This window comes from Tenrec ecaudatus, chromosome 15 (assembly GCF_050624435.1).
Source record: "Tenrec ecaudatus isolate mTenEca1 chromosome 15, mTenEca1.hap1, whole genome shotgun sequence".
Lineage (NCBI taxonomy): Eukaryota > Metazoa > Chordata > Mammalia > Afrosoricida > Tenrecidae > Tenrec > Tenrec ecaudatus.
In genome coordinates, this window is record NC_134544.1 from 81,370,750 (window position 1) to 81,442,838 (window position 72,089).

The window sequence follows — 72,089 nt, forward strand, 5'->3', positions numbered from 1 at the left end:
ACCACATTTGAATTTTGCAGCAAAATCATTTTGGGGTCAATCAAAAACTCATTCCCCCAAACTTTTATTGCCATTCATCCGAAGTCACCTCCAGAAATAATTAACAAACCATACCAACAAGTTAGTGTTTAGCCTAGCAGTGAATTGTCTTGCTATTATTACTAACCCCTTATAGAACACTTATGCCCTCAGACGAGTGGCATCATTTGACACTCACAGGTGTATTATTGAAAATGCATTTACATATTATTCATATTTATTTACAATTCTTTTCCTTCCACTGTCAAACCACTTCTTATGAAAACAGAAAGTAAAATTAATCATATAGGAATTTTTGTAAACACAATAAATTCAATTTGCATTCTCTCCCCTTTCATTTCTCCCTCTTCTTTTATTAATACTTTTTTTAGGGGCTTTTAGACCTCTTATGGCAATCCATACATTCATCCAGCTTGTCAAACATATTTGCATATATGCCACCATCATCATTTTCAAAGCATTCTTTTCCCACTTGAGCCCTTGATATCAGCCCCCCCCCATTTCTTCCATCTCCCTACCCGACCCACACTCCCTCACGAACCCTTGATAAGTTATAGATTATTATTTTCATATCTTAAATCGTCCTCCATAGCCCCTCATCTACTTTTGTGTTATTCATCCCCCTGGGAGGGGGTTCTAGTTTGATCCTTGTGATCAATTCCCCCTTTCTCCCCCCACCTTCCCCTAATCCTCCTGGTATCTCTGCTCTCCTTGTTTGCCCTGCGGGGTTTATCTGTCCTGGATTCCCTGTGTTGCTGGCTCTTATCTGTAGCAGTGAGCATGCTCTGGTCTAATCTGATTTGTAACATAGAATTGATGTTATGATAGTGGGGGGAAGGAAGCATTAAAGAGCCAGAGGAAAGTTTGTATTTCACCAGCGCTATACTGGCTCATGTCTTCCCTGGGACCTCTCTGTGAGAGGATGTCCATGTGCTTTGCATTTCCTAGCTAATGTCTCTTTCACCAGAAATGGGCCTTCCACGGTGGTCCTTGTTCTTCCTGCCCTCTGCCCAAGCTTTCTGCAGGCCAGTGGGACGCCCTTCAGGGCAGACCCCTCCAGGCAATCTTGAAACTCTTCGTGTACCTAACTTCTCCTGTGCTAGTGCAGTTTAATTTGTTTTCCTCTTACTCCACATCTTCATTACAAAAGCTCCTTCCTTTCAGCCATCTTTCAGTGATATCTTCCCAAGTGACTTCTCAGTTGCAGTTTGCCCAATCCTCACCCTGCAAAGAAGGCTGCGGTGAGAATGGAGGAGAGGAGACAGGAAAGCGAGGGAGCAGCAGCCGCATCAGCAAACACTCCCGTGTAATCTCAGTGGTGAGCCCTGTGCGGTAGGAGTGTGTGTGATCTTATTTTATTGTGTTCTCTGTTTTTTGGGATTTTACCACTTGTTGTCAGTGAAGATATGTGCTTGGTCAGTGTCCCTAGGAAAAAGGAGTGCGATAAAAGTTTGTTTCTTCGCACTTGACTGGAGGAGCATTCTCGGGAAAGTGAAAGTGCGTCTAGAAATCCAGACCCATTGCCATCAGTTGGAGGCTATGGCAGGGAAGGTTGGGTGGAAATGGGAAGCTAATAACGTCGAGTGCCAGAATGAAGAAAATGCACCTCTCCCCAAACTATCATGATCCCAGTTCTATCTTACAAATCCGGCCAGACCAAAGCATGTACACTGGTACAGATAGCAACTGGAAACACAGGGAATCCAGGGCACTCTGGACCCCTCAGGATCAGTGGTGAGAGTGGTGATACCAGGAGGGTGGAGCGAAGGTGGGGTGGAAAGGGGAGAACTGATTACAAGGATCTACATATAACCTCCTCCCTGGGGGACGGACAACAGAAAAGTGGGTAAAGGGCGACGTTGGACAATGTAAGATATGACAAAATATTAAATTATCAAGGGTTCATGAGGGAGTGGGGAGCGAGGAGGGAGGAGGAAAAATGAGGAGCTGATGCCAGGGCCTTACATGGAGAGTAAATGTTTTGAGAATGATGAGGGCAACGAATGTACAAATGTGCTTTACACAATGGATGTATGGATTATGATGAGTTGTACGAGCCCAAATAAAATGAATTTTTAAATGAAGAAATGTTCTAGAACTGACTATAGTGATAATTGTAAAACTTCTTGATATGAGTAAATTATTGAATTGTGTGATATTTGAATTATTTGCCAATAAAACTGTTAAACAATTGATCGAATCATAGAGACCCTAGAGAATAGACTAGCACATCCCCACAGGGCTTTCCAGACAACCATATTTACAAAAGCAAACAGCACATCATTCTCCTACAGCGTAGCTGCACCGCCATGGCCCCATAAACATATCCCAAATGGTGGGAGTTGTTCCCAGCTTCACCAGAAAACGTGCCTGATTTCTCGGTCACTTCAACAGGGCTTTGCACACTTTCCTCACTCTTAACCGCTTATCACCCAAGAAATTTGCAACGCTGGCTGCCACGCACTACCAGAAACCCCTCACACTCATTACAAGTTTGATTTTGAATTAATTTTTGGTCGTGGCATATTCAGAAACCTTTTCCTGTGGCCAAATTGTTCACAACCCCACATTCAGTTAGGTGACCCCAGATGGGGTTGCAGTCCACAGCTTAAGCTTTGACTTGGAACATATCCAGAATGGCCACCAGGAACGATGTCACTTGCTGGTGCCTTTGTCTCTCCTATTGGCTTGCTAACTGCCCCACAGGTGCAGCTCATGCTACCCAACTCCTTGGGCAGCCCCTGGAAAAGCCAGGGCGTCTTCCATGATCAGGCCCACGTGGTGCACAGAAACAGCCAGCCCTCCTTCTCTCCCTGCCATGCGCAGGGACTCCTTGGCCTGCAGAGCTGACAGTGGGAGCAGGAGCCAGGGCTTTGTGAGCACACTCGTAGCCTGATCTATTTCCAGGGTTGCTCCAGCCAAAAGCAAGGCACACAGCCAAAGCCCAGTAACCACATTTACTTCTCTCTGATAACAATAAAAAGTGTTCCTTAAAACAGGCCATTAAATTTAAATGTATCTATCCCTTTAGTCTTTGCTTCTTGACGGCCTATTCCAACTCCTTTACATCCCAGGTACAAACTGGACACAGTGCTTTGAGACAGAGGTTGTAAACAACAAAGCCCACAGGGGACAGACCAGTAACATAAATAGCGACACGCGCTCAGAGGCGGCCATGACAAGTGCAAGGGCTGTGGCATGTGGATTCGTTCATAACTGCTCAGCTCCAGTCTAGCATTGTCACAGCTCATGTCTACTCTCCAAAGACTTTAAATTGAAAATCAAGACTGGTCTGGATTATCTTTTATTTTATTGTTGAGATCAAATAAATGTGCCTGGTTCAAATATTTGGATCAAATAAAGCATGTCAGTTGACACTAGATTTTTATCTAGCTGACCACCAACCTGTGACATTTGTTTTTAAAAGAACAGTGTCAAACGTAGAATAACTTCATTTGTTCAGCCTTTGCATTGCCCCTAAATATTATTTTATACTTACTAAGCATGTTCATTTACATAACATTATTCAATGTAATGCATGGACATCCTTCTTAATTTTCAGTACACTCTTATTCTATACTGAACACATTGCTGATGTCAGGTCATCTTGGCTCAAAGCAGAGAATACCAGAAAGATACTTACATGTGTTTCATTGACTATAAAAAGGCATTTGACTCTGTGGATTGTAATAAGCTGCTGAAAACCTTGAAAAGAATGGGCATTCTAAAACACTTCATTGTGCTCATGTGGAACTTGTACGTGGATCAAGCGGCAGTGTGCAAAGAGGTCAAGGGGATATTGCATGGTGTAAAATCAGGAAAGTTGTTCAGGAGGGTTGCCTCTTCTCACCATACTTGTTCAATCTACATACCGAGCAAATATCAGGAGAGCTGAACTATATGAAGAAGAGTGCAGCATCAGAATTGGGAGAAGGCTTATTAAGAACCTGTATAAGCAGATGACACAAGTTTACTTGCTGAAAGTGAGTAGGAACTGAAGTACTTGCTTATGAAGATCAAGGATAGTAGCCTTCAGTATGGATTACAACTCAGTGTAAAGAAGGCCAAAATCCTCACCACTGTACCAATAGGTAACATCTTGATAAATGGAGTAAAGGTTGAAATTGTCAAGGATTTTGTCTTACTTGAAACAACAATAAATGCTCATGGAAGCAGCAGCAAGAGATAAAATTGATGTATTACAGTAGTTAAATCAGCTGCACAAAACCTCATTAGAGTATTGAAGAGCAAAGATGTTTCTTTAAGGACTAAGGTGCCTGACCCAAGCCATGGTACCCTCCATTGCATCACATACATGTGAAAGTTGGACATTGAAAAAGGAAGGACTAAGAAGAATAGATGAACTTTAACTGTGGTGCTGCAAAAGAATATTGAAAGTACTATGGACAAAAAAGGGAGAACCGGGCCTGTCTTAGAAATAAGGCAAGAGTGCTCATTAGAAGCAAGGATAGCATGACTTCATCTTACATATTTGGGACATATTGTCAGGAGAGACCAGACTCTAGAGAAGGACATCATGTTGAGTGAAGTGGAGGGATGGCAAAAAAGAGCAAGGTCCTCAAGGAGAGGGATTGTCACAGTAGTTGTCTCAATGCACTCAGGCATTAAGGATCAATTGTGAGGACAGCACAGGACCATGCAGCATTTGAGTCTGTTTTAAATAGGGTCACTATGGGTAGGAGCCAATTCAATGGCACCTACCAAAAATAACAACACTATCACCCTCACTAGACTACTTGTCTGTCAGTTGGTTTCACTGAGCTGTAAATTAACCAAAAAGTGTCCCTACGTGTAATGTGCACAGAAATCCAATCTCTAGACATAGCTTTTTTTTTTTTAAGAAAGAAAGAAAATTAATTTGTTGAGAAGCCCTGAGCAAGGATCCAAGAAGATTCCTGGGTTTTCAAATATCTAGAGATTTTCAGAAGTACAGGGAAATAGAGAGGTAATTTATACATACTCACAAAAGATGGTGAGGTAAGACTAGGGATTGGTGAATTTATGTGCGCTTCCATTTGTAAAAGTGCTACGTAACTTTTAACTTACTGTGCAGGCATTCAGGAAGCACTGGGGTTTGGGCTCCAGGAAATCAGGAAGTTTACCTGAAGGGTTTAATAAATCTGACATTAATCCAAGTTGCAATCAAGATGTGTTGATAATTATTGATTATTGGGATGTAAAAGTGGCAAACAGAGATGAAGGATAACTCAAAACTCACTTCTATCTAGTCAATGCCAACTCACAGTGACCCTTAGGATAGGGTAGAACTCTCCTTGTGGGTTTCTGAGACTGTAACTCTTTCTACAAGAAGAGAAAGGCCTAAAGCTGCTGTTTGGCACAACTAGTGGTTTTGAACTCCTAACCTTGTGGACTGCACCGCAACACATAACCACTACACCACCAAGTCTGGTTTAAAAATAAGTCCTTGATGATATAAATTATGCCAGAGAGCACATAATAAAACTTTATAAGATCAATCACTTAGTCACTGCAATTACTTTTTTTTTCAACAACATAAATGACAGCTATGCATGCAGGTCCTGCCAGATGGAATAAACAAGAATCAAGTAGACTACATCTGTGGAAAGAGACGGTGGAAGGGCTCAATATCATCTGTCTGAATAAAATCAGGGGCCAACTACATCAAACTTATTCTTGAAATAGTCTAAATTTTTGGTTTGAACTTCCATATGATCAATTCATGGAAGTTTACACTGAACTTAAACAAAATCAAAACAAGTCCAAGGAAGCCAAATTACAGTCTTGAATCCATTCTATCTAAATTAAAGACTATTTCAAGAATGAATTCAAGACATTGGATACTAATGACAGAAGACCACACAACTTGTGAGATGGCATCAAGGACATCATACATACAGAACTTGAAAGGTCATTAAAAAGAAAGAAAAGACCAAAGCAGATGTCAGAAGAAGCTCTGACACTTGCTTTAGAACAAAAAAAAACTAAAGCGGTAGAGAAACAATGATGTAAAAGAACTGAACAACCACATTGCCAGTCCCACTATGAGATATGACATCCCTCACTGACCCATGGCCCTGCAGGGGACAGCATCGGAGACACAGTGTGGGAATTGTGGCCAAACTGATCCGACACATCGAGGCAAAGCACTGGGGGAGTGCAGTGGAACAGCAAGGGAATGGAGCAGCAAGGTCCCCAGGGAATGCTTTAAGTGGACTTTGCGGCAGGGCGTGGTGCTACAACAGACTGGACTGGAAAAGACTCCTAAAGGCCAACAAATGATCTTTGAAATAACTGCAAGCGTTTCTTTCTTGCTGTGTTTCTTTTGTTCTTTGTCAGTAGTTTGTTGTTGTTGTTTTGTTGTATACTGTTTCTTGGTTTTGATATGTCTTGTTTTTGTGCATGTTATTATCTCCACAGGTCTGCCTCAATAAGATGGAGTGGATTAACTATCTGGAGAAAGAACAACGGGAGCGACAGTTCCAGAGTGACATGGGATAGGGGGAGGTGGGGGGTAAGGAAGTGGTGTTAACAAACCCAGGGACAAGGGAACAACAAGGGATCCAAATTGGTAGTCAGGTGGATGTGGCAGGCCTGATAGGGAATGATCAAGAGTAAGGTAACGAAAAGGTATAGCTGAAACCCAGGTGGGGACGGAGCATGATAGTGAGACAGAAGGAAAGTCATGGGAAAGAGAGGAAAGAGCTAGGAGGCAAAGGGCATTTATAGAGGTCTAGACAAAGATGTACATATGCAAATATATATATGGATGGGAAAATAGATCTATGTGCCTATATTTATAGGTTTAGTATTAAGGTGGCGGAAGGACCTTGGGCCTCTACTCAAGCACTCCCTCAATGCATGAATGCTTTCTTCTATTAAATTGGCATTCTATGAGGCTCACCCTCCCGACACAACCGCTGAAGCCAAAGCAGGTAAAAAAGCAACTGTGGAGAAGAAAGCTGATGGTGCCCGGCTATCAAAAGAGATAGCGTCTGGGGTCTTTAAGCCTTGAAGATTAACAAGCGGCCATCTACCTCAAAAGCAACAAAGCCCACATGGAAGAACACACCAGCCTTTGTGATCACTTGGTTCCAAATGGATCAGTTAACAGGCATCAAAAAACAAAAAATCAAAAAAAAAAATCATATCATTGGTTGCACACCTTCATGATACGATCGCCAAGGACAGACCGGTTCATAAGTAAATGTGGTGAAGAAAGCTGATGGTGCCCGGCTAACAAAAGAGATAGTGTCTGGGGTCTTAAAGGCTTGAAGGTGAACAAGCGGCCGTCTAGCTCAGAAGCAACAAAGCCCATATGGAAGAAGCACACCAGCCTGTGTGATCATGAGGTGTCGAAGGGATCAGGTATAAGGAATCATCCACACACAAAAAAATCTTACCATAGCGAATGAAGGGGGAAGTGCAGAGTGGAGACCCAAAGCCCATTTGTTGGCCACTGGAGATCCCCTCTCAGAGGGGTCTAGGGGAAGAGATGAGTCAGTCAGGGTCTGATGTAACACCAATGAAGAATACAGCTTTCCTCCAGTTCCTAAATGCTTCCTCCCCACAAACAACCATGACCCGAATTCTGCCTTGCAACTCTGGTTAGAGCAGAGGATGTACACTGGTGCAGATAGGACCTGGAGGCACAGGGAATCCAAGGCGGATGATACATTCAGGACCAGGGATGTGAGGGGTGTTACTGGAAGGGTAGAGGGTGAGTGGGTTAGAAAGAGGGAACTGATTACAAGGATCTACAAGTGACCTCCTCCCTGGGGGACAGACAACAGAAAAGGGTGTGAAGGGAGACGCCAGACAGGGAAAGGTATGACAAAATAATATTTATAAATTATCAAGGCCTCATGAGGGAGAGGGTAGCGGGGAGGGAGAGGAAAAAAGAGGGCTTGATGCAAAGGACTTAAGTGGAGAGTAAATGCTTTGAAAATGAGGAGGGCAAAGAATGTACAGATGTGTTTTATACAATTGATGTCTGTATGGATGTGAGAAGAATTGTATGAGTCCCTAATAATTTTTTTTAAAAAGAAAAATTATTACGGAGACACACTGGTTGAAGAACAACAATCCGCTACACTGCTTAACAAGTTTACAAGAAGCAGAAAGAACAATCCATGAATTAAATATGACAATTGGAAATTTCTGGGTCTGATCCTATTCTAGGAATTGGTGGTTCAACACCTGCAGAAATGGCATTGGACCTGTGGCCGACACTTGGGCCTTGGGTCTCCACTCTGCACTTCCCCCTTCATTCAATATGATACACACACACACACACACACACACACACATATACATATAAATATATATATCCTTTTTTTTTTGCATGCTACCTTACACCTGGTCCCTTTGGCACCTCGTGATCGCACTGGCTGGTGTGCTTCTTCCATGTGAGCTTTGTTGCTTTTGAGCTAGATGACCGCTTGTTCACCTTCAAGCCTTTAAGACCCCAGACACTATCTCTTTTGATAGCCGGGCACCATCAGCTTTCTTCACCACATTTGCTTATGCACCCTTTTGTCTTCAGCGATCCTATCATGGAGCTGTGCAGCCAATTATATGATTTTTAGTTCTTTGATGCCTGATAACTGATCCCTTCGGGACCACTCGATCACACCGGCTGGTGTGTACTTCCATGTGGGCTTTGTTGCTTCTGAGCTAGATGGCCGCCTGTTTATCTTCAAGCCTTTAAGACCCCAGTCACTATCTCTTTTGATAGACGGGCACCATCAGCTTTCTTCACCACATTTACTTTTTCACCCACTTTGGCTTCAGCAGTTGTGTCGGGAGAGTGAGCATCACAGAGTTCCAATTTAATAAAAGAAAGTATTCATGCATTGAGGGAGTGTTTGAGTAGAGGCCCAAGGTCCTTCCGCCACCTTAATACTTAACCTATAAAGATAGGCACATAGATCTATTTCCCCATCCTCCTATATATATTTGCATGTACGTGTCTTTGTCTAGACCTCCATGAATGCCCTTTGACTCCTAGCTCTGTCCTCCATCTCCCTTGACTTTCCTCCTGCCCTACTACCATGCTCCATCACCACCTGGGCTACAGCTATGCAACCTTACCCTTGATCATTCCCCATCAGGCCTGCCACTCTATGCAACCTTACCCTTGATCATTCCTCATCAGGCCTGCCACTCCCCCCTCTCTATCATTTTGGGTCCCATGTTGTTCCCTTGTCCCTGTGTTTGTTATCACCACTTCCTTACCCCCCTAGCCCCCCGCCCCAAATCCCCCGGAACTGTCAGTCCCGTTGTTTTTCCTCCAGATAGTTCATCCAGCCTGTCCTACTCAGACAGACCTGTGGAGACACTAACATGCACGAAAACAAGACAGAGGAAAACAAAGCAACAGTATACAACCAGACAACAAAACAACAAAAACAAACCACTGACAAAGAACAAAACAGAGATGGGTCAGTCAGGGTGTGAGGTAGTACCGATGAAGAACACAGCTTTCCCCCAGGTCCTGGATGCTTCCTCCCCCCAACTACCATGATCCGAATTCTACGTTACAGGGCTGGATAGGGCAGAGGTTGTACACTGGTGCATATGGGGGCTGGAGGCACAGGGAATCCAGGGTGGATGATACCTTCAGAACCAAGGGTGCGAGAGGCAATGCTGGGAGAGTGGAGGGTGAGTGGGTTGGAAAGGGGGAACTGATTACAAGGATCCACATGTGACATTCTCCCTGGGAGATGGATGGCAGAGAAGGGGGGAAGGGAGACTCCGGATAGGGCAAGATATGACAAAATTACAATGTATAAATTACCAAGGGCACATGAGGGAGGGGGGAGCGGGGAGGGAGAGTAAAAAAAAGAGGACCTGATGCAAAGGGCTTAAGTGGAGAGCAAATGCTTTGAGAATGATTGGGGCAGGGAATGTGCGGATGTGTTTATACAAATGAAGTACGTATATGTATGGATTGTGATAAGAGTTGTATGTGCCCCTAATAAAATGTTTTCTTTAAAAAAGAAAGAAATGGCATTGGACCATGAATAAATTACTTGCAATTCAATTTTTGGGAACCTTCATATTAGAATACTGATATTCGTTGAGTATGGAATTTTTTCAATTCAAAAATAAAGAAGAATTTGGGTATAAAAGTACAGACATAAATAGACAGCCAGGGGGTTAACTGCTCCCCTTTTCAGTGTTGTTCTCCCAGGGGAGGATAGCCACCGGCAGGCGAGACTGGGTGGGAAATTCAATGGGGCACGTTTTAAATAGTCATACAAACAAAGATTGGTACAGTGTAATCTTTCAGGATTATATTGTATCCAAGCAAAATACCACAGATTTATCCATGGACCACTCTCCAGTGCTTGCTTGCCCTTTTAAGTCATTGAGAAAATCTTCTGACTGGAAATTATAGTCCATGGTTTCAAAAGAGTGTCATTTCAACCCAAAAGGGGTTTTAGACCAGAGAAGTACAGTGACCTTGACTCAGCATTATGCACATAATTGCGGGATAGTGGTTGCTCAGGAAATTCACAATCCGAAAACGACACTACTCAGAGAAAGGATGACAGTTAGGAAGATTCTACACCTGCTCTGTGATGGGCAAATGAGATACTCTATTGTCTTCAGGTATGGATGAGCCAGCTCCACTAAGATTCCCATTTTCTGGAGCACCTGTTATGTATGTAGACGTTGAACAGAAGAAAGCTTTGGCATACTTACAATTATTTTTGACCGATGAGGTCATCGAAAAAAAAGATTACGGGGTGGAACCGCGGTCAAAGAGCAACAATCCGCTCCTCAGTTTTATACGATTTCTAGAAGCAGGGAGAGGGATCCAGTGAACAAAATAACCTTTAGAAATTTCTGGGCCTGATCATTACTTCAGGGAGTGGAGGGTGCAACGCCTGCAGAAATGGTATTAGACCAGGAATAAATAACTTGCCATTCGGTTTTGGGAAGCCGTCATGTTAGAATACCGATATTAGTTAATTATGATTTTTTTGACTTCACAAATAATGAAGTATTTGGGTACAAAATTACTGATATTGTACAGCCAGGAAGGTTAACTGCTCCCCTTTCCACTGTTGTTCTCTCAGTGGAGCATAGCCACAGGGAGGCAGAAATGGGAAAGAAATTGAAAACGGAAAATTTTAAAGAAATATAAACACACATAGAGTGGTAGTGTGTAACCCTTGATGATCACGTTGTATCCAAGCAAACACCTCAGATTTGTCCCTACAGCAGTCTCCAGTGCCTGCCTGACAAGGTAATGTCATTGGGAAAATTTTCTCACTTGAAATTTTAGTTCATGGCACCAAAAATGTCATTTTAAACCAAATGGTGTTTTACACCGGGGAAATAACAGCGAGACTGACTCAGCATTATGCACAGAATTGAGCCTTATTGCTTCCTCAGGAAATTCATAATCCAACACTGACACTGCTCAGATAATGGATAACAGTGAGCAAGTTTCTAAACCTGAGCTCTGATGGGCAAACGTGGTGGTCTAATATCTTCAGGTATGGATGAGCCAGCATGTTTAGGGAACCTGTATTCTAGCTTACACCACTTCTCCCTCAGTGTTGTCCTGCGGTGGCTTGCATGTTACTGTGATGCCATAAGCAGTGCCACCCAGTATTTCAAATAGAAGCAGGATCACCCATGGTAGAGAGGTCTTAGTGGAATCTCCAGAAATAAGGGTGGGGAGGAAGACCTGGTGATCTACTTCTGGAACATGAACCCTTTGGGTTTAATGACAAGGAAATAATACTGACGAAGTACTAAATCCTCAAAGTAAAGTCAACATTAATGACGTGGATGGAGGAAAACACTGAAAATGAGAAAAAATAGCTGCACACATATTATCAAAATGTGAAGATGGTATATATGAAGTGCTATCAAGAAAAATCTGCAAGTTGTCAAAATAAAATGGAATGTTTAAAAATCAATTGTTTATGAATTATTAAACTTAGTGTGGTATTGTCTATTTATACTTAGATAATCAAGTAGTTTATAAGGCTGAGATTGACAAATGAAAGAAGCTTGGCATCGTATTCATCATCACACAGTACATGGCAAGATATTCCCTGAAGAATAATTCTGTCAGTGGAAGGTTAATATGCATATGCCTGTAAGTAAGACCACTTACAAGTGATATTTAGATTTGTACACCAACTGTTTAAGCAAATGTAAACCATGGGATCCAGCCCCACAATCAATTGGGCCCTTAGGAATAGTGGGTATAATTAAGGAAGATAAAGCAGACAGCAAAACCGAGTAGAGTGGCCTCATCTCCAATTCCGGAATAAGATAGCAAGGTCATTTAACAGTGAATTTATATAGAAGCGAGTCATGCAAGACTCCAGAAGGCACAGTCACAAACAGAATGGACAAATGTGAATGTTGAAATATCCTGAATTCTTTTTAAACACTCCATGATAAGTTTTAGGCTGTGGGAAAATGAGGACCATGAAGAGAGGATACAGACTAATTATTTTTTCTCAAAATTAAAGAAGATTGCAAGGCCAAGTATTTGGATGGAGAGAGGAATTCACATTTTTAAGTTGAAGAAGAGTCCCAGTCACATTCTCCTAATTAAAAATTATCCTCATGATATCCTCTCATTATAGTGTTACCTTAATGATACCTCATACAAGCACATGGCTTATTCCTATCTGCCAGCAGTTTTAACTGCAAGAGCAGACATGTCATTGTTCTCTCCACTCAGGAGACAGTTACTTCAATTCACCTGCCCTCGGCACTGGTCTTAAGTTGCTCACCCAATTATTTCAAGAACCCCCAGGGTAAAAGTTGTGCCTACGTTGTTAGGTTGGTAGGTGTGTGTGTGTGTGTGTGTGTGTGTGTGTGTGTGTGTGTGTGTGTGTGTGTTGGGGGTGGGGGTTATTGCTATCCATAAATAGGTGAAAGAATATAAAGCCTTTTTATTTCTGCCCTTCAATTATACAACCGTCCTATAGGACTGATCCAGAGGGCATTTGGGAGACGAAGTGATAAAGGGAAGCTGATTGCTTTTAAAGCTAGGCATCTCTTAGCTGAGTAGCAAGAAGTCAGGCGCCTGTAGGAGCTGTATACTAACATCTTAGTATAGGGCAGCTGTGGAGAAAACTCCATCTGGAGATTGTGCATTTCAGCTCTAGCTTTATCCTTGGAGCTTGAGGAGGTTTTCTTCTAACACTAGTACGCTCTTCCAAGCCCTGTGATCAGGAGCATAGAGATAAGGCTGCTTTCATCCAGGTTCTGTTTTCCAAAATAAAGAAATTGAGGACGGGGAAGGGAGGGGATAAAGGGGAGGTGATATCAAGGAAGTCAAGAAGAAAATGTTTTGAAACTGTGGTAGCAATTGTACAGTACTGCTCCATGTGATTGAATTATGAAATGTTATGATATTTGTAAGAGCTCAAAAAAATGATTAAACAGGAAAAAAGAAGATGGCCGACCGGAGCACCCACATATTCCGAGAGCTCCTCCGAGTTTGGTGTCCAGGTAGCTTAATGGTAGGAATCTGGTGAGTGAAATATCCCCCCAGGGACAGCACCCCAGCCCCACCCCATGCATTTCTCCGAAGCAGGGGTCTCGGTGAAACAGGACTCTTGGGACATCTCCGGTCACAAGGCTGCAGCCATCACACTGGCCACTAGCCTAAGCTCCATCCCCAGACCGGACCCCAGCCCAGAGTCACTTGCCTGCCCTGCCTGGACAAGCGCAGCAAGTCGCGTGATCCCCTACACCAGCTGCCCACTCGCAGGACCCCACTAGGAGAGAAGCTTTCCTCTCCTTCATGGCAGCCATCTTCCTTCGGGCCCGCGTCCCTCCCTCCATTGATCCAAGCTCCGCGTAACAAACCTGCGGGTTGTCTGGCGACCCCCACGGGGGATCATCCACCCACACTGCTGCCGCGGACCTCTCCACTGGCCCTCCGTGTGCCCGGCCTCCCACCCCCGGGAGCCTAGCCCCCGCTACACTCCCAGCCGGGATCCTGCGCTGAGCACTTCCCGCTGGCACGAGCCATAGACCAACCCACACCTACCCACGACCCTGTATTTCCACAGAGTACCGCGGCCCGGGCCACTGAGTCTGCCCAACGAGGGCCCCTCCCAGCGCCTGGTGCTGGAGTGGGTGCCACTGCCAAGAGAGCATGAGTGACAGAGCTCTGCACTCCAGTGGACTGGCATAGCACACACTCTCCCCCCCTCCCCCCGTGAGCTGCAGGGATCCAGCGGCCGCGGCTCTGAGCTATGAGCCTGGGCGGAGGAAGGGCGCCATTTCTCTCTGCAGTTTCGCGCCAAGCCGCCGCTGTCCATGTGGCTCAGCTGAGAAGTCGGCCCGCACAGCTCACAGCCCAGGCAGATTAAACAATAAACATTCTGCCTGCTGGGGAACCTGGGACTCGGCTTTGCATTAACTGCAGAGCTGTCTGTGTGCTCCAGCTGGCTCACACCACATAGGGGCCCAGTGGGGTCCCCGGTGCCAGCTTCTAAGCCTGCTGGAGCCCTCCCCAGCCACCACAGGAGGCAAACACTGTGCCCTGTGCCTCCTCTCAGTACCCTTAGCTGCCCAAGCACTTTCCAGCTAGTGCAGGACCGCCAGTGGGGAGCGGTTCCCACCTGTGTAGCCTCTGACCACAGGCTCAACTCTATAGGCCTGCAGGGACCTGGGAGGGCTTGCTGAGCTGACGAGCACTCCCACCACCTCCCCACCACCACCACATAGCCCCGCTCCGGAGCCCAGATCAGCACCACGTCTTGGGACAATGCGAAATCAAGCACCTGCGCATTCTATTAGGCATCACCAGCGCTTAGAGGGAAAAAGAGGAAATTTTTACATATACACATCTACATATCTTCCATCTAGCATTGTTTTTTATCTTTCCTTTGTTTTACTTTCTGTGCTGTATTCTCTCTCTCCTTCCTTCCTACTTTTTTCATTATTGCTAGTACTTCTCTTCTGTCCCTTTTCTATAGATTCTCCTTTTCTCTCTTTTTCCTTCTCCTTTCACCTCTATTATTATCAGAGCTTGTCCCTCCTCTTTTATAGATTATTCTTCTTCCCCTCACTCCAATTTTTTCTTCCTCTGTCCAATATTTTGTTAAAAACTATTTTTAAATCGTTAACCTTTTAAATCCTTTTTTATTACTATCCCCCCTCCCCCCAAAAAAGAGGGAGCTGCTAAGGGTACCCTGTCAAACGAGGTCAAAGCAGCGTGAGAGCACTCACTGAGGTTCCAGACCCCACTCCAGCTGCTGAAACATCTCACCACTGCGGGTCACCAAGCCGTCGGAGAACTCGACCTACACAACAGCCTGACTCACCCTTAGAGTAGGTCATAGGCAATTGCCTGAAAGAATCCTTAACAATAACATAGATAAGGTTACCCCGGTCTCCCAGAAGCATGGGGCCTATGAAAGGATCAAGGAAAAATCACAGACCACATCACACCGAACAAAAAAACCCAAAAAACAGAGAAACGAAAACAGTAACAGACCTAACATTGCTAATAGAAGAAACAGATATAGATCAGCCACAAAAGGAAATCTTCAGAACTCTGCTTGCAGTAATAAAGGAGCTAAGAGAAGCTACCCAGAATAAGGATGCAATGTTAGAGGGGGTGAAGTGCACAATAAAGGGGATGAATTCTACCCATGAAAGGGAACTGCAGAAACTAACAGAGGAGGTATCAGAAGCCACACAAAAGGTCACAGAAGCTACGTTTAGGCTTGAGGAGGCAGAGGATCATATCAGTGAACTCGAGGACACTCAAACAGAATGAAGCAAGCGAGAAAAACAATCAGATAGGAAAATTAAAGAAACAGAAAACAGCCTGAGATCAATGACAGATGCTATGAAGAGGAATAATATTCGAATAATCAGTTTACTGGAACACAATACAACACACAAGTTGACAGCCAAGATAGCAAAGGAATTTCTGGAAGAAAATTTTTCCAACCTAACAAGAGAGATACAGCCACTCATACAGGAAGCAGAAAGGACGCCGGCTAAGCTAAATCCCAAGAAGAACACGCCAAGACATATAATAGTAAAATATCCACCGTAGAGGAAAAAGAGAAAATTTTATGAGCAGCAAGAGAAAGGAAGACAGTCACGTACAAAGGAGAACAGATAAGAATATGCTCAGACTTATCAGCAGATACCATGAAGAGGAGGAGAGAATGGAGCAACAACTTCCAAAAGCTGAAAGATAAAAATGCCTCCCCCAGAATCCTGTACACTGCCAAGTTATCCATTAATTTAGAGGGTAAGAGAAGGGTCTTCCAGGACAAGGAAGAACTCAAAATATATGCTGCAAGTCACCCAACCCTGTGGAACATACTGGTTGAAGACCTATGGCCAGAGGATCAAGTTCCACCTAGAACAATTAGGAGACCACCATATAGCCCATCTCCATCTAGAAGCCAACAACATGCCAGCAACAAGTACCAGGACAACAGGGTCTCAGATGGAAAAGAGGACATGATAGAAACGCTCCACTCAAACACAGCACAATGATATGAAGGGAGATACGTAAAGACTCAAAACATAAAACAGAGTATGGAAACTATGAATCCAGAGATAGTAATAATTACTCTGAATAACAATGGACTCAATTCGTACATTAAAAGAAAGAGGCTGGAGGACTGGCTTAGAAAACATAACCCATCAATCTGCTGCCTGCAAGAGACACATCTTAAGCGAGCAGACAAGAATATGCTAAGAATAAAGGGCTGGCAGAAAGTTTACCAATCGAATGGTAACTCCAAGAAGGCAGGAGTGGCTATCTTAATCTCTGACAAAATGGACGTCAAGATCCAAACCATAAAAAAAGACAAAGAGGGACACTACATAATGCTCAAAGGCTCAGTAAACCAGGAAGCACGTTGCATATGGAATATTGACGCACCTAATAATAGTGCGGCAAATTTCGTCAAACAATTAAAAAGATGACAGAAGAAATCACGGAATCAACAATAATAGTGGGGGACTTTAACACTCCACTATCACAGAAAGACAGGTCACTAGGAAAGAAGCTCAGCAAAGAGACCAGAGCGCTAAACAATGTACTTAGGCAACAGGGCCTGATAGACATCTATAGAGCTTTTCATCCAAAAGCAAAAGGTTTCACATTCTTCTCCAATCCACATGCATCTTTTTCAAGAATACACCACATGCTGGGACACAAATCCAGCCTGAATAAATTCAAACACATAGATATTATCCAGACATCTTTCTCAGACCACCATGCCATAAAGCTGGTGATTAATAAGAGGGCATCCAGAAAAGCAAGGGCAACCAATTAGAGAATAAACAAGGATCTCCTGCGACATGAGTGGGTACAGGCCCAGATCAGAGAGGATATTAGGAAGTTTCTAGAAACTAACAAGAATGAGCATACAACGTATCAAAACTTATGGGACACTGCAAAGGCAGTTATTAGATGTAACTTGATATCATTAAATGCATATATGAAAAAAGAAGAAAGGCGTATGACAGATACATTAACACAAAACCTCCAACAACTAGAGCAGAGTCAATAGAACAACCCCTCCAATAGCAAGAAAAAATAAATAATAAAAATCAGGGCAGAGTTAAACCAGTGGGAAGACAAAAGAACAATGCAAAAGATTAACGCAACTAGAAGACTGGTTCTATGAAAGAATCAACAAAATTGACAGCCCTCTGGCAAAGCTTACCAAGGATAGAAAGGAGCAAACATCAATAGGCACGATGAGGGATGAAATGGGGGCAATAACAACAGACCCCAATGAGATAAAAAGTATAATCACAAAGTACTATGAAGGTTTGTATTCTAATGAATTCAGAAACCTGGAAGACATGGATAAATATTTAGAAAAAACAATCTCTTCCTTGATTATCTCAGACAGAGATCAAGAACCTCAACAAACTCATAGCGAAGGAAGAAATAGAGACAGTCATAAAAAACCTACCAAGGAAAACGACCCCAGGGCCAGATGGCTACACAGCAGAATTTTACCAAGCGTTCAGGGAAGAGCTCATACCGATCCTCCACAAAGTATTCCATAACATAGAAGAGAACGGCAAGCTCCCAAACTCATTTTATTAAGCCAGCATTACTTTGATACCCAAACAGGGCAAAGACCCCACAGGTATAGAGAACGTAGGCCAATATCTCTAATGAACATAGATGCAAAAATCCTTAACAAAATACTGGCCGATAGAATACAGCGGTATATAAAACATATCATCCACCACGACCAGGTGGATTCATCCCAGGGATGCAGGGATGGTTTAACATCCGAAAATCCATCAATATCATACACCACATCAAGAAGAAAAAGGATAAAAACCGTATGATAATATCCATAGATGCAGAAACGGCATTTTACAACATCCAACACCCATTCCTAATCAAGACACTCAGAAAGATAGGATTGGAAGGTAAGTTCCTCAAGCTCATACAAGCTATTTATGAAAGACCAACGGCCAAGATCATAGTCAATGGAGAAAAGACAAGAACATTCCCACTGAAAAAGGGTATAAGACAAGGATGCTCCTGTCCCCACTTCTATTCATTGTCATTTTGGAGGTTCTGGCTAACAACATAAGACAGCGGAAGGACATCAAAGGGATCCAATTGGGAGAGGAGGAGGTGAAACTATCGCTATTTGCAGAGGACATGATTCTATACATTGAAGACCCCAAAAGATCCACAGCTGGAGTACTTACAGCAATAGAGGAATACGGAAGAGTAGCAGGATACAAGATCAATAAACAGAAATCGGTAGGTTTTCTATACACATCGGAGAGGGCCATGGAAGGAAGAGGCAATTAAGAGGGAAGTGCCCTTCACAGTAGCTAAAAACAAACTGAAATACCTAGGAATATATTTAACAAAAAATACTAAGGAACTATATAAGCATAATTATATAACCCTATTACAGGAAACCAAAAGCAACCTCCACAAATGGATGACCCTCCCCTGCTCATGGTTAGGTAGGCTTAACATAGTAAAGATGACAGTTCTTCCTAAAGCACTTTACAAGTTCAATGCTATACCAATTCAAATACCATCAACCTTCTTCAAAGAATCAGAAAAACTGACCACCAACTTCATATGGAGAGGGAAGAAACCCAGAATTAGCAGAGAACTCCTCAAGTAGAAGGACACAATTGGAGGACTCGCCCTACCTGATTTTAATGCCTATTACACAGCTACAGTAGTCAAAACAGCGTTGTACTGGCACAACGATAGACACTCAGACCAGTGGAAATGAATAGAAAGCCCAGGAGTAACATCAGCAGCATATAGACAACTGATCTTCGACAAGGGTCCCAAAAACATCAAGTGGGAAGCGGATACCCTCTTTAATAAGTGGTGTGGAAACAATGGATATCCACATGTAGAAAGATGAAACAAGATGTTTACCTCACCCCATGCACAAGAATACACTCAAGTTGGATCACAGACCTAGAAGTTAAATCCCAAACCATCAGGACCATTAAGGAGGGAATCAGGACTAATCTCAGAGAACTGGCCCAGGGAGCTCTTGGCTTACTGCAACAGGGAAGGGTACACACACAGGTGAACTGGAAATCGACAAATGGGATCTAATTCGAATAAAGCACCTGTGCACCTCGAAAGAATTCACCAGGAGGGTGACAAGACACCCACAGACTGGGAGAAGGTTTTTAGTAATGACACATCAGACAAAGGGCTCATCTACAACACCATCAAAAAGAGGAAAACAGTTAACCCCGTAAGGAAGTGGGCAAAAGAACTGAAAATAACTTTCACTAGAGGAGACTCATATGGCCAATAAGCATATGAGAAAGTGCTCGAAGTCCCTAGCCATAAGAGAAATGCAAATCAAAACAACCGTGAGATACCACCTAACACCCCTGAGGCTAGCCCAGATTAGCAAATCAGAGAGCAACAAGTGTTAGAGGGGCTGTGGTGAAATAGGAACCCTCCTCCACTGCTGGTGGTCATGTAGATTTGTACAGCCACTGTGGAAAGCAATCTGGCAATACTTAAAGAAAATGGAAATTGATCTACCTTATGACCCAGCAATCCCTCTACTGGGCGTATACCCGGTGGAAGCAGCAAATAAAATATGACCAGTCATATGCGCTGCAATGCTTATTGTGGCACAATTCACAATCGCAAAGAATTGGAAACAGCCTAAGTTTCCATCAATAGACGAGTGGATTAGTAAACTTTGGCACATACACACAATGGAGTACTATGCAGCACTGAAAAGCATGGATGAGCACATGAAACACGTTATTTCATGGGAAGAGCTGGAAGGAATTATGTTAAGCGAGGTAAGGCCAGACTCAATGGAACAGGTACAACATGAGTCCCCTGAGATAAGTGCAATCAGCATGACAGAAATAGAAGAATAAACATCCATCTCACAATAAATGGGGGGAAGCATAGATAGTTGGAGGAAGGGCAGGCCACACTTAGGGAGGTACATGACAGTCTAGCAAAAAGAAGGAGAAGTGGGGCAGGGGGGGTGGGGTGGAAACCAGGATGGGGAGAATCTGAGTGGATGGTATGGGGAGGAACAGGGCACTAACCCACCCGGGGAGAGTATTGGTTGTGTCCCCACAGAACTGGAACATGCATACGGACCCCACCATGACACACCAAACAAGGAGGGCAATGTAAAATATGGAGGACTACACAAAGAGGCTGGAGCATACGCTGGCCCAATCCAGAATTGGCCCGACCCCCACATTCGAAGGGAGTACCACAGAAAATGAAAATAGATGATCTGGTGTGGGAAAGGAACTGACGCACCACAACACATCCAGAATGAAGCTGAAACAAAGGAAGGAGAAAGGATATAGTGGAGTACACCTGGGCCCACTAAGCCCACAGATTGATAGCCCAGCTCGAAGGGCCCATTGTACAGAGAGGACCATAGAGCTGGCCACACTGCAAGATGCGACATCCTGCACCAACACATGGCCCTACATGAGACAGCACTTGAGACACAGTGGGGGATGTGCGACTGAGCTGAACCCACCACACTGAGGAAAACACTGGGGGCGTGCAATGGAGCAGCGGGGGAAGCAGAACAAAGAGATCCCGAGGGAGTATAAAGGATGGACTTTGGGGCCAGAACGTGGCACCACACAAGTTTTATCTGGAAAACACACCTAAAGGCCAACAAACAGACCTTGAACTACCAGCATTTTTTTTCTTTTTTCGCTATCTTTTTGTTTTGCCTTTTTTTTACCTTGTAAATTTTGTGTGTTAGTGGCTTTTCTGCTTATCAGCGTGTTGGTGTTGCTGCTGTCGAAGCCATGTTCATATGTGCAACTTGGGCGCTGTAAAAGTCATCTGCATTTGTATGCACATATTACTATATCAGCAGTGCACCTAGAGAAGAAAGGCTGGACAAACAATGAGAGGAGAATATAACAGGAACAACGGTCCTGGAAGGACATGAAAGCGTGGGAGGTAGGGGAAGGGAGGAGGTGTTGGCCAACACAGGGACAAGGGAGTGGTTCAAAACCAGAGGAGGGAGGGGATGGGAGGACTGGTAAGGAGTGACCAAGGGCAAGGTAACTGAGAGGAATTACTGAAACCAGAATGAAGGCTGAACATGGTAGTGGGACGAGCAGAAGGCTGAACATGGTAGTGGGACGGGCAGAAAGCTAAGGAAATAGAGAAAAGGAATAGGAGGCAAAGTGCATCCAGAGAAGCCTAAATACAGACATGTACATATGTAAATATATTTATGATTACGGGGGAAATAGACATGTGCATATATTTATAGGTTTAGTAGTAGGGTAGCAGATGGACATTGGGTCTCCTCACGCAAACTCCCTCAATACAATAGCACCTCGCCCAGCTAAATGGTCATTGCATGATACCCACCTTCCCGACATGATCACTGAAAACAGACGTGCGTGTAAGCAAACGTGGTGAAGAAAGCTGATGGTGCCCGGCTATCAAAAAGATATAGAGTCTGGGGTTTTAAAGGCTTGAAGGCAAACAAGCAGCCATCTAGCTCAGAAGCAACAAAGCCCACAGTGAAAAAGCACATGGCCTAAGTGAATACAAGGTATTGATTGAACCAGGTAGCAGACACCAAGGAACAAAAACAATCATTGTGTGATCACCTTCCTCACATAAACACTGAATACGAAGATGTGCATAAGTAAGTGTGGTGAAGAATGCTGATGGTGCCCGGCTACTGAGAGATATAGCGTCTGGGGACTTAAAGGCTTGAAAGCAAACAAGCGGCTATCTAGCCCAGAAGCAACAAAGCCCACATGGAAGCAGCACACCAACATGGGTGATCTTGAAGAGCAGAGGAGACCAGGTCTCAAACAACAAAGGTGGGGGATGGGGGGAATCACATCATCGTGAATGAGGGGGAGTGCGTGATGGGGACCCAATGCCCATCTGTAGACAGCTGAACATCCCTTGCAGAGGAGTAGTGGGGAGGAGATTAGTTACTCAGGGTTCAGTGTAGCAACAATGAAACTCAAAACCTTCCTCTAGTTCTTGAATGCTTCCTCCCCTCCCAATTACCATGACCCCAATTCTACCTTGCAGACCTAGTTATACCAGATGATGTACAGCGGTGCAGTAGAAATCTGGAAATAGAGGGAATCTAGGACGGATGAACCCCTCAACACCAGCAGTGGTAGTGGCAACACTGGGAGGGAAGTGGTTGTAGAAAGGGAGAACCGATCTTGGAGATCTATGTGTAACTTCCCTCTCTGGGACATGGGCAATGGGAAGGTGGGTGAGGGGAGATGCCGGGCAGTGTAAGATAAGATAAAATAATTATTTATTAAATATAAAGGGAGCTGGGGGAAGGGGGGAGCGGGGAGGGAGAGGGAGAAGGAGAGGGAGGGGGAAAAAAGGAAACGGAGCTGATTCCAGGAACCCAAGTGGAAGGCGAATTTTGAGAATGACGAGGGCAATGAATGTATAAGGGTGCTTTGCTCAATTGATGTATGTATGGATTGTGATAAGAGTTATATGAGCCCCAATAAAAAGATTTATTAATTTAAAAAAATACTAAACTTGATTATAACATCCTAGTTACCATAATAAAACAAACTACACCATTCAGATTATAATATCCCAGGGAACAATATTGAATTAGAACTAAGGATATAATGAAGATTAATCAAAACTAATTGATTTGTCCAGAACCTGGGAACATGGGAGTGCATTCTAAAGTTAACCACCAGCAGACAATTTCCCATAAAGAGAGGGAAAATGGGTGGGTCAACTCGGTCAATTTTCTGAGAAGGGAGGGAGGAACAGGCAAATTTCTTAGCAGCTTACAAAAATGGAGTTTCTTTTGCTAGTCTGCCTCACAAGCCTCAGCAGAAGGTAAATGTTTAGAAAATAATGGTGGAACATATGTACAAATATTCTTGCTAAAATTGATGTATGGATTGTTATAAGGAATTTAAGAGCCCCCCAATAACATTTTTAATAAAGAATATTGTTGGGGGCAAAAAACCCCATCTAGCTTCTCTGATTATTTTTTCAGAATATAGATAAATAACTATAGGGAGAGGTCACATAACATTCCTGATTTTAAAACATGCAGTATTCCCTTGTTCTGTTTCCAAAAGAGCTTCTTGATCTATGTACAGGGTCTACAGGAGCACCATGAAGTGTTCTGGAATTCCCATTCTTCTCAAAGCTACCCATAGTAAATTAAAATCAACACAGGCAAATGTCTTTACAGTCTGGGGTCCTCTGCTTTCAGCCAAGATCCATCTCACCTCAGTAGTGGTGAGCCCTTGTTCTACATCCTCTTCTAAATGCAGCATAAAGCTCCAGCAGCTCTCTGTCAATGTCCTGCTGCATTCATTGACTGATTTACAGCAAAATTTTACTTCAATGTGACATCAATGTTATCGTTTTACAAGGTGAGCATTCTGTCTGGCCACGTTTCTTTGGAGCGGGTACAAGAATGGATCTCTTCCAGTCAGTTGGCCAATGAACTGTCCTGCACATTTCCTGGCATAGATGAGTGAGTGTTCCATGTTGGAGCCACTGTGTCAATATATCATGTCAAGGGCCTTGCTCTTTTCAGGGTCCTTCTCCAAGGACAGGTCTTTTCTTAAAATAGATTGAAAGTATGTAAGAGGAAGTGTCACCATCCACACCTTTAAGAAGAACGATGGTCACACTCTTTCAAAACGGATATGTTTGTCCTTTTGGCACACTTTTCTTGATTTAAAACCATGCAATATTGAGTTGTTCTGTTCCCATATCTGCTTCTTAATCCATGTAAAGGTTGTAGATAAGCACAATGTAGTGTTCTGGAATGCCCATTCTTCTCAAGGATACCCACAGTTTGTAGTGATGCACACAATTCCTGCGTTGTAGGAAGCTGGAATTTATTGTGCTGAGACTTCCCATTGATGTGGATATCCTCAAAATGGTGCAGCCAGATTATATCCAAAAATAGGTGGTGGATTACAGCTGGAATCTCCTCAATCTGAACTGCTTTGCTCCCTATTTGGGTCAGATGGTTCATCTGAGAAGTCTCAGACTCTCTGCAAACACCCTGGACTTGACACATTCCTAGGGACCAGGAGGTGGAATGCCAGGACCCTAAATCTTAATAGAGACAAGGACCTTGCCTCAGGGCCAACTGTAGTTAAAGCCATCCCTTATAACCAGTCACCTACATTTATCGTTCTATCGAAACATACTGGGAGAGAATAAATTTCTGTTTTTGAAAGCCTTACATAAGTTGAATTACTTTCTTATATAATGAGCTTATGTAACATATTCTGGTGTCTTTGGGGGGGAGAATTGAGTGTATTCTATTGGATTCTGAAATATATGGGTTTACTTGCTCTACTTAGTATAAACAGAGCAAACAGATTTGCGTGTACTCTTCACTATCTCTTTCACACCTCATTATCTGTTCAGGGCCTTCAGGACATGTCTTAATATTTTCGTTGTGTGCAGTGGTTCATTGCCTGTATTGACTTGACTTCTTGGGATCATAATTCTCAGTAGTGTGGCAGTTATTTAGTAGTGTAATATTTGGATCTCTGGTCGAGTAGTAGGCGGTCTTGGTCTATTAATCAAGAGTTGGAGGCTTCATATGCACCAGGTCTCCAATTGAGAAAGATGAGAATTCTGCTCCCATAAAGACTTATTACAGTGTTTACCAAAGTACCTGATATTGCTCCTTGAGGGAAATGGAATGGTCCTGTGGTAGAAAGCAGATAACTGTACTTTATTCTATGGGAGAAAGATGTGGCTTTCTACTCCTATAGCTACAGTCTGAGAAACCACAGGGTAAATTCTGCCCTTTACTACATAGTCGCTATTAATCTGCTCATACTCAATGGAAGTGAGAGTTATTTTCATTTTATTCTCAATTATGTGCTATAATACAAACGTTTTCAATTGGCAGCTAGGTGGTGGGTGATTTTTTTTTTCCTGAGAAGAGGGTATGCAATAGGACCAATTATTTTGGGAGCCTGTGATTGGTAGCATTTGGAAACTAGGGAGCAGTTCTAATTTGTCCATAGGTCGGCTATGAGGGGCAATGGACACAATGGCACTGGATTTGGTTTATATGATAAAATGTGGCACTGCAGAATGGATCAGGTATAATGGAATCATGTAAGAAAGCATTCCATGGTACAAAGATTCAGAGTGTGGCAGTAAATTCTTTATTTCTTCGTAATCTTTCTGAGATAAAGGGATTTTCCTGAGGCGTGACTCCACAACCTTTCCTCTCTGAAAGCATTATAGAGAATTGAGAAGGCAGGACATGACTACAGCAAGAAAGGAGAGCTGTATCAGAGTTCTTCTGTGCACCAGAAGACCCTACCCAGTGAACCTCTTAAACCCAAAGTAACACTGATGCCAACATACAGATTGCTGTCTAAGGCAGGTCAGGCCCACAAATGTTGTCAGCAGACAAGGACCTTGCCTCAGAGTTAACGGAGATGACGGCTTTATCCTATGGCTGATGCCCTTAATTTGAATTCTATCCACCTAATCTATAAAAAAATGAGTGTTGAATGGAAAAACCCACAATTAACGATGCTTCCTTAAACACATTTAAGAATTACAAAAAGGTGCTGGACTTTTCTCTAGATGGCAATCCTCTAAACACATTCAGTGGGACGAATGACTGTTCCTGTACTATAGAGAAATGAAGCTCTGGAAACATAGGTGATTAGGTCTTGACTACTAACCATAAGATCAGTGGTTTGAACTTACCAACCCATCACTGGGGAGAGATACGAGGCCATCTATTCCTGAAATGAGTTACAGTATAATAAACCCAATGTTATCTCACGTGGTATAGTGGTTAAGAGTTGGACTGTGATCCCCAAGGTCTGGACTTTCAAACAGCCAATTGTTCTGGGGGCAAAGGACAGGGCTTTCTACACTTGCAAAAATTACAGACTCAGAAACGGACAGGGCCATTTTCCTCTCTCCTGTAGGGCCATTTTCCTCTCTCCTGGATGGCAGTGAGTCTCAGAGTTTGCGAAACCGAAAGGGGCTAGCTAAGAAGCAACAAAGCCCACATGGAAGAAGCATGCCAGCCTGTGCGATCATGAGGTGTCGAAGGGATCAGGTATATGGCATCAGAAGAAGAAAAATAATCTTACCATTGTTAATGAAGGGGGAAGTACAGAGTAGAGACCCAAAGCCTATTTGTCGGCCACTGGATATCCCCTTGCAGAGGGGTCTAGGGGAGGAGATGAGTCAGTCAGGGTGCCATGTAGCACTGATGAAGAATACAGCATTCCTCCAGTTCCTGAATGCTTCCTTCCCCACTCAACTATCATGATCCGAACTCTGCCTTGCAAGTCTGGATAGAGCAGAGGATGTACACTAGTGTAGATAGGACCTGGAGGCACAGGGAATGCAGGGAGGATGATCCCTTCAGGACCAGGGGTGTGAAGGGCGATACTGGGAGGGTAGAGGGTGAGTGGTTTGGAAAGAGGGAACCGATTACCAGGATCTACGTGTGGTCTCCTCCCTGGGGGACAGACAACAGAAAAGGGGGTGAAGGGAGATGCCGGACAGGGCAAGATATGACAACATAATAATTTATAAATTATCCAGGGCTTATGAGGGAGGGAGGAGTGGGGAGGGAGGGGGAAAAAAGAAGATCTGATATAAAAGACTTAAGTGGAGAGCAGATGCTTTGAATATGATGAGGGCAAAGAATGTGCTTTGCACAATTGATGTATGTGTGGGTTGTGATAAGTGTTGTGTGGGTCCCTCCTAAAATGTTAAAAAGAAAGAAACCCAAAGGGGCACTTCTCCTATTTTCTAGAAAGCGGCTCTGAGTAGCAATCGACATAATGACAGTGAATTGGAGCTAAGTGCAGGAGCCAGCTTGATAAATAGTCAAAATGTCAAAGCCATAGGGTGTACATGAGATTCAGTTTCATAAAGCTATTTCTAGAAGGTTATTGCTCCTCCCTCGTTCCCTTTCACAGTTTTTATGTTATTGAAATCACTTGGGTTAATGGCACAGTGGGTCATGTGTAAGGACTGAGTTTCTGTGTCGACTTGGCTCGGCCATGATGTCAGCCTACATATCAATGTTTGACATAATGCCATCACTTCCATGAAGAGATTTGCTGTCAGCAGCCAGGAGTGGGAGGTGGTATCCTGGTGGGTGTGGTTTCCCCCAGTATAAATATAAGTGGATTCTCTCTGAAAGCTGTGCAGCTTTTGGCCAGGTTCAGAAACTCACCAGAAGTGTGGATCTCCAGACGTGAGGCAGAATCTTGCCATATTTCCTACATAGCTTGGATTCATCGTTTGCACATCCCGTGAGGAATGAGCCTACCATCTAATCTGCCCATCTGGGATTCATCAGGCCCTCAACCTACTTGAATCAAGAGAAGGTTCCAGAGTGATATCTGAGACTTGCCAGCCTCTACCACTGTGCACTGAAAAGGTAAGTAGTGTGACTAGAACTTTTTCCTAACTATTTCTGACAGGTTGGAGGGGTGGGAGTAAAACTGGGCTTTATACTCTGGTAAAAGGTACAGACTCAGAAACTCACAAGAGAAGTTCTACCCTGTCCTATAGTTTCTCTATGAGTCAGCATTGACTCAATGTCTTTCAGTGACTAAGGGTGCTGGAGCCTAGATTTTAGAGGGCTGGGCTCACCCACTTGGCTCTCCCTGAGGTCTGAGAAGATGCAGTTTAACCTTCACAGGTCAGGATTCCTTTAGGAGCAGATTGGTCAGAATGAGCACAGGGACCCACTCAGCATCTTGGAGCTTGCCATCCAGAGTTATGTTGCAACATTTCACTCATTCCCTCTCTGGAGTGGCTGTCCGTAGAATTTTCCCACCCCTGTTCACGGCAGCTGTTGTCTGGAGAGAGGGAGAAAGTGAAAGTCATGGTGGAGGGCTGGTCCTTCATCTCACTGCCCCTGGTTGTTCCAGTGACAATTTCAGAGGACATCTTTTAAAGCTTGTGATAGTTGTCTTCATATTCACAGTGTCAAGAGTTTTTAGATAATTTGATATCCAGTTGTTTTTAACTTACGGTGTCACATGTTTGTCAAAGGAGAACCGTGCCTCATAGTGTCTTCAAAGTTTTGTTTTGTTTTGTTTTTTCAAAATATGTCACCAGGCCTCTCTGAAAGTACTTTTGAGGAGAAACCAAACCAAATCATCTTCTAAGTTAGCTTCTAAACATTCTAACTGTTTGCGTTATTAGGGGTTTCAAGTTTAAAGAAGTGAACTATGATTTTCACATTTATTCAACAAAAAATGACATACGTATTTTGGAGATTTTAAAGAATTCTTTTCTAATTAAATTCTTCCTTTTAAGATTTTTGGGTTTGCAATTAAATCTGTTTTGTTCCATTTTCTAGTGAAATTCTCTAAGGCTTTAGGAAAAAGGCATTGCATTTAGTTTGTTTTTGCTGATTCTCAGATGATTACTAGGTGTGGTATAAGAGTGGATCAATGACAAGGTGGGTGGAGATAACACAGGTCTAATAAAAGACTGATAGGATTTTCACATTGGCATCTGGGTGGGTCTAATCCAATGAAAATTGTCCTGGGAGATTTTCATTCCTGTGGTGAGAATATTTCTTTTAGATGCATAATTCATAAATTACATTTTCTTTATGGATCCTAAAATACGTGCCTTTGATTTGATGTTTTAGGCTGTTATTGTTGTTCTGGGCTATGGAATTGGTCCTGATTCATACTTACCCTCAAGTCTTACTCATAGTTAGCCTATGTCAAGATGGAATCAATTCTGCCCAAAAGATGGCCATCCTTACAATTGTTATGCTGGAGCTGATTGCTGCAGTTACCATGTCATTTCATCTCAACGAACATCTTCCTATATTTTCTCTGAACCTTTTATTCAACAAGCCTGCAATTTTCCAAGGACTGAAATGTTAATCTAGTAGAGGTCAATGCCAGTTCCTTGATATTTTTTCCTTCAAATCATAAAATATTGAAACAATATAAATTTGTATCAGAATTCAGATTTTTTGTTTGTTTTCTCTAAGAAAAGCTTTCCGTTTGAGTTCAATGAAATACACTTTGCCTCTGATTGCGAGTCATAATTTGATTTTAATTTGAATCTCTCTAATGTTCACCTACTGAGGATAAATGCATCCAATGATGCAGAGTATTTGTGACATAGACATGTTTGGTTTTCTCTTTCAATTTGATGCTTCTCGTGCACATGGAAACAGGAGAGGCAATGATTTTAAGCTCTTAGATGTAAAATACTAGTCATTGGTTCAAGCTCATCAACTGTTTCTTGGAGAAACAGGAGAAAGGGGTGCCTATTTGAAAATGATTAGGGCAAAGAATGTACAGATGAGCTCTTTATACAATTGATGTATGTATATGTATGGATTGTGATAAGAGTTGTATGAGCCCCTAATAAAATGTTTTTTAAAAAAGAGAGAAAGAAAGGGATGCCTAGAGAGTAATGGCACAGTCAGACTCCATAAAGGTTACAGCCTTAAAGCTAATGCTCTGGTGCAGTGCTACTGTATTCTACGGGGTGTTTATTCTGTGATAGGGTTACCTTGCTTGTCTTAGTAAAATGAGGTGGGTGTATTTTTCAATGATCTGACGTAAGTTGAGTTTGAACTGCCAGGCTCTGTGTTAGAGACAAAGCTGTGGATCATTAACCTCCATCCCACTCAGGGCTCCTTAAGCTATGCTTTCACTTTTTTAAAGATAATTGTATATCTAGTTTTAATCCTAAAATGTCTCTAAAGATAATATAACTTAGGAATTAGACTAAAATTATTATATAACACATATTTAACAACTTCTAAATTGCTTTGTTTTGCCCAATTTTTTTTCTGTTACTTTTGAGTGTATAGCCATGGCATGGGTCGGGTGGTGGGGACGGGAGTAGGATGAGAAAGCCAGAACTAGATTGGACTGCCCATTATGGTCAATACTGAGTTTCAAATTTGCTGGTCATTATTTCTAAATACTATGTACTTAAGAGGCAATCATCCCAATGGTAACACAATATTTGAGAACTTTCACTACATTCAGGTTTCTGTATAACACATAGGGTTACACAAATATCTTTCATAGCTAAAGTTTTCTGTACTTCTACTTGTTTTTCCAAGGTTCAGCTTTTAGTGTTAATCAGGATAGCTATTGCATGTTTCTCTGAAAGTGCTTGATGAATTATATTTCTGTTGCTTAATTTTTAAAGATAATTCATCCAGTTTTAAGTTGACTGTTGAAGTCATTTTACATAAATTTTATTTTTCCTATGAAGTTCACTGAAATGTTCACTTTTTCTGTCCTGTATTGGAGCCCTCTTGGAGCCCCATTGGGCTGCCAACCCAGCAGTTCCAAGGACCAGTCGCTCCATGGAGAAAGACAAGGCTTTTAACGCTTGTCAAGAGTTACAGCCTGAGGAAAACACAAGCACATCTCCTCCATGTGTTACAGGGTGAAACTGATGTCAGTGAGTTTGTTTGGTTAGTTGACTTGGTTCATATTTTACATGAAGTGTGATTTTTGATATTAGCATCTTCAGGCTATATTTATTCACCTGATTTTTTTACTAGCACTTCTCATAAAATTCACTTATGTCAGGGGTGTCAAACTGGTGGCCTTCCGGCTGCCTGCGACTGCTCAGGTAATTTTTTATGGCCCCAAATTCTCTGAAATAAAATGAAAATAGAAAAAAATTGTTATAAAAAAATAGCGCTTAGGGGAGATGGAGGCAATACTGTACACACAATTCCCTCTTTAACCCTTTAACTACAGAAGACCACTATACAGGTGGCCCAAAGTCTTTTCTGGAGGCCTGTGGACGTTTCTAGACACGATCATTTCCGGTAACGTTTTAAAGCGATGTCTGCCACTCTCATTGCATAATAAAAACAGATCCTAACAGTGAAAAGGTTAAAAACAGGACTCTAGGATGTGCTGTTATGAGTCATACCTAGCAGCAATGCTAGTTAACACTTTTAGAGGGAAGCCATTACGATTGTGCATCACATTTGTCAGCTGTCCAACATTTTTTGTTTTTTATTACTTTGTTATATTTTCCGGTCACACCATAAGAGGCAAGGGAAAGCTAGTAGAAGGAAAGCGCTGGCAAATTTCCGGTTAAAAGCATAATTATAGTTTTATAAATAAAACCAATGTTTAAATAAAAACAATTATATAGGGTTTTAATTATCCTATCCATATTTCTGAATCCTCACTTCAAAATAAAAATTCAACAAAATTTGTAAATGTGATGTGGCCCACTTTAATCTTGCCTGTTGCACCACATAGCAAACATTTTAATTGAGTTTGACACCCCTGACTTCTGTTGAATGTTACTGAATTACTGTCTTTAGATTTACTTTTTAAAAATCCCTTGAGAAACTCCTTCTTAGTGGAATTAGAAATTTCCCAAGATTGCAACAGAAGCTAAGTATCAACAGATAGAGACACCCTTCCAACTGAATAAACTTCCAGAGCAGCATAATGAGCCAGGAGCAATCTGGGAAAACCCAATCCATGTGCACAAATCCTGTCTCTTTGGGGGAAACAATAGTTGTCCATCATAGTAGAATTCCCTTGGTCAATCAGCATGCCTGGGGAGAGTGCATTTGCTCTCACAGAGCCATCAATACACTGCAAGAGATTTTCAGACAGACAAAGAAACAAAAGCACAGCATCCAAATACACAGAACATCCATAAGAACCGGGTTTTCTGACTTTATTTTGCAGCCATGAAGTCCCAGGGCTATCGAAGCCAGAACTCTAGCCTTAAAATCATGACTTTCCGGCCTACCATGGAAGAATTTAAGGATTTCAACAAATACATTGCTTACATGGAATCCCAAGGTGCCCACCGTGCAGGCCTGGCTAAGATAATCCCACCCAAACAGTGGACAGCCAGAGAGAACTATGACGATGTGGATGACATCCTCATAGCCAGTCCTGTGCAGCAGGTAACTACTGGGCAGACAGGTGTCTTTTTGCAATACCATAAAAAGAAGAAATCCATGACCGTGGAGGAGTATCGCCACTTGGCCAGCACCGACAGATACCGCACTCCCACACACCGGGATGTTGACGATTTGGAGCGGACCTATTGGAAGAGCCGCCTGTACAATTCTCCCATTTATGGGGCTGGAGTATGTGGCTCCTTATTTGGTGAAAACACTGAGCATTGGAACCTCAGACACCTGGGGACGATCCAGGATCTGCTGGAGCAGGAGAGTGGAGTTGTCATCAAAGGCGTCAACACCCCCTACCTGTACTTTGGCCTGTGGCAGACCACCTTACTTGGCACACGGAGGACATGGACCTGTACAGCATCAACTACCTGCACTTCGGGGAGCCCAAAACGTGGTATGCGGTGCCCCCTGAGCACGGAGCCCGCCTGGAGAGACTGGCCAGGGAGCTTTTCCCTGGCAGTTCCAGTGGCTGCGCAAACTTCCTGCGGCACAAGGTGGCCCTCATCTCACCCAGAGTCCTCAGGGAGAACGGCATTCCTGTTGGTCGGATCACCCAGGGAGCAGGCGAGTTCATGGTCACATTCCCCTACGGATACCACGCTGGCTTCAATCACGGTTTCAACTGTGCGGAATCCATCAACTTTGCCACCCTTCGCTGGGTTAATTACGGTAAAGCTGCTTCTCAGTGCAGCTGTGGGGAAGCCAGGGTCACATTTCCCATGGACGCCTTCGTGCGCATTCTGCAACCCGAGCGCTATGAGCTGTGGAAACAGGGCAGGGACCGCACCTCCGTGGATCACGTGGAGCCCACAGCACTGACCAGCCCGGAGTGGATGGCCTGGAAGGAAGCCCGGACTCGTGTGATGGTAAAGGGGCGTCTGCGGTCCTTTAAGCCACGCAGGGCCAGGCGTCGCTCTCTGACTCTGGCTGCAGACAGTGGGCTTGGGGGCTGTGCACTGGTGTGTCCTAGTCCCACAACCCACTCCTGGGCAGACAGCTCCACTGTGCAGCCTGAGGCCCCTAACTTCATGGGCAGCAGTCCTACGGGATCCAGTGTCTCCCTACTTCCCACCTCAGTTCCATCTGCCCAGTATCTCCAGGCTTCACCAAAGGGGACTCACACTAGGCGTCCTCAGGACTCCGATGCCCACCAGCAGTCTGTGAAGTCCAGGGCCAAGAAGCACACAGCAAGCACATTTGTACACCTGCCAACTCAGGCATTGCATGAGAATCAACAATCAACAGATGACTCTGGCCCTCGGAGTTTTGAGATCCTGCATGCTGTTAAAGCTTCTGGGTGCTGCTGTGACCCCGATCTTCAGCCCTTGGGACCCCCACTGAATCCTGATTCTCTGATGCACCCTGGCCCCTGCCTGAAGTCACTGGACAACATCTCAGTGAATCTCCCGGACATGCTTGTGCTGAGTCCTCCTAATGAGTCTTTGACTTCTAAAACATTCTCCAGCTATGCCTCTGTGCACAGTATGGCACCTCTGGACCTCCTCGGTGCTATTGCTATGGACCCCCTTAAACTTCTATAATCCTGCCCTCAGATGAGGTTCTGCAAATCTACTTACATAGATCCTTGGAGACAGACTCAATGGAACTTCACTTCCTAAATCCTGAAAGGTTGTCACCAGCAAAGATCTTCTTGTTGTGAGTTTAGCTAAACTGCAGTTTTTGTCAAATGTGATTGTCCCTTGGACTATCTCTCACCTTCAGGAAACAGAAACACACCCAGCCAATCTTCAACATGGAAATTGTAATCTGTGGTGATCCTTGACCTCTCAGTGCCATGTTGATAGGTTGCCTAATACTTGCTCAGACTATGGACTCCACTAAAATGTGTTCTAAGGACTCGCAGACCAACTGGATATATGTGTGTCCCTTGATTCTTCCTAGGTTTGGGAGTTGTCCTTGAAAAGAACTCCCTGCACAGAAAACTTTAAACCCATTGCTTTCCAGCGTGTCTCTCCACGTGGCAATCTCAGTGATCAAGACCCACTGTTTCAAAGTTGGACTTGGGGCTAATATTTAAGGAGGCCCATTCCCAAGTCTTTCTTTGATAATGCAGGAGGTGGGTTCAAACTGCTCACCTAGTCCTCACAAAAATTGGAGCCAACATTGGACGATGCTCAGAATGTGAGGCTCAATCCATCTGCACTTCCGAAGCGCTGACCCGGTCTTCTACCGGTGGTCACAACTGTACCTTCTAATGAAATTCAAGCCTTTAACACACTCCAATAATTCTGACGTGGCCACCCTTCAACCCACCAACCAAGCAATTGCTCACGTAGAAACTGCACCTTTGAATGAATGATGTCTGTTGCTGTTTGGGGATCAAGGATACCTATTTGTGATTATTAATTTCATTGTTCTTAGTGTGTATCTGAAAGGAAATAAAATACCTTAAAACACATTCGGAAAGTTTGACTATGAGAGGTATGTGAAAAACAAAGTGACTCATCACATAGCCAGAGCGAAAGAAGTAGCTAGGTCCCAATGAATTCACCAGTCTGTCCTTGTACCCAGAGTAGTCCGTGAGGGAATGGAAGAAAATTGTACAACAAAACACCACCACAGCAAAACAGCAAGTCAAATGATGTGGAGAGTTACTGCCCAGAGTTCCCATCTAATCATTGAGCTGAAATTACTCCTGGAGTCACCTTTTCATGAAATCACACATTGGCATTGACTTGGGACTCCATTTCCCAGAAACTCTCGATACCCCTGTTGGCATTGTCTCTTCAATTCATGTATTTAAAAGCCTGTTTTCAGGTCTGCAGCCAGAAAAATAAGCATCAGAGAGCCTGTCATGGAGGGTAGTGTGGCAAATTTTCTCTCTTTCTTGAAAGACTCTTAAAATTTTTTTCTCTACAGGAACCCATCCCCTGCCCCCACCCAATTGCTTAATCAAAAGAGGTAACAGAAAACTCACTTTAGAAACTCCACAAATTTCTTATTCATCAGCTCTAACCATTACTCTGAGTGATTATAAAAGGAGAAAAAGTAAAACTGAAACAGATATGGATTAGTTTTTATTTAATCTGTTTCAAACAAACATCAGTTTTAGGCCCAAGTATTTATAATTTACCATAGTCGAAGCTGCATGGAACTATGAGACATAGAAGAAATTCAGATATGTTCGTGTTGCATTTAGAACAAACACTTATCCTTTGAAAGATCTAGATTTTAGATTGACCAATAAGCCCCAAAACTGTTTATTGTGCCCTCCACCTGCATTGCTGACACCGCTCTCGGGAAACTATTCTACTCAGACTTCCTTCAAGATGTTTGTGGTTTTCTGCTACAGTATCCCTGGGGAATAAACATCAACCTCTGAAATTAGTAAGGTTAGTACAGAAAGGAAAGAGGCACAGGATAAATAAAATACTATTTAAACATGAAACAAAACTTAAAAAATGTATAATTAGCCATGATACTTAAAGCAGCCTGGTACGATGGTATATATGAATACCAAAGGATTAGAATTGAGAACCTAGAAATACAACCAAGTACCTATAGACACCTAATCTTTTTTTTTGACACCTAATCTTTCACAAAGGAATAAAACCCATTAAGTGAAGAGGAGATACCCATTTCAACAAATGGTGTTGGAAAAACTGGATTTCCATCTGCAAAAGAATGGAACAAGGTTCATACCTCACATCATATACAAAAATGAACTCAATATAGATCCAACACCTACATACTAATCCTCGACCACACAACCAAACAATGAAATTTAGGGACAAGCTTGAGGGTATTTAAGCAAGGTATAAACACACCTATAGAAGCAGACATTCCTATTGGCTCTATTTCTTCCCGCTGCAGCATCCAATCCCTCTCATACTTTCCTCCAGTACCAGATGGGCCTACAGGAATTTTATCCCCCATGCCTGAATTAAAAATGTTTTCCATAAACCTGAATTTTTGGCTATCTTTATTGGATCATGAAGTTTCACATCGACAGCTTTCAATGTATAGAAAATAACCATGTCGCCCATGTGGCTCTTTTGAATTTTATTATAAAACAAAAGGGGGAATTGTGGGAAACAGAAAGATGTCTCCCAAGCCTCCCACAAATATATGTTAGACTTAGGACACTGCTTGCAGCTAATGGTAAATGATTGGCCAGGTACCTCCCTGAAGGCAGTCAGTTGCCAGACTACTGTCTGATCCCAACACAAGTAGAACCCACTCCCTGCTGTTAAGGAGAGTGGGCTACTTCTCCCTAAAGGCTTGTGGCCATCAGTTTAGTCCCTTCAGGGAGGGTTTACAACCTACTCATAATGGTTTCTATAATGATCCAGAGAACAGGTCAAACCAGATCAGTGACATCCAAAGTTAGTCTGCCATGCTGAATCTAGGATCTGCCCACATTGTCACATGCATATTCCTAGTCCCTCCTCTTCCTATTGCGTGGATACCCCTAAAACACCCCCATCCCATTACTGTATTACCTATAGCACAACCCTTTCCTGTGACATTTGTCTTCACCTGTAATTAGGGGGCTCACATGTCCCAAGAGAATATAAATGCCTCGGTAACAATAAATATTGCTCTCTCTCCACATGGATCGCCAACTGAGGCTGAGGTGAGCATGTGAGCATGCCACCATGAAATGTGTCTGACGACATTATTTCAATCTCTGTTCTATCTCTCATGCTCTCTATAACTTTACTATAATCTTTAGTTATTATCACTGTACAGTTGCGCCTACTGGACCCGTGATGATTTGTTAGGGGCTGGTTTCCCTCACAAAGCAGGAAACTGGCTAAGGCAATTACACTCTGGTCCAACCATCACAAAGCAACAGACCAGAGAACTATAAAGGCAAGGTTCACAGAGCCATTTATCTCTCAGCCTTTCATTAATGCCACATGTGTTTATTGGCCAGGTTTTCTCAATGAAATTTAACTATATCAAGGGTTACACAGAAACCAGTTACATTCCAATCACTTTAGCATTAATTGATATGTCCAAAATCTTGACCCTTTAGACTGTTTTAATAGTCCTTCACTAGTGTATAAAATGTTCAGTGATAATAGCATCCCAGATTGTTCCTTAGACAGCATCAGCAATGGTAGAAGTGTCTCACTAGGCAGCAATTGCTATTCTCACGAGTCTGTGAGGCGTTGATGCTTTGGGTAACCAGTAACAGGACAGAGGTCTTTGGGCTGTTTTCTTAACTCTCAGGTCACATCATCAACTGCCTTTCTTCTGGGCCTTGCTGGCTGAAGAGAAATCCATCTATCTCCTTTGCTTCTGAAAAGGTAAACAAATAGCCTCTCCTTTTGGGCAATTAACAGCGTGGAAACAGAATCGTGGTTAAGATTGGGTGTTTTCCTCCTTCAATGCAGGAATACTTCCTTCTATCAAATTGGCATTCTATGATGCTCACCCTCCCAACACAACCACTGAAGACAAAGTGGGTGAACAAGCAAATGTGGTGAAGAGAGCTGATGGTGCCCGGCTATCAAAAGATATAGCATCTGGGGTCTTAAAGGCTTGAAGATAAACAAGGGGCCATCTAGCTCAGAAGCAACAAAGCCCACAACAAATGCTGGTGGAAGAACACACCAGCCTGTGTGATCACGAGGTTCTGAAGGGATCAGTTATCAGGCATCAAAGAACAAAAAATCATATCATTGGGTGCACACCTCCATGATACGATCGCCAAAGACAAACGGGTGCATAAGCAAATGTGGCGAAGAAAGTTGATGGTGCCCAGCTATCAAAAGAGATAGTGTCTGGGGGTCTTAAAGGCTTGAAGGTAAACAAGCAGCCATCTAGCTCAGAAGAAACAAAGCCCACATGGAAGAACCACACCGGCCTGTGCAATCACGAGGTGTCGAAGAGATCAGGTATAAGGCATCATCAAAAAAATACCATAGTGAATGAAGGGGGAAGTGCACAGTGGAGACCCAAAGCCCATTTGTCAGCCACTGGAGATCCCCTCACAGAGGGGTCTAGGGGAGGAGATGAGTCAGTCAGTGTGTGATGTAGTACCGATGAAGAATACAGCTTTCCCCCAGATACTGGATGCTTCCTCCCCCCCAACTACCATGATCCGAATTCTAACTTGCAAGACTGGGTAGAGCAGAGGTTGTACACTGGTGCATATAGGAGCTGGAGGCACAGGGAATCCAGGGTGGATGATACCTTCAGGACCAGGGGTGTGAAGGGCAATACTGGGAGAGTAGAGGGTGAGTGGGTTGGTAAGGGGGAACGGAATACAAGGATCTACATGTGATGTCCTCTCTGGGGGATGAACAACAGAGAAGGGGGTGGAGGGAGATGCCAGATAGGACAAGATATGACAAAATAATCATCTATAAATTATCAAGGGCTCATGAGGGAGGGGGGACCGGGGAGGGAGGGAAAAAAAAAAGAGGACCTGATGGAAAGGGCTTAAGTGGAGAGCAAATGCTTTGAAAATGATTAGGGCAAAGAATGTACTGATGTGCTTAATTCAATTAATGTATGTATATGTATGGATTGTGATAAGAGTTGTATGAGCCCCTAATTAAATATTTAAAAAGAAACAAGGGCAAATGGAAAGGCAAACACAGGGAAGATGCAGTTACATTGTGTGGAATGCAATCAATGTCACAAATCAAAGTATGTATGAATGCTCCAGCATAAAACCAGTCTGCAAGAGAAAAAAATGATTAGGGCAAAGTCTGTACAGATGGGCTTTATACAATTGATGTATGTATATGTATGAACTGTGAAAAGAATTGTATGAGCCCCAATAAATTGTTAAAATAAAAAAAAGAGAAAAAAAAAAGAAAAAACCAGTCTGCTTTGGTAACTTTTATCCAAATTACAAAAAAAGTTAAAGAAAAAAATTCATTATGTTTTTATATATAACCAATAAATTATTTGAAAACCAAAAAAAATCCTTGGGTGCTTTCTTCATATTTTCCTTGTCCTTCATCTTTCTCCAAATATTTTTACGTCCTTTTTTCTACTGTTATGAACAGTGCGAATGACCCTGTGAAAGGGTCATTCAATGCGCCCCCTCCAAGGGGTTCGCGACCCACAGGTTGAGAACTGCTTTTCTAAGGGGAGTCCATCAGCTTTCTTCTGCAAAAATATAAACGAATCGTCCTTCCTACACGGGATTAGTGGACTGGGATCCCAAAGGGGATTTCCATTTTGCTGGGACTTTTTATGATCAGCTAATTTCTATAGAGGTGAAAATATGTCTATCTGCCCTAATTTTTTTACAAGCTTTTAGTAAGGAGAAAATTGTTTTAGTTCAAATGACAAAATGAAATTTATTAGACATAGAATTTCCTTTCATCTCTTCCGTCTGTTTTAACAATGGAGACTCTAAGACATTGTAACCAATCTCAGGGAACTTGCCAGGTTCCAAACCAGTGAAACTTTAAAAAATCATTTTATTGGGAGCTCATACAACTCTTTTTTTTTTATTTTTCTTATGGTCTTTCTTTTTTTTTTATTATTACCAAATTTTTTTTAACAATTTATTGGGGCTCATACAATTCTTTTCACAGTTCATACATATACATACATCAATTGTATAAAGCACATCTGTACAGTCTTTGCCCTAATCATTTTTTTCTCTTTTCTTCTTTTACAATTTATTAGGGACTCATACAAATCTTACCACAATCCATACATATACATTCATCAATTGTATAAAGCACATACATACATTCCCTGCCCCAATCATTCTCAAAGCATTTGCTCTCCACTTAAGCCCCTTGCATCAGGTCCTCTTCCCCCCCCCTCCCCATTCCCCCCTCCCTCATATGCCCTTGGTAATTTATACATCATTATTTTGTCATATCTTGCCCTATCCGGAGTCTCCCTCCCCCCTTCTCTGCTGTCCCTCTCCCAAGGAAGAGGTCACATGTGGATCCTTGTAATCAGTTCCCCCTTTCCAACCCACTCACCCTCCACTCTCCCAGCATCGTCCCTCACACCCTTGGTCCTGAAGGTATAATCAACCCTGGATTCCCTGTACCTCCAACCCTCATATGCACCAGTGTACAGCCTCTGTCCTATCCAGCCCTGCAAGGTAGAATTCGGATCATGGTAGTTGGGGGGAGGAAGCATCCAGGATCTGGGGGAAAGCTGTGTTCTTAATCGATACTACCTCACACCCTAATTAACCCATCTCCTCTCCTAAAAACCTCTATGAGGGGATCTCCATTGGTCGACACTTGGGCGTTGGGTCTCCACTCTGCACTTCCCCCTTCATTTAATATGATATATATATACATATATACACATACATATATACATATACACATATATACACAAACATACACACACTTATATCTTTTTTTTTGCATGATGCCTTATACCTGGTCCCTTGGGCACCTCGTGATCGCACTGGCTGGTGTGCTTCTTCCATGTGGGCTTATTTGCTTCTGAGCTAGATGGCCGCTTGTTCACCTTCTAGCCTTTAAGACCCCAGACGCTATCTCTTTTGATAGCCGGGCACCATCAGCTTTCTTCACCACATTTGCTTATACACCCATTTGTCTTCAGCGATCCTATCATGGAGTTGTGCAGTCAATGATATGATTTTTTGTTCTTTGATGCCTGGTAACTGATCCCTTTGGGACCACTCGATCACACAGGCTGGTGTGTTCTTCCATGTGGACTTTGTTGCTTCTGAGCTAGATGGCCGCTTGTTTATCTTCAAGCCTTTAAGACCCCAATCACTATCTCTTTTGATAGCCGGGCACCATCAGCTTTCTTCACCACATTTACTTGTTCACCCACTTTGACTCCAGCCGTTGTGTCGGGAGAGTGAGCATCATAGAGTTCCAATTTAATAAAAGAAGGTATTCATGCATTGAGGGAGTGTTTGAGTAGAGGCCCAAGGTCCTTCCGCCACCTTAATACTTGACCTATAAATATAGACACATAGATCTATTTCCCCATCCTCCTATATATATTTGCATGTACATGTCTTTGTCTAGACCTCCATGAATGCCCTTTGACTCCTAGCTCTTTCCTCCATCTCCCTTGGCTTTCCTCCTGCCCTACTACCATGCTTCGTTGCCACCTGGGCTAGAGTATACTTCTTCTCTAAGCACCCTTACCCTTGATCATTTCCCACCAGGCCAGCCACTCCCCCTTCTCTACCATTTGGGGTCCCATGTTTTTCCCTTGTCCCTGGGTTTGTTAACACCACTTCCTTACCCCCCCTACCCCCCCACCCCAAGTCCCCCCAGAACTGTCGGTCCCGTTGTTTTTCCTCCAGATAGTTCATCCAGCCTGTCCTATTCAGACAGACCTGTGGAGTCACTAACATGCACGAAAACTAGACAGAGGAAAACAAAGCAACAGTATACAACCAGACAAAAAACAACAAAAACAAACCACTGACAAAGAACAGAACAAAACAGTTCACAAGAGAAAAGCTTGTAGTTAGTTCAGGGATCTTTGCTGGCCCTTAGGAGCGTTTTCCAGTCCAGTCTGTTGGGGCACCACGCCCTGGCCCCAAAGTCCACTTTCAGCATTCCCTGGGGACCTTGCCACTCCATTCCCTTGCTGTTCCGCTGCACTCCCCCAGTGATTTGCCTCGGTGTGGTGGGATCAGGTCAGGTGCAATTCCCACACTGTGTCTCCGGTGCTGTCCTCTGTATCGCCCTTAGTCACTGAGGGGCATCATGTCTCATAGTGGGGCCAGCCATGTTGTTCTCTCTGTGGACTGGCTGCTCTACTCAGGAACATCATCATCACGGCCTGGTGGGCCAGGCTGTGCTCCACTCTCTCCTCCTGCCCCTTCATCTGCTCCCGTGTGCTCTAATTAAATATGTCCATCTACCAGAGCTGCAGAGTCAATGTCGTCCTTTGGAACAAATTCTTCTCGGGGGAGGGGCAGGAATCCACTTAATTTATGGTGCTGGGGCCAGCCTCCCAGACCTCTCCACCGGTTCCCTCCTCCACGCCGGGATATTGCATTCACACCTTGCTACACTGGGTTGAAGTCTGGTCCCAATTTCCCTGTGGAGATATAAACAATACCCTCCCCTTGGGTGGATTAGTGCCCCATGACCCCACTACCCTTTTCTTCCTTGTATTCATCCTTTTGTTTTCCTTTCCCCACCTCCTCCACCATTGTCTACCATGTACATCCCTGGTTTTGGTCGGGTCTCTTCCATACTACACCGTCTTCACCCCTAAAATGTTTGTATACAGTAGCTTTTTTCCCTATGCCACTTTTGTTTTTTTAAAAAAATTTTTTTTTAATTCTTACCTCAGCGCACTCATGTTGTACTTGTCCTTTTGTGCCTGACTTACTTCGCTTAGCATGATTTCCTCCAGTTCTTCCCATGCCGCTATGTGCCTCATACGTTCATCACTGCTTTTTAGTGATGCGTAGTATTCCATTGTATGTATATACCACAGTTTTTTAATACAATCGTCAGTTGATGGAAATTTGGGTTGCTTCCAACTCCTTGCAATTGTGAACTGTGCCGCAATGTACATTGGAGCACAGATGTATGGTCTTGGTTTGTTTCTTGCCTCTTCTGGGTATATGCCCAGTAGGGGGATTGCTGGGTCATATGGTAACTCTATTTCCATCTGTTTTAGGTATCGCCAGATTGATTTCCATAGTGGCTATACGTACTTACAGTCCCACCAGCAGTGGATGAGAGTTCCTGTCTCCACACAGCCCCTCCAACACTTGTTGCTTTCTGATTTTTTGAATTGGGCTACCTTTGAGGGTGTCAGGTGGTACCTCATTGTTGTTTTAATTTGCATTTCTCTTATGGCTAAAGATCGGGAACATTTTCTCCTATGTTTGTTGGCCATTCGGATTTCTGCCCCTGTGAAACTTCTGTTTAAGTCCTTTGCCCACCTTTCAAGTGGGCTATTGGTTTTTTTCTTTTTGGAAGCTAGCAGAGTACTGTAGATTTTAGTAATAAGACCTTTGTCTTATGTGTCATTGCTAAAGATGTTTTCCCAGTCTGTGGACTCTCTTATTACTCTCTTGGTGAATTCTTTAGATGTACACAAGTGTTTTATCTTCTGTATATCCCATTTGTCGATTTGTGCCTCCTCTGTGTTTGTGTCCTTCCCTATTTCTGATAGCCTGTGTATTCCCTGCGCCAAAGTTCTCAAGTTGGTCCCAATTCCCTCATTGATGGTCCTAATAGTTTGGGGTTTAACTTCAAGGTCTGTGATCCACCTTGAGTTTATTCTTGTGCATGGAGTGAGATAAGGGTCTTGCTTCATTTTTCTGCATGTTGATATCCATTTTTTCCAGCACCACTTGTTAAAGAGGGCATCTGCTTCCCATTTGATCTTTTTGGGGCCCTTATCAAAGATCAGCTGTGTGTATGCTGATGCTTTTATTTCTGGGTTTTCAGTTCTTTTCCATTGGTCTGAGTATCTGTCATTGTACCAATACCATGCAGTTTTGAGAACTGTGGCTGTATAGTATGTGCCAAAGTCAGGTAAAGCAAGCCCTCTCATGGTGTCCTTCTTCTTGAGGAGTTCTCTGCTAATTCTGGGCTTTTTCCCTCTCCATATGAAGTTGGTAATCAGTTTTTCCATTTCTTTGAAGAAAGATGATGGTAATTGTATCGGGATAGCATTAAACTTATATAGTGCCTTTGGCAGAACTGACATCTTAACTATATTAAGTCTCCCAATCCAAGAGCAAGGAATATTCTTCCAGTTGTTGAGGTCGCTTTTGGTTTCATGTAATAGTGTTCTATAGTTTTCCCTATATAGATCTTTTTTTTTTTTCAGTCAAGTGTATCCCTAGATATTTCAGTTTGTGTTTGGCTATTGTGAAGGGTACCACCTTTTTGATCTCTTCTTCTGTGGTCTTATCTGATGTGTATAACAGTCCGATGGACTTCTGTTTGTTGATCTTGTATCCTGCCACTCTGCCAAACTCTTCTATTGCTTCCAGTACTCCCCTTGTGGAACTTTTGGGATTTTCCATATATAAAATCATATCATCTGCAAATAATGATAGTTTCACCTCTTCCTTCCCCAGACGAATACCTTTGATGTCACTTCTTTGCCTTATGCTGTTAGCTAAAACCCTTGCACGATATTAAATAGGAGTGGAGACAAGGGGCATCCTTGTCTGGTTCCCTTTTTCAGTGGGATTGTGTTAGTCTTTTCTCCATTGACTATGACTTTGGCTGTTGGTTTTTCATATATAGCTTGTATTGTCTTGAGGAACTTTCCTTCCATTCCTATTTTCGCTAGTGTCTTAAACAGGAATTGGTGTTGGATGTTGTCGAATGCTTTTTCTGCGTCTATTGATATTATCATGTGATTCTTACACTTTTTCATGTCAATGTGACGAATAATACTAATGGTCTTTCGTATGTTGAACCATCCCTGCATCCCTGGTGTGAATCCCACTTGGTCATGGTGAATTATTTGTTTTATATACTTTTGTATTCTGTTGGCTAGTATTTTGTTAAGGATTTTTGCATCAATGTTCATTAGGGATATCGGTCTGTAGTTCTCGATTCTTGTGGGATCCTTGCCCGGTTTGGGTATCAGAGTTATATTAGCTTCATAGAAGGAGTTTGCCATCTTTTTCTATGTTCTGGAAAAGTTTGTGTAGGATTGGTATTAGTTCTTCCCTGAATGCTTGGTAGAATTCTCCAGTGTATCCATCAGGTCCAGGGGATTTTTTTGTTGGTAATCCCTTGATAACCTTTTCTATTTCTTCTATTGCGATGGGTCTGTTGAGATTCTTGATGTCCACCGAGGATAGTCTAGGGAGGGATTGTTTTTTCCAGGAATTTGTCCATGTCTTCCAAATTGTTGAATTCATTGGAGTACAATCCTTCATAGTATTGTGTAACTATCCTTTTGATTTCATTAGGGTCTGTTGTAATGACCCCTCTTTCATCCCTTATTCTTGCTATTGAGATTTGTTCCCTCCTTTCTTTGGTTAGGTTTGCCAATGGTCTATCGATCCTGTTTATCTTTTCAAAGAACCAACTTTTAGCGATATTAATTTTTTCCATAGTTTTTTTATTTTCCCTCTCCTGAATCTCAGCCCTGATTTTTATAATTTCTTTTCTTTTGCTATTAGTAGGGTTGTCCTGCTGACTCAGCTCTAGTTTTTGTAAATTTTGTGTCAGCGTATCCGTCATGAGTCTCTCTTCCTTTCTCAGGTGTGCTTGTATTGCTATGAACCTTCCTCTGATGACTGCCTTTGCTGTGTCCCATTTTCGTTGGTTTCGAGAAATTTCCTGATTTCGTCTCGGATCTGCACCAGTATGCACTCCTTTTGCAGTAGAGAGTTATTCATCCTCCAATTATTTGCTCTTATTTTTTTTAACAATTTATTGGGGCTGATACAATTCTTTTCACAGTTCATACATATACATACATCAATTGTATAAAGCACATCTGTACAGTCTTTGCCCTAATCATTTTTTTCTCTTTTCTTCTTTTACATTTTATTAGGGACTCAAACAACTCTTACCACAATCCATACATATACATACATCAATTGTATAAAGCACATCCATACATTCCCTGCCCCAATCATTCTCAAAGAATTTGCTCTCCACTTAAGCCCCTTGCATCAGGTCCTCTTCCCCCCCCCTCCCCATTCCCCCCTCCCTCATATGCCCTTGGTAATTTTTTACATCGTTATTTTGTCATATCTTGCCCTATCCGGAGTCTCCCTTCCCCCCTTCTCTGCTGTCCCTCTCCCAGGGAAGAGGTCACATGTGGATCCTTGTAATCAGTTCCCCCTTTCCAACCCACTCACCCTCCTTGTCTTCCTTTTGTTGATTTCCAGTCTTATGGCACAGTGGTCAGAGAGAGAGGTCTGTATTATTTCAATGTGCTTGAATTTATGTAGATTTGCCTTATGTCCCAGCAAGTGGTCTATCTTCGAATATGTGCCGTGAGGACTTGAAAAGAATGTGAAATTTTTTGTATTTGGATGAAAAGCTCTGTAAATATCTATTAGGTCAAATTGTCTAATTGTGGAGTTTAGCTCTCTAGTCTCCTTGTTGAGTTTCTTTCCCTGTGATCTATCTTTCTCAGTGAGTGGTGTGTTGAAGTCACCCACTATAATTGTCGAGTCTGATTTCTTTCTTAATCTTTTGGAGTGTTTGGTTGACGTATTGAGCTGGTCTCTCATTCGGGGAATATATGTTTACAATGCTTAGTGGTTCATTGTCTATCATTCCCTTGAGCATTATATAGTGTCCCTCCTTATCTCTTTTTATGGTTTGCACTTTGAGGTCAATTTTATCCGAGATAAGGTTTGCAACCCCTGCTTTTTTTGTGTTGCTGTTTGCTTGGTAGGTCCTTCTCCAGCCTTTGATTCTCAGCCTATTTTTGTCTGTAGCCTTGAGGTGTGTCTCCTGTAGGCAGCAAATTGATGGGTTGTGTTTTCTAAGCCATTCTGCTAGTCTCAGTCTTTTAATGCCTGAGTTCAGGCCATTGATATTCAGGGTTATTATCTCCATGTGCGGACTCTGTGATGCCATTTTATACTTTTTGTGTTGGGAGTTTTCCTAATTTCCTTTCTCATTAGTGTGTGTTTTGTGTGTGTATCATTCTTGACTTCTTTCCATCCTTAAGCCATTGCTATCTTGGGGTCTGTTTTCTCTTTGTTGTGCTCTGGGTGAGGTTGTTCTATGTGCTGGTGTCTTATTTGCGCTTGGTGAGTGTTGTTCTTCTGCCCATACTGAGTCGGCGAGGATCTTTTGTAAGGCTGGGTTTGTTGTAACGTATTTTTTGAGATTTTCCTTGTCTGGGAAGACTTTTACTTCTCCATCGATCTTGATCGATAATTTGGCTGGGTAGAGTATTCTTGGATTTGCATTGTTTTCTTTCAATTTTTGGAATATGTTACTCCACACTCTCCTTTTTTTCATAGTTTCTGCTGATAGGTCTGAGCATATCCTTATGTGGGAACCTTTATATGTGATTGCTTGCTTTTCCCTAGCTGCTCTCATGATTTTCTCCTTTTCCTCAAAGTTTGAAAGTTTAACTATTATGTGCCTTGGTGATTTCTTCTTAAGGTCCCGTCGTGCTGGTGTTCTTTCAGCCTCCTGGATGGTTGCTTGGTTTTCATTCATTAGGCTGGGGAAGTTTTCCTCCAAGAATTCTCTCGCTATTGTTGCAGATGACTTCTTTGTTGTGTCTTCCTCCGGTAGGCCAATAATTCTAATGTTGTTCCGCTTCATAGCATCAGACATAGCTCTTAGGTTTTCTTCGGCTTCTCTGATGCTCTTATTAGATTTTTGTTCACGTTTATTAAAGTCTGCTTGGCTGTCCTCCACGCCACTGATGCGGTTCTCTGATTCCTCCAATCGATTCTCAAGGAACATGATTCTGCTATTGTTTTTCGTTACCTGCTCCTCAAGCTCCTGTATTTTCCTTTGGTATATGTCTTTTATCATTTCATCCTTTTTCTGTAGTGTTTCCCTCATATTCTGCATCGCTCCAAGCACCATTCTGAGAGCTTCTTTGTATGGCATCTCAATGTCTGCTTCTTCTATGTATGTTGTTATGTTCAGGACATCTTCTTCCTTTGCCTTTTGTTTCTCCTGTTTTTTCGTTGAGGTCGTTGGGGGTGATGGCTGTTTGCGTTGAGTTGTTTTTGAGGGACCAGGTGCCATTTTCTAGTCTCTCTCTGGAAGACTTATAGGAATTCTTCTTCGAACTGCCTACAGCTGATTTTGTTATGGGATTAACCTACCACTTTATCTTCCTGTGGCATCCCTATTAGGGGAGTGCCCCAGATGGCAGATCGACTGCCTGCACCAGTGTTGCAGAGGCTGGGCTGAAGTTCCCGCTATTGGTTTGAATATTGATAAGTGTTGGCTGAGCTGCCTTATGTCCCCAGGTACACAGGCAGGAACTCCCTGGTGAGAAGTCTGAGGAGTATCCCCAGGAGAGCAAGCAGGCCTTACCCTAGCCTTGGGCTATCTATGCAGGGTGGAGCTCACCTAGCTGGGTGTGACCCAGGCGCAAATGCCCTAGGGCAATGGGAGTGCCCCGTAAGTCCGCAATGGAGTGTGAGAGAGCAGGGCAGGAACAAGGGTGGGTGAGAAAAATCAAAAAGTGAGACTGGACTGTGCAGGGGTACAGGGAAGCGAGGGAAGCAAAAAAAAACTATGTAGCTGAGTCCCACTCCCTGCCTGTGGATCTACAAGGGCTTACTCCCTGCCCCAAGCCCCAGCGGTAGTTCGCAGCTGAGACCCAAGAAGGGTCGCAAGAAAACTGCTGAGCCGCCCCCAGAGAAATGGGGCGACAGAGAGCAGAGATGTTAACAGACGCCGCCGTGTAGCTGAAGCTTGATCCCTGCCTATGGAGCTGTGGGGGTTTGGGTTTATTCCCTGCTCAGACCACGTGGCACGGCTGCGGCTGCGGCTGTGCCTTGAAAAAGCCCCTGTGCAGCCCTCCAAGGCTGTGTGGGAATATAAAGCAGAGACGCAAACAGAAGCAACAATGTAGATGAACCCCGATCCCTGCCGGTGGAGCCTCAAGAGTCCTGTTCCTGCCCTGAGGCAGATAGGGAAAAACTGTGGCTGTGCTGAGACCAAGCCCTGCTACAGGCTCCAAATGGTCCCTGCTTGGGCAGATCCGGCAACTGGACTAGGGTCGAGCCCCACCCGGCTTCCACTGAGATAAGCCTAAAGCCCCCAGCCCCTCAAAACCCCGTGGATCTGTGCCTACTTATCTTTATGATGCACCTCCTGCGATCCAGTGGCGTTGAATTTCACTCTGAGCAACTCTCCTGGGCTGGATTCTGCGGAGTCCCTCTGGTGTGTGTCACTCAGTCGCCATCTTCCCGGAAGTCCGCGCCACTCATACAACTCTTATCACAATCCACACATACGTCAATTGTGTAAAGCACATTTGTACATTTGTTGCCCTAATCATGTTATGTAAACTTCAGCTGTTAGCTCTCAGCAAATCAAGAGCGCTCACTAGTTGTAGTGAGAACTTCTTAAACACAGGATAATTTTAAAGACTGATAAAATCTTAATAAATTTGCACAGCTGTTTTTGAACTAAGTTACCAAACAGACATGTTTCCTTTAAGTTTCTCAGTAAGGTTACAGGCTCAATTAAGACGTATAGACCTTCAGGAGTTTTACATCGTAGAATTTTACAATCTTGCAATATTCTGTCTTGATTAAGTTCGCTCATTCCATGTTGGATTTAGGTGGGGTTAGTAGGTGGGTCTTAGACTCTCAGGAATGCCCTAAGGAAGAGACCCCATATCCCGAATTGGAAAAAAAAAAACATTTTCCTCCAATTTCTAATTCCATGTGAGGGTGCTGTTGTTTCCCCACAACAGCATTCCAAAAGACCCCTTGATCCATAGGGTGATCAGACTTCTCAGATGCTCTTTCCTGATAGGTATACACTTTAACTCTAGAAATTCAAAGAAGCAGGAATTGGCTTAAACTGGCTTATTTATTAACCATGGTATATCAGATTTTATTACTGCCCTAATTTCTTCTTCATAATCCTGATCAATACTTTCAGTAACAATCTGAACTCTATGAGAATTTAGGTTGGACCTTCCTAACAAACATCCTATAGTTCTCTTATGTAGTGGACCCCAAGTACTGCTCTTAATAATTTCTGGTTTAATTACATTTTTGGCTTCTCCCCACACCTTTGAATAACTTCAGTATCAATGTGAACTACATCTTAATGAAGAGAAAGCCCAAATCCTTACCATGGGATCAATAGAAAATACCATGAAAAGTGGAGATAAGATTGAAGCTGTCAAGGATTTCACCTGCTCACGATCTACAATCAGTGGTCATAGAAGACATAGACATATGATGCATTTCATTGGACAAATCTTATGAACATGATCTCTCCAAAGGTTAAAAACAATGTCTCTTTGATGACTAATATGTACTAGGCCCAAGTTATTTTACTTTCAACTATCTCATATGCCCCTGAATGTTGGACAACGAATGAGAAAGTTTAAAGGAGAAATGATGTATTTGAATTATAGTGCTGGTGAATAATTTGATAGTGTGGTAGAGTGTCAATTATATCTTGGAAATGTACAGTTATAATGCTTCTTATAATGGAAATATGAGTATTTCATCTTAAGCATGTTGGACATCAGAAAGAGCAATCCTTGGAAAAAGACATCATGCTTGATAAAGTATAAGGTCACTAAGAACAAACAAAAGGATGAACTGCGACAAGATAGAACATCATAGTAACTGCAACAAAGAGCTCAACTGGGCAACTGTGAGTATGAAGCAAGACTCATATGTGTTTCATTCTGTTTTATCTAATGTGGCTGCGTATCTTAATAATTTGAAAGGACTGACCTAGCAAAATGTGATGCCTATTACAAGCATTTTGCTCAATTGTGAGCTAATGAAACATTACTTTTACAGATGGGAACCTGAAAAGGATACCATCTGATACCAATTTTATTTAATAGTGTGCTGAAAGTGTTAACTGCAGCTATCAATCAACAAATAAAATTAAGGCATCCAAAATGGCAGCAAAGAAGCAAAGCTCTATAAAAAGAAGCAAAGCTGCTGATATCACTTGAAATATTAAAAGCCCCAAAGAACCTATGAGAAACTTATTGCATCTAATTGAAAGGTTCAGCAATCTCATGTGTAGAAGTCATTGTAGAAAAAGAGTTTGAATCCTGTGTACTAGTATAGAAATCTCTGAAAAGGGAATCAAGAAAATAATATCATTTACAACAACAAGTAGGAAAATGAAGCTCCACACTCACCCCATGATGAGTGCTCTTTGGTCTCAGTGGTTTAGGTGCAACCTATATGGCAATGTTCTTGCTTGATGTTGTGCCAGGGGAGATGGCTTCAGCTTTCAACTCTAAAGGGCACTTGTATGTGCACACCATTCACTTTCATGAATGTACTTCTGGTCTGCAACAGGTACAACTAATAGGAAACCTAGTTAACACTAAAGAACCACACATGGGGAAAGCAGAGCTGCACATCTGAAATGTGGTCTGGAGCCTGATGCTTAATGGTGGGTGTATCTCACCAAGCAGGCTAGCAGCCAGTCATGACTGATGCAGATGTATCCACTTACAAACGACTTCATAGATGAGATCTGACAAAACAAAGTCTGAAGAACTAACACTGAACATTCAAGGGGGCCAATTCTCTGTGTCTGTCATGAGATGTAGTGATTTCTCACTGTGTGTTTGTGTGTGTGTGTGTGTAGGGGGGGGGATCTTACTCACTTTACTATATCTTCCTCACTATTATGCTTTATGGAATGAATAGTTTTTCATTAATAGTCAGCTATATCTTCAACAAGCTTACATTTTCTTATTCATTTAAAATAATTTAAACAAAAACATCATTTTAATGGGTTTATGTTTTGCTCATTTCCTCTCCTCACATAAAAACCAGTCCACAAAACAAAAAGTAAGAAAAATTTAAATATTTAAAAAATATGGAAACTCTATAAAAGCCATACAAAGCCAAGCAATACAATCTTTAAAATATAGGAAATATTTTATTTATCACCACATTATTTGATATTATTCCCCAAATAAATTAAATTCGTTTGGAAGATATATTAAAGATGCATTAATAAGATTAACAGAAGTTGTAAGTTTTAATTTCAAAATATAATAACAGTGCTGTAAAAAAAAAAGAAAGAGAGCCCGTAAATCAGGATATATCACTACAAACTCAGAAAAACTTCAATTGTATAGTACACATTTTCAAAGAAAATACGTCCTATTGTAAATGGTCCTAAAACAACTCAAGTGATTAAAGCTCATGATTAAGGCTTGTGAGAACCAAATAACCTTTGGATGTTCTTCATTTAAAGGCCAGGACAATGGTTTACCAGTTTTCAGCTACAAGAACAAAGTATAAGTGTTGATATACTGTAGATCACAGTTTCGTGATGCTAGGCTAAGAGGCACCCCTATAATATCCATTCACATGGAGATTACCTCGACTCTCTCTAACATACCCACCCAGGGCCCACTCAGGACTCCTACCACTCCATTTCCACTTAGGACCCCTACTCTGTCTCTCTTGACCTGTCTCCTCCTCCTCTGACGCGCTCCTTATTCTGCAAGGTGAGTCTTGGGTGCACTGATCCTGGGACTCACTGCATGCACCCAAACAGAGAGCTGAGGTGAATTAGCATATCGAAATGCCATTCAAAATGTAAAAAGGGGTACATTAAGAGAGGCACAGCAGCGATCTTGTCTGGATCAGAAGCCTATGAACCCCTGTATTTGACCAAATACATCAATTAAAATGTGGTAGATTTCTAGAGGCTGAGTATTGATTCCCGTGACAGGGGGAAACTACTGGAATCACTCATTACTGGAGCCCCACATTCTATGGGCTTTGACTTTAAACCCCTCTGGGTTCTCAAGGGAGCATTCAAAACAAGCCCTCGGGTTTCTGCCACTGGAGAGGAGGGCCATTCTCAATTCAAAAGATTTCTCACCAGAGGAAGGTCAATTTCATTGACATTTCATAGTTGGTGGTGAAATGTTTCCACTATCAGCCACACACCTCATTTCCTACCCATGACACCTAAGGGTGGGGGGCCATACTCTGCAGGTATAAACATTTCAAAGGTAAAGAAAGGGGAGACTGCACTAAAGAAACCGAACACGAATGGGGGAAATATAAACCACAGCACAGGCCTGAAGGTCAGAGCCCCACCACCAGGTCCTAAGCAACTTTCAGGCTCAATCAGAAAATCACACAGAGCACTCCGTACACTCACTTTATCACCAACCAGGTGCCCAGCATAATGACCACGGCTTACAATTTACAAAGGCAACTGTGTTCTCCTCTGAGGAGGAAAAACAAACGAGATGCAACAAACATTCCTACTGTCTCACTCCTGCCAGATTTGCCAAGATCCTCACAACACTTAGCTCTGAGAATAGGGTGATAAATATTTCCACCTTGAGGGAATAGATCAAATTTTCATTGATCAGAATATGTCATTCTCACTTGAACATTATTTTCAGTGGTTATTATTTAGTCTATGAAACTGTGACACCTCAATTAACACATAAGCCTTATTTTTTTTGGGGGGGGGTGCTCTTACAATTCTTTTTTTTGAAACAATTTATTGGGGCTCATACAACTCTTATCACAGTTCATACATATACATACATCAATTGTATAAAGCACATCTGTACACTCTTTGCCCTAATCATTTTTTACTCCTCTTTTCTTTTTTTACATTTTATTAGGGACTCATACAACTCTTATCACAATCCATACATAAATTGTATAAAGCACATCCATACATTCCCTGCCCCAATCATTCTCAAGGCATTTGCTCTCCACTTAAGCCCCTTGCAGCAGGTCCTCTTTTTTTTCCCCCTCCCTCCCCTTTCCCCCCTCCCTCATGTGCCCTTGGTAATTTATACATCGTTATTTTGTCATATCTTGCCCTATCCGGAGTCTCCCTTCCCCCCTTCTCTGCTGTCCCTCTCCCAAGGAAGAGGTCACATGTGGATCCTTGTAATCAGTTCCCCCTTTCCAACCCACTCACCCTCCACTCTCCCAGCATCGTCCCTCACACCCTTGGTCCTGAAGCTATCATCCACCCTGGATTCCCTGTACCTACAGCCTCATATGTACCAGTGTACAGCCTCTGTCCTATCCAGCCCTGCAAGGTAGAATTCGGATCATGGTAGTTGGGGGGAGGAAGCATCCAGGATCTGGGGGAAAGCTGTGCCCTTCATCGGTACTAATTCGCACCCTAATTAACCCATCTCCTCTCCTAAACCCCTCTATGAGGGGATCTCCATTGGCCGACACTTGGGCGTTGGGTCTCCACTCTGCACTTCCCCCTTCATTTAATGTGGTATATATACATATATACATATACATATATACATAAACACACATATACACATAAATACACACACATATCTTTTTTTTTTTTGCATGATGCCTTATGCCTGGTCCCTTGGCACCTCGTGATCGCACTGGCCGGTGTGCTTCTTCCATGTGGGCTTTTTTTGCTTCTGAGCTAGATGGCCGCTTGTTCACCTTCAAGCCTTTAAGACCCCAGACACTATCTCTTTTGATAGCCGGGCACCATCAGCTTTCTTCACCACATTTGCTTATGCACCCATTTGTCTTCAGCGATCCTATCATGGAGGTGTGCACCCAATGATATGATTTTTTGTTCTTTGATGCCTGGCAACTGATCCCTTCGGGATCACTCGATCACACAGGCTGGTGTGTTCTTCCATGTGGACTTTGTTGCTTCTGAGCTAGATGGCCGCTTGTTTATCTTCAAGCCTTTAAGACCCCAGTCACTATCTCTTTTGATAGCCGGGCACTATCAACTTTCTTCACCACATTTACTTGTTCACCCACTTTGACACCAGCCATTGTGTCGTGAGAGTGAGCATCATAGAGTTCCAATTTAATAAAAGAAGGTATTCATGCATTGAGGGAGTGTTTGAGTAGAGGCCCAAGGTCCTTCCACCACCTTAATACTTGACCTATAAATATAGACACATAGATCTATTTCCCCATCCTTCTATATATATTTGCATGTACGTGTCTTTGTGTAGACCTCCATGAATGCCCTTTGACTCCTAGCTCTTTCCTCCATCTCCCTTGACTTTCCTCCTGCCCTACTACCATGCTTCCTCGCCACCTGGGCTAGAGTATACCTCTTCTCTAAGCAACCTTACCCTTGATCATTTCCCACCAGGCCTGCCACTCCCCCATACATCCATACATACATCCATTGTGTCAGACACATCTGTACATCTGTTGTTATCATCGTTTCCAAAACATTTTCTTTCTACTGGAGCCCCTGGCATCAGCTCCTCATTCCCTCCTACCCCCATGAACCCTTTAGAATTTAGAAATTATTGTTTTATTCATGTCTTACACTGAGCACTCCCTCATTTCACCCACTTTTCTGCTGTCCGTCACCCTGGGAGAGGGGCCATACATCGACCTTTGCATCCCCCTTAATCCCCACCCCCTACCCTTACCCTCCTAGTATCACTGCTCCCCCTTTTTTGGTCCTGAAGGATTTCTCTGCTCTGGATTCCCTGTGTTGTGAGTTCTTATCTGTACCAGTATACAAGTTCTGGTCTAGCCAGATTTTTAAGTTAAAATTGGGGTCATGAAAGTGGGGGAAGGTGGCATGTGGAGGAAGAATTAAAGAAAACCAGAGGAAGGTTGTTTGTTTTGTCAGTACTATACTGCACGTTAGCCTTATTGAAGGTTTCCAAAGTTTATTTTATATTGAAAAATGGACTATTCTTTTCAGTCTCAAAAACAATCAGTATTCTTTAGAAAATTGCTGTACATTTTCCGACAGCAGTATGGACACATGGTGCTGGGAATGGAGTACTGTATGAAACAGAATCATTCTTTATAGAAGAGGAGACCGTGGGACAAAATGCTCTGCAGAGCACATTGAAATCTGCAAACAGAGTATGAAGGCTAAGCCAAATGCAGCAGTGAACAAATATAGGTAGTAATTCATGAATTTCAAACGCATTATGAAAGTAATGCCTGAAGCCAAATGGCCCAGTAAAATCTGTCAAGTTTTAAAGACAAAATGAAAATTATTTATGATACATAGATAGTATCAAAGAGAGCAAACTTATTGTTATCCAAAAAGGTTGACTAGGACTAGAATTCAGAATCCAGAACACCAGGAAGGAGACACGAGGGTGATATATTTTACGGAGAATCCAGACTGCATCGTACTTGAGAGTGACTGAGAATCGTCCTTGCTACAAGGCCCGACTCTTCTGGAAACATCTAGACATAATTGTGAGTGACTTATATTCAGGTAATAATACAGACTGGAACTGCCCCGATAGGGTTCACTAGACTGTGACCTTTGTGGACCCAGATTGTTAGATTTTGTGTTTGCCCAGGGACAAGCTGGTGGGTGAAAACTGCTCATTTTTCAAATAGCATGCACGGTCTTGAACATGTGGCACCCGGAATTGCTATGTCATGGACTACAAATGTAGGGAGAAACCCAAGTTAAAAAATAATTGATATATTAGTATTAGTGTGTTAACAAATATACTATAAATTGTATCATAAATCTTGCACAGAAAAAGGTTGCATAATTAAAACACGATGTAGGAAATTATATGGGGAGCAGAATAATGAGGGGAAAATAGCACAAATACTGACAATAATATTAAATATGATTAAACAAAATACAGAATAAAACAAAGTAATGAAGATAAGGAAGCAAATTAAGATACACATTGAGAAACTCAGTTACCATAACCCAATGGTACCAAGTGAATTGCATCTCATAGGACAGAGGAGAACGGCTCCTTCGGGTTTCAGACACTGAAAATTTGGGGGGAGCAAACAGCCTCATCTTTCTCCCTTGGAGTGAATGGTGGTTTCAAACTCCTGAGCTTCCATTTAGTAGCCCAATGTAAAATCCATCATGCCACCAGGGATAGTGAATTTGTATATAGTGTTTATTTGTACATAGTCTTTATTATTTATTTATTAAACTTTCTTTTCCTGGTTGTTTGATAGCCATATAATTGTACCTCACTTTGGGCTGATATATTTATTGAAGTAAAATTGCTAAATAATTTTAACACTTCCTCAACTTAGAAAAAGTTGTACTATATTATTATTTTAGGTAATTGCATTTGGATAAACAAAATTAATTTCAGTTTCTGCACCTCATTCCACCAGATATGTTGTTAATAGCCTTTGATTCCACACATGTTGTTAGTTGCCTTTGATTCAGTTCTTACTCATAATGACACTATAGACAAAAGAACAGAAAGAAAAACTGTTCAGTCCTGAACCATCCTTGCACTTGCTCCTCTGTTTGAGACCATGTAGGCCATCACTCTATCTGTGCATCTAATTGAGCATATTCCTTTTTCTTGCTAACACTTACCAAACAGGATGTACTTCTCCAGAAACTGGGCCCCTGATAACCTGTTCAAAATATGTGAAGAGATTTACTGTTCTCTATTCCAGAGAACATTCAGAGATACAAGCCAGCAGTGTCCTCCCCTTATGGCCCACTTGCTTATTTTAGAATCAGAGTTCTCCTTCCAATGAGTGTGTCCTTCACTGTGACCTAATCAATTATCTCAGAAATGAGTCCTCCAACCAGATCAGTCATTCCAGTTCACGTGCTTCCGGAGTTCGGGCTCTCTCTATGCCTGGAACCCTTGTTTCTGCATCAAGGGAGATGATGGGTAGCAAGCACCACTGAGGACACGTCACAAAGTTAACCCCAGAAGTCTCCACATTATGTTATCAGACCTAGAGAACATCAGTCAATTACTACCCATAATGCACAGGGAGTAATGCAGAGAGACACCTCCTGAGAGACCAGACGCTGAGCTGTAATAGATCAACGACCTCGGGACATTTAAAATCATGCATTTCACTCATGAATCTGCACTTACTTGTATTTCATTGTTAACATATTTTGAGTAACAGATGATATGAGAATGATAAACCCTTTCCCATGAATGAAAATGGGTCATATAGGATGATACTGAAAGGTCAGAGCCACTTTTGATGTTTATACTGCAGAAAAGGCCAGTTCTTCCTCTCAAGCTTGCAGTGAAGGGACAATATTGAGAAAGAACAAAAGAAAGAAAAAAAAAAAACCTGTCTCTGGAGATGCTGAGAGCTAAGAGAGGGAGCCGTGATTCCAACAAGAAATACTCCCTGTCATCCTTCTGTGCCTATCTAGGGCTGGGTGTCTGTGCTCTGGGGTCCTGCACGCTCCCTGCGGCCCAATGTATCCCCTGGAGGGGAGGATTGTGTATGGGATCGCACTAACTTTCCCTTACTGGGCTCCTTGCACAGTAATACAGGGCCGTGTCCTCCTCAGCAGTCACAGAACTCAGCTGCAGGAAGAACTGATTCTTCAATGAGTCTCTGGTGATGGAGAGTCAGCTTTGGAAGGACGGGTTATAACATGTATTACCATCATAATCTATGTATCCCATCCACTGCACCCTTTCCCTGAGGTCTGGCGGATCCAGCTCCATTAGTAACCACTGCTGGTGATGGAGAAACCAGAGACAGTGGAGGTGAGGGACAGCTTCTGGGAGGGTTTCACCAGTCCTGGACCTGACTCCTGAAGCTGCACCTGGGACAGGATGTCTACAAATAAAAACAGATGGTCCCTGTCAGTCACTTGAAGTCACAGCCGTCCCCGTAGACCTAGGTAAGATATCGCAATCACTCACCTTTCTTTCCGAAGGGACCTATTGTCCTGTCTGAAGAGAACTGGTAGCTTTCCCAGACCAAGGGTGATTTTTACCTTAGTATCTAAAGAATAATCTGCATGTGAGGGAATCCTGTCTTTATTAACAGAGAATGATAGCGACCAGACTCCCCTCTAACTTTTGATCACATTGTAGGGTAACTCTTTGAACTTATATGCATATTAGTGCCTGATGAGGAGGCACTTGGCCTAAGATGTGTGAGGGGAAAGTTCAAAGGAAAGCCAGTGGTTTCTGAGCTCAGTGTTCTCTCTCTTCAGCCCCTGAGCCCCTGCTCTGCCTTGGGCGCCTATATGCCCTATGCCCCAGAGGGTGGACGGGATAGAGTTTAGTGAACGCATCAGGTGGACACCAGGGTATCTCCACTACCCCACACTCTCCAAAACGCCTTTTCTTCTTCACACAGCAAACTTATTATCAGTACCTGAGACCCACTGCAGGCCCTCCCCTGGAGCTGCTTTCATGGTGAATGGAGAGACTGGACAAGAGAGCCTGAGAAATGTTCTCGACTGACTCAAGTTTCCCCCAAACTCTACTGGCTGCACTTTTCCATGGACATTTGCAAACGCAAAGATTTCCTGTCCTGGAAACTCTCACACGTATCCATTGTTTATCTAGCCATTGTTTATACATGCTCAGTGAATGGGTAGACCAGGGTATGCCATGGTTGTGTCTTCTATCCTCAAATGGAAGGCTTGGGCTAGGCTGGTTTTATCAACAGAAGAGTAATGTCCCTCTCCTGTGTCCATCTATTTTAAAGCTATATGAGGGGTACATATGAGTGTCTTAGGAGAAGTATGTGGAAATTCTGATATCTGAAAAATATACTTTAATTTCTTATCATACAAGTTTACTCAACTGGTGGAACTCCATTGAGACCAAGAAGAACAGAGGAAACCATAAAGATTTCTACTAGAATATAACCACTCTCATCCACAACATGTAAATGCCTAAGTGTACAAGTGAATGACACCCAAATGCGAAGTTATGGGCACACGTGGTTAAGGGGGAAACAGATGAGGGTTAAAATTGTAACGAGAGAGAGAAAAGCTACATCCCATAAGAGGGTGAGGCATTTCACCTGGGTTCATGCTTGCCCCTCAGGGAGACCAAGGGTCCTTTTAAGGCCACACCCCAGAAATAGGTTCAAAATGCCCATTTAAGAAGGATGCACGGTCAGATTAAATTAATCACTTCTCCCTTTGGCAAAGTCCCATCCCCCAAACAAAAAGTAGTAAAACATAATAGTCCCTAGAATACACCTGAGAGTGCTGAAACATCAGGTGAATTATTTTGGGATTGGGATGAGGTCTGGAAAGTCTAAAGCCAGGAGCAGCAAAGAGAAAACTTCAACACTGATATCCACGGAACTGAACCTCTAATATCATTCCCTCCTCTGATTTTGGCATTACCATTTGAAATCCTTGGACCATGCTCTGAAGCCCAAAGCTTTGGCATAACAATCTTTTGTGCTTACCACACCAAGTTGTTTCAGCTTTAAGGTCGAGGGAATAGTTCAGTTCCTTTAACGATACTCTTGTAGGATACTATTAAATTGGGGTCATCCTGAGATGTTACTGAATGACAAGAGCCATTTTGTCTTTTGCATTTCCTGCTAAGTGACAAATTGTCCACATCTGGGGTGGAATCTTCACTAAAGGAATGTTATTTCTTTTAAGATGTACAAGTGAGGAAGTGATAAACAGTACCTAGGATATCATATTAAATGATTTCATAATTTCAGAACAGGTGTCAAGCTCTGTCTTTGCATTTTAGCTAATACTGGTGTCATAAAATATATGCCCTCTAGAGATTGAATACTTTCACTCAGCATAAAGTTCTCTTGGTATATCTATGTCACAACAAGCTCTTTGGTTTCTCCAGTGTTTTTAGACATGTAGAGCATACACATAAATGAATGTCCTAGAAGGATTTGATGAGAATAATGTTTGGGAATGATTTGTTATGTGATAGTGATACACAGAACGTAGTCATGTTCACATTATTCCAAATACCATAGTTATTAATATATAAATCATTTTCTTATTGCTTAGCTTATGTCACTAAATTTATATACTTTATGTGGGAATAGACCCATAACTTTATAGCTATCCAGCATGAATTTATTTTAATGGTAAATACCTTAGAGCATGAACACGTGTATGCCACAATTTATTTATTATATTCATCTGTTTGGGGTCATTTAGGTTGTTTCTCATTTCAAGTTGAAAACAAAAATGGAGAGGAGGGGGAGTGGAAGGCATTCACATTCTTATTCTCACAAATCACCATAACAAGCATGGTCATTCTGTAAACTTTTCTTAACCACAATTGTAAACTTAGTAACATTTAAAACAATAAACATTGTATTTTAAGAGAGAGGGTTGTTATTAGGAAGAAAAAAGAGCAATTTCTTACCTTCACTGGAGAAGATGTCTTGGATGATTACTTAAGTTGTATAAAGGTTAGCCTGAAACATTTAATAAATAGCCAAAAGTTTCTGGTGTTAAAGTGATTAGGATCCCCCAGGAGCACACAGACTTCAGACAATACGTGTTTTATAGCAGAACATTCCCTTAATGTGTAGATCAGGGGCACTCACACTTTTTCAGCATGCGAGCTACTTATAAAATGATCAAGTCAAAATGCTCTACCAACCACAAAAATGCAAAACGTATATTTATTTAGTTAGTACATTTATTCATAAATGCACTGAGAATTCTTTATATGTACAATGCATGTTTATGTACCTTACATAACTGCATGAGTCCATATTGCAGAACACAACACAATTAACTATGTAAATTTTCTAGAAGTGTTCTTTATTTTTCTATTATAATTGTCTCCCACAAATAAATACCCACTTTATGTTTTTGTTTTCATTATGTCATCTTTGTGACCTTGTTTATGATATGATTTAGAATACATTTATTGACAGTTTCCTTTATATATTTTTTATCATATCACACTATTTAGTTTGAGTTTCATATTTAACTTTATGGCACCCGTCTCCGTGTCAAATAGGTGTAAGGAAAACAAAGAATACACTGAAGAGAATATAATGGAGCAGAGTGCAGCCCAGAATCCTTTCTTTACCTGGAGTTCTGGAGTCACACTGCCTTCTCCACACATCCTTTCACAGTGATGCATAGCAATGGCCTGCGCAGCAATGGAGCTCAGCGTTCAATGAAAGGGGTCATGGGGGATGTGTACTCAGGACATGAGAGTAGGAGTGTAGGCTGTGCTCTCACCAATCCATAGTATACAGACCCACCACTGGTTTAAGAGAATCTAGAGACAGAACAGGTGAGGCATGATGTCTGTGAGTTCTACAAGTCCTTGACCAACCCCTACAAGCTGCACGTGGAGACAGTAAGGCAGGTGCTCAGATAAAGCATTACCAAAATTTCACGTTTCATCCCTGAGCTGCTCACCTCTGAGAACTACCCACAAGAAGAGGAAGAAACTGACATGCTCTAGGAACGAAGCCCATGATTCCCAGGTGTATTATCCTGAGTGAGTAAGACCTAAATTTAAACAAATACATCATGAGACACTATCTAATGGACTATGTGGAGATTGGATGTGAGTCATACTTTTGTAATAAAGTTAAAAAGGGGATCATTGGGGATGAGAATGTTGACTATTTCCTCTGAGAACACAATCCTGTCCATGACTTCTCCATTCATCAAGCCCAAGGTCCAGTTTTCCTAGGCCACAGAAAGTGACGAGGAAGATGGTTGAGGAGGTAGACATGGATTAGGATGGAGGATGACTTCAGAAATAAAGGTAGTGATCATGTACTCTCGTGGATTTACACATTTATAAGATACAACAAATCCAAGGATATTTAAAATGTCAGATACGCATTTTCTCTTCTGCATTAGATTATGGTAATATAAAATATTCAAAATTTTGAAGATCAGCTAAATCTAGCAATCTCACTGAATTCAGCCAAAAGTGACTCCAATTCAATGTTTGTTGTAAATAGGAATAGCTTTTGTGAGTCAATATAAAGGAAGAACTTTTCTTCAACCGCTACACTGCTGTGTCTACTCAAGAGTCATTCTAGTGTGGAAGGAGTACATGTCACACTAAAGCAAATTACCTTTGACACAAAGATACTTCTTATCTAGAAAGTAGTTGATAATAATGTCATTCACACCCAAAATTATACCGAAATATCTGAAATTGTTCACCTAAGGTTTTGTGTCCCTAGATACTGGAAATGTTAACAATATCATACAATAAATTAGTAGCAAAGCCACCAGAAGTAGTGTGAGGTAATCCGAACAAATAATCTGGTAAACAGGACAAATGTGGACCCCTGGGTGAAATCAGTGGGATAACATTCTGTGGGATTGTGAAGGTGAAGCTTCAACATCTGACTCGAATAACGGAATTATCCTGTTTGGCCCTAGAGATCTCCCTGAACCCTGAATTCACACAGATAAGTTTGTGTCTGCCTTGACAATCATGGGCAACAGTTTCTGGAACATAGACAGATACAATCATAGGCCACTATGGTTAAGAAAAGCAAAAACAACAGCCAACAACAAAAGCAAAATATCTGTCATTTGAAGAAACAATTCAATAAAAAATACGTTGACTGGCTTTACTGTGACTAAACCATTGTCAGGAAGTCTAACAACATGTGGTAGAAGAATACACTCTCAAACCTTGAGCCAAGAGTCAAACACTTCATAGTCATATTTACCCCCATTTCCCCTGAGTCTGATTGGAAAGTATTTATGTGAGCATCATGGGAACTCTGATACAGGGACCCCTGGAAGAATTACCAGAATTACCTCTTGCCCTAAGGCACAGTCTGTTTGTTGCTGTAATACAGACTATATTCTTATGTTACAGTATAACTTTTGAATACACAGATATCAAGAGTCGGCTCAGAATTGTTTTTTTTTTAATTAGCGAGATATTACTTAGGGAAACTGAGATTTAGAAGCAACCTCAGATCATCACAGGAAACCAGGCTTGAAGCTTCAGCTGCACCTGCTCCTGGGTCTGAGTCCTATGCTCTGTGGATCCTGAGCGCCCCCTGGAGACCAGTCTCCTCTCTGCAGGGGAGGTTTGTGTCTGAGCTCTCACTGACTTTTCCTCACTGTGTCTCTTGCACAGTAATACACGATTTCAAGTCTTATCAGGTTTCTAGTTGTCTCTAGATAGGGTGAATCTGCCCTTTACTGAGCCTGTGTAGTATGCATCACCACCAGGATTAATAGCTGAGACCCACTGAAGTCCCTTCCCCGGAGCCTGGCGAACCCAGTTCATCCAGTAGCTACTGACAGTGAATCCAGAGGCTGCACAGGAGAGTTTCAGAGACCCCCCCCAGGCTTTCTTAGGTTTCCCCCAGACTCCACAGCTGCACCTCACCCTGGACACCTGCAAACACAGAGGCACTGTGATTAGATGACACAAATACAAACACATGCACTCACAATTACCTAGACACAAAAGGATCTACAATGATTCCCATGTAAAATGGACAAAATGAAAGCCAAGGTTGTTGCAAAGTTCACGATGCGTCCTCTGGACTAGCTCCTGGGCACAAATGGAAACAGCAGAGACCCCAGGGACAGGACTATCCTCTGAAATCTCTCACATCAGGGGCTGTGACTGGTTTATCAGAGGCAGAGAGCTGCATTTGCATGTTCCCTGATATTTAGAAGCAGTTAAGTAGAGAATATGGGCAAGTGTTCTCCCTCAGAATCAGAGAAACACAAGCATTTGCAAAGGAAAACATAGCTCTTAAACAAGTTATTATCAAGTATTGCTTTAATTGTTACATATTATCAATATTTTAAAGTAGTTTTTTAATTTATAAACTTTATATTATATACACAACAAACTGTGGTATGAGAGTTCACAGTGCATCCTCTCTCATTTCCCTGAATATGTAAATACACATGGTGATAGTAGACGGCTCTGTTATCTGTTTCTTATGTGGGTACATTATTAGATTTCATGGTTGTTCTCCAAGGAATTTCCACATTTCAGTGGTATTTTTAAACAGTGTGCATTAAGTTGATCATAAAACTTGCCCAGAAAACATGTGGAATGGTGCTTCCTACCTGGTTTCTGTTTTTGGGGGATTCTGGTCCTCCTTCTTTTGTCATGATCACGAAATCTGGATATTTACCACCTGACTTAATCTTCCAAAACCGTCCGTTTTCTTTTCTTTTTTTAAAGATAAACTTATACTTGTTTAAAATATTTTAAATATTTCTAACCTACTCTTCACCTGTTTCAATTTCAGGTGTGTATCTTTAAGTTCTTTTTAAATATATATATATTAATCATTTTATTGGAGCCTGTTACAGCCCCTATAACAATCCACACATCAATTGTATCAAGCACATTTGTATATATGTTGCCATCATCCTTTTCAAAACATTTTCTTTTGCTGAAGCCTTTGGTATCAACTCCTCTTTTTACCCTCCCTCCTCCAACCTCCCATCCTCATGACCCTTGATAAATTATAAATTATGATTTTCATATCTTACAATGTCCGCTGTCTCCCCTCACACAGGTTTCTGCTGTTTTTGTGTGTATGTTATATATACATCAATCATTGTGATAGGTTCTCCCTTTCTCTCCCTTCTCCCCCTACCAACCCTCTACCCTCTACCCTTATGGTATCACTATTCCAATTATTGTTCCCGAGGGGTTTATCTGTCCTGTATTCTGTGTGTCCAGAGCTCTTATCTGTACCAGTGTACATGCTCCTGTCTAAGCCAGTTAGTAAGGTAGAACTAGGGTCATGATAGTGGAGAGGAGAAACATTAAAGAACTAGCGGAATGTTGTGTACTTCATTGGTGCTATACTGCCCCCTGGCTGACACCTCCCTTCCTTGTAACTTTTCTGTGAGGGGATGTCTAATAGTCTGCAGATGGGCTTTGGGTCTTCGCTCTGACCCCCCTTGCTTGCATCTATGTGATTGTTTTGGATCTTTTGGTGTCTGATATTTGATGCTATCACCACTTCATAACCACACATGCTGGTATGCTTCCTCCATGTGGGCTTTGTTGCTTCCCTGCTAAATAGCTGCTTGTTTAATTCAGACCTTTGTTCATCACATTAGCTTATGCACCCATTTTGTCTTCAGCGATTGATTCAGGAAGGTGAGCATTGCAGAATGCCAGGTTATTAGAACAAAGTGTTCTTGAGGAAGGACTTGAGTAAAGGCCCAGTGTCTGTCTGCTACCTTAATACTTAACATATAAATATATGTTGCATAGAAATCGTTATAGGTTAATATGTTTACATATATACATGCCTATATTTAACCTATATAATTGTCTTTGTCCTTCTAGTTCTCTCCTCTATTTCCTTATACTTTACTCTTTTCCCAGTCTCGTATTCAACCTTTATTTGGCTCTCAGTAATTCCTCTCAGTTATATTGCACTTGATTAACCCCCACCAGGCATTTTCGCCCTCCTCATCATCGGTTTTTTAGATCTCTTGCTGTTCCCTTGTTTCGGGTTTGACTCTCCCTCTCCCTTTCTTTTACATTTCCCCTGTCCCCCAGGAACTGTCAGTCCCATTGTTTTCTCCTCCAGATTGTTTATCTTGCTTACCATACAGAGAGAGACATGAAAAGAAAAGAAGTCTGGGTTGGGGGAAGAGGGCAGCCAAAAGTAGCAAACAAGTCTGCCTTCTGATCTGAATGAATGTTTTCCTATGGAGTCTGATGCCCTCCAAATCTTTAGTCTATTTTCTGGATTCCTTGGGGACTTTGTTGCTTTGCTCCCCTTGCTGCTCTATTGTGCTCCTTTGTGTTTGACCAGGTGTTGGCTGGTCAGACCTGGCACAATTGCCGCATTGCATCTCCAGTGTGGTCCCTGCAGCGCTGTGGGTCAATGAAGGGCTATCATGTCTCACGTGGTGGGGCCGGCCCCACGGTTTTCTCTATGCCTTGACTGCTGTGGGCAGGAGTGTCATCCTCACGTCTTGCTGGATCAGGATGCATTTCTTTCTTGCTCCCTCGCTCATTCTCCCTCTTAGTTTGTTTCTGGGTGGTCTGGGCAGCCCTGCCACTCTCCCAGAGCTGTATCTTCAGTGCTGCCCTCTGTCGTACACTGTTCTGAGGAGGGTGTCATGGAAGATGGGTTTGGGGCAGACCCCACAGACCTCCCTGTTAGTTTGCTGCTTCATACCGCTCTGTTGTCCTCAAGGCGTGGTGTACCAGGTTGAGGTCTGGTCCCTCTCTCCCGTTCCTGTGGAGACAAACAGTACCCTCCCCACCAGGTAGGTTAGTGACCTGTTCCCCCAATATCCATGTCTTCTGCTTCTTCTTCTTTCCCCCTCCTTTTTAGTCAGCTGGCACCTTCATCCCTGGGTGGGTTTGACCCCTGCCAGAGTGCCCGGGCCTCATCCCGGGAGTTTATGCCTTTAGTGACTTGCCCCCTATGCCCCTTGTGCTTGTTAAGCTTACCTCAGTGGGCTCATGTTGTATTTGTCCATTTCTGCTTGGTTCACTTTGCTTAGCTTAATTTCCTCCAACTATTCCCATGCGATGATATGCTTCATGCACATTCATCAATGGTTTTTAAAGGATGTGTAGTACTCCATTGTATGTATGTACCATGGTTTTATAATACCTTCATGTGTAGATGGAAATTTAGGTTGCTCCAAGGTCTTCTTGAACTGTGCCGCAATGAACATTGGAGCGCAGATGTCTGACCATGGTCTATCTCGTACCTCTTCTGGGTATATGCCAAGTAGGGAGATTGCTGGGTCACATGATAGCATGATTTCCGTTTGTTTTAGGTATTGCTAAATCGATTACCATAATGACTGCACATACCTACAAGTCCACCAGCAGTGGATGAGACTTCTTATCTCAGCACACCCACTCCAACACTTGTTGACGTCTGATTTTTTTAATTGGACCATCTTTGAATTTGTTATGTAATATCTCACACTTGTTTTCATTTGTTTTCCCTTATAGCTAATGATCTGGGACATTTCCCTCATATGTTTATTGGCCACTAGGATTTCCACCCCTGTGAAACTTCTCTTCAGGTCCTTTGCCCTCCTCAGCATAGAGCTATTTGTTGTTTTTTTTCTTTTTGTAGACTGAGTATTGTATTTTAGGTATAAGGCCTTTGCCTGATATATCCTAGTTAAAGATGTTTTCCCAGTCTGTGGGCTCTCTTACTACTCTCTTGGTGAAGCATTTTGTTGTACACAGGTGTTTTATCTTCAGTATATTCCACTTATCAATTTGTGCTTCCTCTGTGTTTGTGTCCTTCCAACAGTCTGTTTCCATATAATTAGGTTGCTTATATTTCCTGGTATTTAATTTATTTGAGTTCCCTTATTTATTACTTTCCCCTACTAGCCTATGATATGGCATGCTCATCATTTTGTAGTTCTGTTAGATAGAAACTGAGGTAATTAATTTTAGAGTTTGAGTTAGTTTATTGTACCAACCTGGCTGATAAATACATGAGGGATTAATTGAAGGGTGGAGGGATAAATGGCTCGGTGAGCCTCGCCTTTCTAGTTCTCGGGTCTCTTGCTGTGTGATAGTCGCACCAGGGTGCAGCTGCCTTAGCAGTTCCCTGCTTCAGCTTTCAAGGCTAACTTCCTGCAAGACATCCCAAGGAGAAGCCACATGAACCTACCCCGATGCAGCCCTCGGTGCTGGAGCACCCGTGTGGAGACCCCTGCACTGCTGAGATGTTTACACATTCACTGATTCAGCTTTCTTTCTGCAATCGGCATCATTACGTCTGTTTTCTGAGGTGGAGGAGGATTTTGTGGATTGGTGTTGGACATGTGGGTTAATGTTGGACTTATGGGCTTGGGCAGCATTGGGTTGGGATGTTTCCTTGGTGCACACTTAACCTTTATATAAAACTCTCTCTTATACATCAGTTTCTGTGAATTTGTTTCTCTAAAGTACCCAGATTAACACAGAGTTGTATTTCTGCATTATCCTGGTATATGTTGCTACAAATAGCCCACTTCTTTTGAAGCCCACATAGTGTGTTATTTTGTGCTTTCATTGTCATTCAGTCCAATACATTTACATGTAGAAACTCTACAAAGCAATGAATATTGCAATATTTTTTTCAAGGTAAAAACTAAATCCAGGTATTTTTCATTTGTTTTCTTTTTTAAACATCATTTTATTAGAGGCTCATAGAAGCCTTATCACAATCCATTCATACACCAATTGTGTAAAGCACATTTGGACATTCATTGCCCTCATCATTCTCAAAACATTTGCTCTCCACTTAAGCCTCTGGCATCAGCTCCTCATTTTCTCCTCTCCCTCCCCGCTCCCCCCTTCCTCAAGAATGCTTAATAATTGATAAGTTATTGTTTTGTCATATCTTGCCCTGTCCAACGTCTCCCTTTGCCCACTTTTCTGTTGTCTGTCCCCCATGGAGGAGGTCACATGTAGATCCTTGAAATCGGTTCCCCCTTTCCAACCCACCGTCCCTCTACCCTTCCAGTACTGCCACTCTCACCACTGGTCCTGAAGGGATTATCCACCCTAATTCCTTGTTTTTCCAGCTTCTAACTGTACCAGTATACATCCTCTGGTCTAGACAGATTTTTACGGTACAATTGGGATCATGATAGTGGGTGGGGAGGAAGCATTTAGGAACTAGAGGAAAGTGGTATGTTTCATCCTTGCTACATTGCACCCTGACTGGCTCGTCTCCTCCCCGAGGCCCTTCTGTAAGCGGATATCCAGTGACCTACAAATGGGCTTTTGGTCTCCAGCCCACACTCTTCCCCTCATTCACAATGATCTGATTTTTTTGTTCTGATGATACCTGATCCCTTTGACACCTCGTGATCAAACAGGCTCGAGTGCTTCTTCCATGTGGGCTTTGTTGATTCTGTGCTAGATGGTTGCCTGTTTACCTTCAAGCCTTTAATACCCAAGACACTATATCTTTTGATAGCCGGGCACCATCAGCTTTCTTCACCACATTTGTGTATGCACCCGCTTTGTCTTCAGCTATCGCATTGGGAAGGTGAACATCATAGAATGCCAGTTTAATAGAACAAAGTATTCTTGCATTGACAGAGTTCTTGAGTGGAGGCCCAATGTCCATCTGCTACCTTAATACTGAAACTATAAATATATGCACATAGGTCTATTTCCCCATCCTCATATATAAATATGTTTACATATGTACATGCTTTTATTTAGACCTCTATAAATGCCCTTTGCCTCGTAGCTCTTTTCTCTATTACCTTTGACTTTCCTCTTGGCCTACTATCATGATCAGCCTTCTTTTGGGTTTCAGTAATTCCTCTTGGTTCCATTACCCTTGATCATGCCCTACCAGGCCTCCTACACCCTCCTCACCACCGATTTGGATCACTTGTTGTTCCCTTGTCCCTGAGCTTGTTAACATCACTACCTCCCCCCCCCCCACCTCTTCCTCTCTCATGTCCCCCTGGAATTGTAGGTCCCATTGTTTTCTCCTCCATATTGTTCATCCAGCCTATCTTATTTAGACAGACCTGTGGTGATAATAACATGCACAAAAACAAGACAGAGCAAAACCAAGCAACCAAAGAAAACAAAGCAACAACAGCAACAACCCAATGACCAAAAAAAAAATGCAACAAGAAAGAAAATCTTGTAGTTAGGTCAAGGACTGTTTGTTGGCCTTTAGGAGGGTTTTCCAGTGGAGTCTGTTGGGGTGCCAAACTCTAGCCCCAAAGTCTATTTTTGGTATTCCCTGGGGACTTCTTTGCTCTGTTTCCTTGCTGTTCTGTTGCACACCCTTAGTGTTTTGCCTCAGTGTGGTAGGATCAGATCGGGTAGAATTCCCACACTGTGTCTCCAGTGTTGTCTCCTGTAGCGCTATGGGTCAGTGAGGGATGTCACGTCTCATAGTTGGGCTGGCCATGTGGTCTTCTCTTGATTGGTTGCTCTGGGCGTGAATATTGTCCCCAAGGCTTGGTGGGCCAGGATGTGCTCCACTCTCTCTTCCTCTTACCCATTTGCTCCCTTGTGCTCTGATCAGACATGTCCCTCTCCTGGAGCTTCAGATTCAGTGTTGTCCTCTGAAATAAACTATTATGAGGGGAGGAGAAAGTGTCCATGTAGTTGGGATTGGGGCTCGCCCCTCAGACCTCTCCACTGGTTCCCAACTCCATGCCAGCAAGTTGCATACACATCTTGGAACACTGGGTTGAAGTCTGGTTCCTCTTTCCCTGTGGAGATATACACAAGACCCTCCCCTTGGGTGGGTTAGTGCCCTGTGTTCCCGCTACCCTTTTTTTTTTAATATTTCCCCACATCCTTTTAATTGGCTACCATATGTATCCCAAGATTTGCTCCGGCCCCTGCCATACTACCTGGTCCTTACTCAAGGAATGTTTGTATACAGTAGCTTTTTCCCTATGTCCCTTTTGCATTTTTCTTAAACTTACCTCAGCGGACTCATGTTGTACTTGTCCTTTTGTGCTTGGCTTACTTCGCTTAGCATGATTTCCTCCAGTTCTTCCCATGCAGCAATATGCTTCATACATTCATCACTGCTTTTCAGTGATGCATACTACTCCATTGTATGTATGTACCACAGCTTTTTTTTTCAGGAAATAAATGATAATTCAATTATGGGCAGTGCATGCTGTATATGTAAATTAAAATATCATTTTATTGGGGCTCATACAACTCTTATCACAATCCTACATACATCAATTGTGTAAAACACACATATATTCATTGCCCTGATCATTCTCAAAATTCACCTTCCGCTTGGGTTCCTGGAATCAGCTCCTCATTTTCCTTTTTTCCATCCCCTGCACTCCCCTCCCTCATAAACCCTTAATAATTTATAAATTATTATTTATCTTATCTTACACTGCATGGCATCTCCCTTCACTCACTTTTCTTTTGCCCATCCCACAGAGAGGAGGTTATATGTAGATCCCCGTGATTGATTCCCCCTTTCTATCCCCTGCCCCCTTCCCTCCCGATATCACCACTCTCATTGTTGATCCTGAGGGGTCCATCTGTCCTAGATTCCCTGTGTTTCCTGATCCCATCTGTACTGCTGTGCATCCTCTGGTCTAACAAGGTTTGCAAGGTAGAATTTTGTACCACAGATTTTTAATCCACTCGTCATTTGGTGGAAATTTGGGTTGTTTCCAACTCCTTGCAATTGTGAATTGTGCTGTAATGCGCATTGGAGCACAGATGTCTGGCCTTGGTTTGTTTCTTTCCTCTTCTGGGTATATGCCCAGTATGGGGATTGCTGGGTTGTATGGTAACTCGATTTCCATCTGCTTTAGATATCACCAGATCTATTTCCATAAGAATATTGAACTATCTATGGGGTTTTGTAACAAATATTAAGGAAGAAAG

The 72,089-nt window shown here is 42.5% G+C and overlaps 1 protein-coding gene across 1 annotated transcript; it reads left to right on the top strand.

The window, feature by feature from the left end:
• Positions 1 to 32,252: 32,252 nt before the first annotated feature.
• On the top strand, positions 32,253 to 34,024 carry LOC142427547 (lysine-specific demethylase 4D-like). Its single transcript, XM_075532772.1, is given in 2 exon segments — positions 32,253 to 32,805; positions 32,808 to 34,024. Coding segments are annotated over 2 exon segments (1,770 nt in total).
• Positions 34,025 to 72,089: the final 38,065 nt, after the last annotated feature.